The following is a 72,089-nucleotide window of genomic DNA, read 5'->3' on the forward strand; positions in this document are numbered from 1 at the left end:
CAAGGAATAAAATTTGTCCCATTTGCAGTGCAACCTACATCTTTTCAGACAGTGGAGGCATGTTACTTACAAATTTAAGTTACCTCCTTAGTACCAAGTGTCTAACTCTTTTCATGTTTCTCTCCTCATCCTTGTTGTCCCTGGTCCATTGAATGAGGTCTTGTCTGGGGAGGCTCCACTTGTACCTCGGGAGGTTGAGTGCACCACTGTCTTTGGTGTTTGGCAGGTGCTGGATTTGAATGTTCTGCAGTACTTGTTTGGGAGGGCTTCTGTCTGGAAGAGAGAAGTTGGGTGTCCACCTCTGATGTTCTGGACCAAGGTTTACTGGCCAAGTTCCACAGCTGACATCCTTAAAAACCCGCTTCATGTCCCAGAGCTTATGCTAAGAAACAATAGCTGCTCAGTTCCTGTTCTGCCTGTGCTGGGGTCCCTGCTGGGGATTGCCATGGGTGGCATCATTCCTCAGCCATCCTCAGCTCCTGGGGGGGTTACATCTCTCTCTGGCTCCATCACTCACTCTGTTGCTAACTCCAACTCCCAGAATCTTCTGGGAGGTCACCTGACTCCAGACTCCCTACAATCCACCTATGAAGGTTCAGCTTCAGTTGATTATTGACTCTTGGCACCTGTTAATCATGCCATGTGTGTTGTTAGTGTTAGTATAAAGCCTGGGCTTTTAGCTTAGGTACTTAAGAATTGTATCAACATACAGTTCATTACTGGGCTTTTGTCTGTATTGATCCTCCGGTTTAGGACTTTGCCTTTGGTTTCTTGTTTTAGCCTTTTGCCTGACATCTTTGGACTACAGGCTTTGACCTTCTGCCTGCAGTGGTGTGGCTGAAATAAGACTCCACTACAAACTAAAACTGTTTTAGTGGTGGCATAAATGTGGGACAGGTTAGGGTTTGGGACAGACACCAGTAAAAGGAAAAATAAATGGATTACAGAAAGTAAATTATAAATGATGATTTTCCATATATTTAGCTTACTGATGCCTTGAGTTTAATTGGATCATAACCTAACCCTTGTAAATATTTAATTGTTTTTAAAAAATGGGCCTGTAGTTTGAACTAATTTGGTAATATATTAATTATTTAATTGTATTTTTAATCGTTATGTGAAATACTCCCTGGTATTTGCCCAAGATTTCAGATTTACAAATATCCAGTGGCATTTTATACAGTTTTTCAGAGGCATCCCAGGCATAGTTACAGTTTCCAGACTATAAAAGTCTAACCGAGTGATCCAGTTTGTTACAGCACGACCTTGAGGCAGAGTAGTGCTGCACCTCTAGTCAGTTAAGAATATTAAAGGCAAGTTCCTCATTCATAGTCAAAACAGCTAAATAATGAGCTTTTCCTGAATTTGTATGCAAGTGTCTAATTTTACCGACTCGGACTCCCGAGAACTTTGCTCCAACTTTGATACCCTGTATTACACACCTTGCTTTTAACACCACAAATGCATAATAAAAAGATGCTTCCAATTTTGGGCTCATACTTGACCAAGGTTTTCTACATATTTGCTGTAATCCTATGGTTAATTGCATGGCCATGATAAATTTAGTGCATATAGAAGAGTCAGTATATTTTGTATAATTGTATTCTGTGAAATACTGTGGGCCCTAAACAAAACCATACAAGTTGTTTCTTGTTCAAATGCAATCATACAGGACTTTCTTAAAAGCATCTCAAGACCTTTTCCATTTACTGTTAGACTGAGATCTTATAAAGTGCTCAAGATCTCAAAAAAAAGACAGGAGACAATTAAACTAATATCTTTAGGTTTTTTTATTTTTGCTGCAAAACACAATTCACTTGAAGAAATGATTGCTCCGCTGAGAGCATTTATGAACAATAAAGGTCTGGAGGTTAGACTTGGAGAGAAGAGAAGGAAGAGATGAGGAACCACATTGATGCTCAGCTGGATGTGTTGATACTCTTGAAAGCCACTGCGACAGTGTAAAGAGTCCAGTACCAATAAGATTCACTGGGAATAAGAAAAGGCAGGCCATGAGTTTTGAGCTCCACATTTTCATGACAAAATGATTAAGCACTGGTCATTAAACAATGATTCATAACAAGTAACCTGCACAAAAATGTAACCAGGTATGGTTGTAACCACTCCTTTTTATTTGAATGTTTAAAGGAATCACTGTATCTTACCAACCAGCATGCTAGATTTTTTCCTCCTTGTACTCGGTGATGATGGAGTTGCCAGATTCGCACCTATACTCTCCAAACTCCACAATTATGTGGGAACCTGTCTTGATAGTCAGCTTGACTGGAACCTTCACATCCACTTCTTTCCTCAACACGTTCACAGTGAGCTTGGTGTGGGGAGCTATTTTGGTGGGCAGGGAGATTCGAATACTCTTCTTTTCGCTTCTGGTGTTGCTGCCACCTCTCTGCACATTGAAGGTATTACTGAAAGAGAAGTTCTGCTGTGCCTTTATGAACCCTACATCTACACTGAAGGATGTTCCCCAGGTGACCTGTGTAGAACTGCTAAAGTTGAAGGTATCAGTGATAGAGCCTGTGTACTCTCTGAACAGCTCAGTGGAAAAGCTTTGCTCGTGTTCTCCATAGTTCAGACCACATATGGAGTCGATCATAACAGATTTGACATGTTCTTCTTTCATGTCCCAGAGGATCTCTGACTTTATGATGAATTTGCCAGGCTTCAGAGGACGTACATGAGACACTTTGTCATTGAACCAGTCATATACAGGAACATCACGAGAAGCCCTGGCCACCATCTGAGCTCCACCTCGTTCACTGTCTTCATAAAGGACCCACGCTCCTCTCTGCACCTTGTGAGAAGATGCCATGTCATGGAAAGAGCCAAACGCCAGGTTGGTTTCAGTGGTGAGAACGATGGACCTTCCTCTGTAGTTATCATCTTCATAAAGTGTGATCTGAGGGTTCATCAGGTCCTCCGTCACCACCTCTAGTGAAGAAAAGCTATCATTCCACTCCACAGTGGCATATTCACCCTCCTCATAAACAAACTGAGAACCACTGAAATTGCTGTCTGAATAGGCCACCCATGGATCCCCGATCACCTTCAGAGAGGAGATGCAGTCATTAAGGTTCTCATTTACTAAATCAGAAACAGAAGAGGTGAACTCTCTGCTCACGCCCTCAAAGTTGGCATGATCATAAACAATAATCTTGCTCATGGTGTCGTCTCTGAAGTCAGCTCAGATAGAAATGTGACTAAGTCTGGGAAGAACATGCAGAACTTCTGCTTTATATATGCTTTCATGGTAGGGAAGGATTTGGAGGGTGTGCCGATGCCAAGTGCTTACCAATCTAAGTTGCATGAGCCTGTGTGCTCACCTGAAAACTTCTCATTTGTTTCCAACAATAAATTTTGCTCTGGCCAACGTCGACTTGCACATGCTGTAAGTCCTTTGGAGGCAGATTTAAACAAGTTTAAGGGACCATCAAGATTAATGTGTTGCTTCTCCTGTTTTGCAGTATTCCATAATACAGCATTATATTTCTATAGCATTCTTATATACACCATAGATTTCTATCATTGCTATCATAGCTGGCATGTGCTCCAAGCAAAAACGATGAATCACAACATGGTCCCATAATTGTTTTTCGCATCCACTGCAATCTGACACTGTACCAAACCATCACCCTATCAATATTGCCCTAAAGCAAAAAAGGAAAAAATGTTCTTTGAAGTGCATTATGATGATTCACTGTCTGGCAGTCTGATAGATGGATCTGGATTTGCCAGATGTCAGAAGAACGCTACCTCTAAGAATGCAAAGTGCCAACAGTAAAGTTTGGAGGAGGAGGGATAATGGGCTGGGTCGGTTTTTCAGGGTTTAGTTCCAGTGAAGGGTGATGTTAAATGCTACGGCATACAAAGACATTGTAGACAAATCATATGCTTCCATCTTTGTGGCTACAATTTGGAGAAGATTCTTTCCTGTTCCACCATGACGGTACCCCTGTTCACAAAGCAAGCTTCAGAAAGACGTGGTTTGGCGAGTTTGGCGTGGAGAAGCCTGCAAAGAGGCTTGCAAAGAGCCCTGGCCTCAACCCCACTGTAGACCATTGGGATGCACTGGAATGTCGATGGTGAGCCAGATCTTCTCTTCCAACATCTGTGTCTAAGCAAATGCTCTCTTGACTCAATGGGCACTAAATTGGTCCATCAATGTTGCATTTCATGGTACTTTTGACACTTTCACAACGCAGGGAAACACAATCAGTCTTACTGCAATTGAGTTTTCTATATTTGCACAAACTCTGTTTGGACACTTTATAAAAGTAAAAGTGTTACAACATCTCAGCATAACAGGAAATCAAGAAAGAGTGTTTTTTTGGACTGATGTGCTTTAATGTGTAATCAGGATGATTTCACTGTAAAAATGCTTCGCCAGTTCAAAAAAAAAAAAAAAAAAAATCATAATTACAAACAACTGAACTAGTTTTAGTCAGTCTTAATGAATAATTTGATAGAAAAATTGGAAATCATTGGAAAAATCATTGAAAGTTTTTGGTTTTGTGGGGGGGGGGGGACTGGATCAGTTGCTTGTTACCACAGTTTTAAGGCTGAACTTACCTGTTTTTTCCCCCCATAATGTTGGATCAGGAGAAGCAGAAATGCAACCAACATCTAAGACTGAATCTTTGATCTCTATAAAAATGAAACTAATCTTTATAAAAATATTTTATGGCAGATGTCTGATTTTCTCTGACAGATTTATCTGAAAATAAAATACATATAATTAATGGCTATTTTTCCTTGAAACCCCATAAACAAATTAGAGGGTGGCCTCTGTCTTACGGACAGTACTGTATACCAACTTTGAATGCCACTGTTTTTTTACCTTAAACTATACACTGTAAAGAACAGCTTGTAGGCTTAGCAGATTCTTGATTTGTCAGATTTATCATTTGAAATAATGCCAAATGAATGAGTTTAAACAGTATTTTAAATCATTCAAACTTCCAAATCACTTAAGATCAGTTTCTTTGAGCAAGAGGGGTTTGAACTATGAATGGAAGTCTATGGAAAGAAATCTGTGAAATGTGCTTTTGATCAGTACTCAGAACCTCCACAGTGAAGACTGTTTGATTTACCATGTGAGTGATCAGTTAAGTGGTTCTGGCTCATAAAAATGTAAAACTGTACATAAAACAAAAAGCTTATCAGTGAAAGACTAAATGCAGATGAAACTTTTATTTTATACTTTAATAAGTTATTATTATTGCTAACATATGGTATTCTCCTACCAAAAAAAAGGGACAACTGATTTAATTTTCATCAAGGGGTCCGGGTGGGTTTCATGATGGTGGAAACTCCAAGAAGGAAGAGCTTCCTGGAAGCCCACCCCTTTTTAGTTTTATATGAGACTGCGTTCTTCCTTGTTTTTACATGAACGTCTCAGATTCATCCAGGGGTAGAAATGAAAGTGGTTCTGGTGCTCATCAGTGTGTTCTTCACTGAAGGTACAGAGAACCAAATTTATACCCTCACATTACACTCAGTACTTTCAGTCATTTCAGTTAACTTGCCAGATTAAAGAGAAAGTACTACCAGACGCGCTTTTATCCAGAGGGACTTACAGTTTGATCATTTCACAGAGGAAGGTGAAAGTAGCGTTAGGAGTTTCGCTCACGTTTGGCGTAGCATAGAGTGCTCGCTATGGCCGGGGACCTGAGTCTGCAGTGGGAAGGGCTGAGCTGTTACCCACTACAGCATTTTAATCCTTGACTTCTCCTTTTCTAAACTCTTCACAGTTAGTACAGTAACAGTCTTTTTGGGCCAAACCATCAACACTGTTTTCTTTGCCTGAATACAGAATGTGCTCAGTTCCAAAGTTCTGTACTTCTCTTTGCAGTCAGCCTCGGCCTTCAACAGAACCGTGTACTTCTAAAGCTCCGTTTGCCAATGTTCACATGCACTCTTACAGAACTGGCACAATGAAGTCCAGAAATGAGCAAGAAAACAAACTTCATATGAATTTCCTGCATCACAAACACCGTATCAAACAACGGTCAAAGCTAAAGCTCAAACTGCTGAATGAAGGTATTTAAATGGGCCGATTATGACTGATTCCCATCTGAGCTGAAGTTCTACCAGGTGTCGTCAACCCTTAAAAGGGGGTCACTTCTGAAGTCATTTTGTTCACAGTGGACCACCCATTATGGGCCCAGCACACAATCAGAAACTGCTTGGTGGTTGGTTAGTGTAGTGGGTAACACCTCTGCCTTCTGCACTGTAGACTAGGGTTCAATCCCCCACCTGGGTAAGCACCCTACACTATACCAATAAGAGTCCTTGGGCAAGACTCCTAACACTACTTTTGCCTACCTGTGTAAAATGATCAAACTGTAAGTCACTCTGGATAAGAGCGTCAGCCAAATGCCATAAATGTAAATGTAAAATGTAAATGCTTATATGCCAGAGAGGACATTAGGGGAGACGTGTGATGCGGATGAGATCATCTGGTCAAACGAAGCAGATCAGAAGAACTAAGCATTTACTGAACATGCGATTTAGATTTTTTCTTTTTGTTTATTTGCTAGATTTTTTATTCTGATGCAATAAAAATAAACCACTGTGGGTTTTTAAAAATAATTTTTCTGAGGTAACGAGCCTTAAATCAAGCCAGAAAGGCTGTATCTGTTAAAGCTTATGAATTGAATGTAATGGGCCCTGCGACCTGTCCAGGGTATTTCCTGCCTTACCACCCTTTGACCACAGGGATAGACTCCAGCTCCGACTGTGGCCCAGAAGGACAAGTGGCTTAGAAAATGTGTGTGTTTTATATTATTGTTTACTGTACTGCCTGAATTTGTACCTTGATAATACAGTAAATGATCGCAAAAACTCTACAGTGGTTTCTAATAACGTTAAATCCAGTTTACCACAAACGTTTTTTCAACCTTATCCTCGCTGGCTTGTTAAATTTACTTGTTTATTTGTTTTAAGTTTTACCAAACCAGGCTCCCAATGGAAAGAAGTGTTGTGCCAATAGCGACTGCTCAGAAACTGAAGTGCGAGGGAGACGAGGATCACTGCATTAATGGATCAGGTGAGGAAAACGCCCTTTTTCACTGTAACCGTGAATGGAATCAACAGAATTATGCCTTTCTTCTTCAATAACATTGATGAAATAAATGTTAACACTTTCTATGAATGTCATGTCTTTAAGAATCTTTAAAACACATTCACATGTTTTAAAGCATTTGTAAGGCCTTATACAGCCTTCAACCTGCAAAGGCCCCAGGAACCTAAATCTGTTTTCTTTCTGAGTTGGTTAATCTTCTTCTCAAAGTCCAAGTGACCAATAAATGGCCAATATCTCACCATATTTTTCTCCTCGCTGTGTAAACTAGGCCTAATCTTGGCACATGTGTATGTATACACACACACCCACACACACACACACACACACACGTTGGCCTGCAGAAAAAAGCTACAGACTAATATTAGTATTTCTAACCCAAATGTTTATGTTCCTGTAATTGAGTTTGACTAGTCAGTCAGAAATATTTTGATTTTTCAATTCTCTCTCTCTCTCAGTTCCCTTAAATGTTCCATCTCTTTCATATGTTAGTAAGGTATCTTTGAATGGATGTGCCAGCAAGAGCATCTGTGATGGGCTCCTTTCCCTCAGACAATTCTTTAACGTCACTGCGGATATTAAGTGCTGTGAGGGGAACCTGTGTAACACTGCTATCAGCATTAATCTGGGTCTCCTCATCATGCTGGGGTCTCTACTGACCACCACCCTCTTCCTCTGAACTATTTCAAACCCTTTTCAGGAAATACTGAAACTAATACATGAGTTTTTAGTAGAGATTTTAAATGTCAGCATCTCCACTGGGCCTGTAGGTGATCAGTCTAGTCTGTTGCATAACGTTTGCTGCACATTTACTAAACCCAATAAACTGTGCAAAGACTTTTATTGTTGTAATCCTAATTTCTAACTTCTCTAATCTCTAAAGTTTCAGTTGAGCAGCATTAAACTGTGAGATACTTCAGACTCTACAGCCCCTCTGCTGTTGAGAGAAGTGAACAAGACCACATTCTGACTGAAGTAGAGGGGCTCAAATCAGAGAGGTTCACGACAGAGCTGATACAATGTATAATATAATCCACATAAGGTCCTGCTTTTCTATTTAAACTTAATTAACCGTTTTGTGCCTCTGTGGTCAGAACTTAACAGGTCCAAAGGACTGCTGATTGGGCAAGGGCAGCAATGGGTTGCTGTAATGTATATAAATGATGTTGGGTGTGGATGATGGGGAGCAACAATTCAACTGTTTTCAAGCTGGGCGCTTTATCTGTATCAGCCACAGCTTCGTTGTCACACCTGGCATTGGTTCACGTCAGCTCCAGGTCCACCCTGCTCTGTCTATTCACACTTGTGGCTCATTCTCAAAACACAAAAAAAATTACTTAACAGCAATATTTTTAAAAATGTGTATCTAATGATAATTCTTAATGGTCCACACTGATGTTCTATAAATAAAGTGCATAGCCAAAAGTATGAGGACAACTCTTAATTATTTGGTTCAGGTGTTTCAGCCACATCCATGGCTAATAGGTGGATAAAATTAAGCACACAGCCTTGCAGTCTCCATAGACAAACACTGGCAGTAGAATTGGTCATACTTAAGAGCTCAGTTCATTAACCATGGCACAGGATGTCACCTTTGCCACTAGTGAGTTTGTGAAATCTCACAAATCCAAGTGTTCGGCTGATGTGGCATAAAGCACAGCACCACTGGACTCATTGAAACATGATCTCTGGAGTGCATTATGATGATTCACCATCTGGCTGTCTGATATACGGATCTGGATTTGCCAGATGTCAGAACAACGCTGCCTCTACGAATGCAAAGTGCCAACAGTAAAGTTTGGAGGAGGAGGGATAATAGGCTGGGACGGTTTTTCAGGGTTTAGTTCCAGCGAAGGGTGATGTTAAATGCTACGGCATACAAAGACATTGTAGACGAATCATATGCTTCCATCTTTGTGGCTACAATTTGGAGAAGACTCTTTCCTGTTCCAGCATGACTGCGCCCCTGTTCACAAAGCAAGCTTCAGAAAGACATGGTTTGGTGAGCTTGGCGTGGAGAAGCCTGCAAAGAGGCTTGCAAAGAGCCCTGGCCTGGGACCATTGGGATGCACTGGAATGTCGATGGTGAGCCAGATCTTCTCTTCCAACATCTGTGTCTAACTAAGCAAATGCTCTCTTGACTGAATAGGCACAAGTTCCCACAGACACACTTTAAAATTTGTGGAAAACCTCCCAGAAGAGTGGATGCAGTCATAGGCACAAAGAATGGGCCAACTCCAAATTATTTCACATGATTTGGAATTGGACGTTAACAAGCTAAAGCCGAATAGTGTAGTGCACTTACTAGATTGGTCCCATCAATGTTTCATTTCGTGGTATTTGACACTTTCACAATGGAGGGGCAACACAACCACTTACTGCAAAGGAGTTTTCTTTATTTGCACAAACTCTGTGTGGACACTTTATAACAGTGAGTGTTACTACATCTCAACAGAACAGGAAATCAAGAAAACGGCCGTTTTAGGAGCCGTTTTTTTGGACTGATGTGCTTTAATGTGTAATCAAGATGCTTTCTCTGTAAAAAATGCTTTGCCAGTTCAAACAAAAAATGAAATTTCATGTGGTTACAAACAACTGAACTAGTTTTATTCAGTCTAAATGAATACTTTGATAGAAAAAATGGATCAATCAGTTTTTGGGTTGGGAAAAAAAGAAAAAATCTGGATCAGTTGCTTGTTACCACAGTTTTTTAGGCTGTTTTTATTTTTTTTTACAATGTTGGATCAGGAGAAGCAGAAATGCAACCAACATCTGAGACTGAATCTTTGGTGCTATAAAATAAAACGATTTCTTGCAGGTGTCAATTTAAGTGGTTCTAGCTCATAAAAAACATAAAAGCTTTTTGTTTTATGTAAAGTTATCAGTGAAAGACTAAATGCAGATGAAACTAGTTATCGTTGTTGTTAACATATTGTTATGCTATTCAATTTATTTTGTTTTCATCAGGGGGTCTGGGTGGGTTTCATAATGGTTGAGACCCAAAGAAGGAAGAGCTTCCTGGAAGCCCACCCCCCCGTTTTAGAGTCTTATGAGACTGTTCTTCCTTGTTTTTACACCAACGTCTCAGGTCCATCCAGTGGTAGACATGAAAGTGGTTCTGGTGCTCGTCAGTGTGTTCTTCACTAAAGGTACAGAGAACCAAATTTATACCCTCACATTACACTCAGTACTGTCATTCATTTCGGGCAACTTGTTAGATTGAAGCGCAATGATCTGTCAAAATGTGTGCATAATTCAGTGGTTGGGAAGTCAAAGTAATTTGATAAGAAATGATGAATTATAGAGAAACCTAAACTCAATGGTGGTGGTGATGATGATGATGATGATGATGATGATGATGATAGGAACCAGGGGTCACCATGACTACAACACAAATGTAGCCATGTTATTTACTATCCTAAACCACCAGTGAACTTTTTTTATGGAATGTTGCTGGTAAAATAATGAATGTTTCATAAATACATTTTAGGTCTAAATTGTATTACAAGTAGTTCAAGTAAGAAGATTTTGGGTGACTCAGATTTCCCTTCTATGTTAGATACATTAGGCTCATAGCTTAGTTATTGACTAATATGTTACTTGTTAACCAAGTACTGAAGGACAATGACATTTTATCTCATGTCTACTGTGAACACTGAGACTTCAGACTTTTTGGCCTTTAATGAAATATAAACGCCCTTTTTTCTAAGACATGTTCCTTTTTTTCTAAATTCATTAGTTTTTTTATTTCTCAATGAAAAGCATGTTGTAATGCCTGACAACTGAGTTTGAGTTCTAATTCTGTGAGACTGCACATGCCCTGCCCCTCCTTCTTTTGCTTTGACTTGCTTTGTCGCAGCACCACAGTTAATGCATGCATTGCAGAGCAGTGTCTCTTGATCTGCATTCAATGGTGCCAGCCAAACTCAATATTGTTGGGTTTGATTCTACAACACTGACCCTGTTAAAACAATGTTTTGTCAATACAGCCAGCAAACTTAAGCAATAGCCCACCATCAAGGCTACATTCACATTACAAGCCTTATTGCTCCAATCTGATTTTTTGCCCAGATTTGATTAAAATGAGGGTTCACATTCGCACATGAAATTCACTAAAATTGGTCATTAATGTGAACGAACCTGCATCCTGAAATGACCCACAAGTGCACGTCCTACTTAATAAAGTCACATGAATTACCCACAACCGTAGTCAGCAACTATGTAGCAACGCTGGTGATGTGGGTTTCAAACGTGGATGCAGGAGAGATGGAGGTGCATCATCTTGCCCTCCAAACTTTGCAAAATTCTCTGGCATAACAGGAATCCTTGACTCTTCTTAGATATTTGCACTTTCGTCATTCTGGATTTTGCTGTTGAGAGGGACATAAAAGGTTGGTTGGTTAGTGTAGTGGTTAACACCTCTGCCTTCTACACTGTAGACTGGGGTTCAATCCCCACCTGGGTAAGCCCCCTACACTATACCAATAAGAGTCCTTGGGCAAGACTCCTAACACCACCTTCGCCTACTTGTGTAAAATGATCAAATTGTAAGTCGCTCTGGATAAGAGCGTCTGCCAAATGCCGTAAATGTAAAAGACACTTGAAATCCGGTTTGAGCAGCCAAAGCATCCAGACTGAGACATGCCTGTAATAATTTGATCGGAATCGCACCTTTAAATGTGGTTTGGATCACATTTGCAAAAGTCAGATGTGTTTTCTTGCTGTCCAGACCATCGATTTTGACATGGACCAGCAGTTTTAACATGGCCAAAGTCGCTCAAGTCGGATTCAAATAGATCAGATTAGTGTCCACCAGCAAGGAAAGCGTCACATTAGGTCAAAAAAATCTGATGTGTGACACTAATGTGAAGTAGCCTAAACTTAACAAGCAAAATCAGTGGTGTGAATCATTTCCACACACACAAATCTAAATGACTTTAAATTAAGCTACTAACTACTAAATCACTGAATTATGCATATGACTTGAAAAATCACAAGAATAACTTCTTAAGGTTGTGCTGGTGAGGACTTACCTTTTGTAAAGCATCTTATTTTATGCACACCATCTGGATTTCTCTGTGTGGTCAGATCTTCATTTCTCACACTGGGTTCTCCTTGTCCTCTAGCACTAACACTGCAGTGCTATGAATGTGTCGAGGAGTCACCGCATACTTGTAAAAGAAGTCGGGAATGTTCAGATGAGTGCAACAGCAACACTGCCACCTTAAGCCTGGGTAAGAGTGACTTCACACAAATTATAACCCCTAAAAGACGCAACTCTGATATCCACCATGTCTTATTCTTCTGCAGGTGGCGTACAGCTGGCCCAGAGTTTGCGGTCTTGCCAGCCGGCAGTCTTTTGTGTCACAGGGAGAATAAATGCAGGGCTTCTGAAAGCGACCGTCAACTCCAAATGCTGCCGGACTGACCTCTGCAATAACCATGTAGTCCCAGGTACAAGCAGTAGCTTTTCAAATAAAAGATCGTTAATATTCATTTTGTGTCCTTTTTTATGGTATGACATTCATTTGTTTGCAGGGAATGGATTGGCAAAAAAGAAAAAAAAAAAGTTTTGCCCTAAACTCAAACACAGCCAATCAGCTGGGACGTGTTTGGCGTCTCAGGTTTGCTTCCTTACATTCCCAGCATTTGGCGCTTTTATCCAGAGCAACTTGCAGTTTGATCATTTCATCAAGGAAGGTGAAGGCAGCGTTAGGAGTTTTGTTATTGGTGTAGCATAGAGTTCGCACCCAGACGGGGGTCCTGAGTCTGCAGTGTGAAGGGCTGAGGTGTTACCCACCACACTATTCTTCTGTTACAGTCCTGTGACTTTATTGTGCGGTGGCCATATCAATGTAGAGGTCTGTGTGGGACAGCTTTTTTCAGTCCCGATCCTGCCCACTCCCGCAAGAAAATCCAGGTCCCGCCCATGCTGTCCCATCAAGGCCAACGGACACCCAACATCTGACATAGTCAATTCACAAATACATTGTTCTCTGCTGAAATAATGCAGCAGTCATGGTCTTCAGGCTCACTGTGAAGTAACTTCACCAAACGCTGTTTATTCACAGTAAACACAGAGCAGGAATTCAACCACAGAGCGGTTATTTTTGGTGCTTTGCTGTGCAGCTGTGGTTGTCGGACTGAAGGCTCTGCCCTCTCTCTATCGCCTGCTAGCACTCGCTACTGCTCGAACTCGCTGCTGCTCGAACTCGCTGCTCTTTTATACATACAGCGTTTCAGCTGCGGAGAGAAGCAGCGAGAAAGTTATATAGACATTCCTTTTCCAGAGTGATCGTCACATCAGTCACTCTGCTCAAGGTAACAGGACGGAGCACCCAAGTGCAAAGATGAAAACCTGTGAGAAACGGCATTAGATTTATTGAGGCCATGGAGTTTGAGTTTGGCACGTTGGGGTTGAGGTGACCCAAAGCCAGGCTTGAACCACCAGTGTACGGACCTGTGGAGAGGCGCACAGGCGACAATTGGTAAAATACCTCAAGGAACGGGAAGTAAAAAGGTGGGAAAAAAGACAAACAAAGGACGCTGAAAGCACCTCAAACAAAGGCTGAACTAGAAACTTGAAATAGAAGATAACGAGCAAACTAAAACTTGTGAGGGGAAGGCAGACTTCATATCTCTCTAAACAACCAGCTGAGCTAAGTATCATACCGATCACCCCTCTACAAAGGTGTGACAAAGGGCTGCTGTTTGCCACAGCCTTAAGTAGAGAAGTCTACAGGTGTGCCAGGTTGGGCCTAATCAGCCCGAAGGCTTCTGGGAATCGGAGTTCCTTGAAGTTATGGCACTTCGCCGCCACCGCCCTCTGCTGGCAGCTCGGCGGTGCAGCTTAGGCACCGCAGGCTGGACCCTTATATATAAAGTGTGAATTATTTGGACATCATTGCATTTTGTTTTTATTTATATTGTGCACAACATCTCAACTTTTTTGGAAAGGGGGTTGTATCTATGAGGAATTCCTCTCAGAGTATAACTTTCTAGTGACTCTTAAAAAAAAAACACTGTTATTTTTGATGCTATTCAAACTGATCTTATAATATTATTGTATGTGGCTCCAAAGGGAAAGAACTGTTATTTATACCACCTTTACACTGGTAACATAGGCCATTGCTAAATGAAAAGCATGTTAGGAGCCTTATTCATTTAACCTTTGTTTCTAAAGCAGTTGCAGTATTTTACTAGAACAGTCTCTTTAATAATAAACACTGTTCCTCATTGCCAACACGATACAGGAAGTTTCTATTAGAGTTTTGCATAGATGCTATCCAACCAAGTCAAATCATGCTTAAATAAATAAATAAACATTACTTGCTCGTTTTGTAATACCTGTAAAGTACTGTGATTATTGTCCACTTATGTTAGGGATGTAGATAGTGTTGTGAATTGGGGATTGACTTAAAGAACTTCATGAACAGAAATATTGACATTGTTATGAAGTAAAAACTTTGAGCACATTTGCTTTGGGATATCTAAAACTTACCTTGTCAAGCTTCTCTTAATATTATGAAAAGTTCATATTCATTCAAGCCGGTCTGGCAATGAAAGCTCAAACTGTACTGTGTTTATGGCATATCTAACAATTCAGGTGAAAACTCAGGAACACTGAGGACATTAAAGCCAGAAAGACTGTATTTATTAAATCTTACATTTTTATTCAATTTGTTTGCACTGATTCATGTTTTGTGTGTATTTTATTGGTCATTGTCCTGTACTGCCTGAATTTGTAATTCATTGCAAAAGGTCTGCGGCAGTTTCTAATGACTTTAGAACCAACTTTAGATCACAACCTTTTTGTAAACTAAGCACCGCTGGCTTGTTTAACGTATTTGTTTATTTGCTTTAAGCTTTACCGAAACAGTTTCCCAACGGGAAGAAGTGCTGTGGCAATAACGACTGCTCAAATATTGTGAAGTGCGAGGGAGACGAGGATCGCTGCATTAATGGATCAGGTGAGGAAAATACCCCTTTTCACTATAACCGTGAACTGCTTTATCCGCCTGTTTGGAGGAGGTGGCATGACTGAATTATGCCTTTCTTCTCTTCTTCAGTCACACTGAGGGAATAAATGGTAGCACTTTCTATGAACATGTAAATAACTTGTCCAGCCCACATTTATTAATAGAATGTGCTTTTTGTCCATAACCACTGCTCTCAGTTTAAAAATTACATTACAGCTACCCAAGTCCCCATCAGACCCTCCCCTAAAGCCCCTTCTGACCTCACACTCAGCATGAAGCTACTGTGGTGAGTCTGAGGGAAGTTAGTTGAGAGCCATCATCGCTATTTGCTACTTCACTGGGGCGAATATGAAGCAGCTTCAACAGCTACACAGCTACACAATCATAATAGTTTAGATTAAAACACTAAAACATTACGTAATGACAGAAAATGCATGTTCTGGTAATGACAGTAACAAACAATATTGAAAAAAGTACAAAACAAATATGAACGTAAGTTTGATAAATGACATTTTAGGGGTTAGAGTTTGGGAAAGACACCTTCCAATAAAAAGTACCTGTAAAAAGCTACAGATTAATACTAGTATCAATTCTAGCATCATGATATATAAGCTCAGTTAACAGGAGATTCAGACATGTGACATCTGAGGACTCTCTATTTTAAACAGTTTTAAACACGCCTCTCTCACTCTCTGTCTCCCTCTCTCTCTCTGTCTCTTTTCTCCTTCTCTCTCTCTCTCTCTGTCTCTTTTCTCCCTCTCTCTCTCTGCCTCTCTGCCCCCGTCTCTCTCTCTCTCTCTCTCTCTCTCTCTCTCTCTCTCTCTCTCTCTCTCTCTCTCTGTCTCTTTTCTCCCTCTCTCTCTCTGCCTCTCTGCCCCCGTCTCTCTCTCTCTCTCTCTCTCTCTCTCTCTCTCTCTCTCTCTGTCTCTCTCTCTATCTCTTTCTCTTTTCTCCCTCTCTCTCTCTGCCTCTCTGCCCCCCGTCTCTCTCTCTCTCTCTCTCTCTCTCTCTCTCTCTCTCTCTCTCTCTGCCCCCCGTCTCTCTCTCTCTCTCAGTTAATCCGTTTGTTAAGGTGTCTCTGAAAGGATGTGCCAGCAAGAGCATCTGTGACGGGCTCGTGTCCATCTCACACCACTTTAACGTCACTGCGGATATTAAGTGCTGTGAGGGGAACCTGTGTAACACTGCTATCAGCATTAATCTGGGTCTCCTCATCATGCTGGGGTCTCTACTGACCTCCATCCTCTTCCCCTGAACCATTTCGTGGCCTTTTCCAGAAATACTGAAACTACAACACAAGCTTTTATTAGAACGATGAAATGGTCATCATATCCACTGCTGTCCCGTATATTGATTAACATGTTTGCTGTAACTTTATCTTCAGGTGCTTCTTATCTGGGCCTTTAAGTGATCGGTTTAATGTGTTGCATAAAACATCCTACTGCTGTAAGTGTGATAAACCCAATAAACCGTGTAAAGACTTTTATTTCTAATTTCTCTAATCTCTAATTAAAGTTTCAGTTGATCAGCATTAAACTGTGTGAGATACTTCAGACTCTACCGCCCCCTCTGCTGTTGAGAGAAGTGAACCTGACCACATTCAGAGACATTCACAACAGAGCTATTGTATACAGTATTGCATACAACAGCGTATGACCCTGACATACGAGCTAACATAATGAGACTTTCTCAATGCTGTTGGGCACCTGCTCAGTCTGAGGAGTTCTACAGCTTCTTTCACTTCACAAAGAAAATTGCCTGAAATATTAGTAGCAGTAACATGATATAAAAAAATATATAAAATATACAGTTTAACAAAATAGCTGCTAGCTTCTAATGACAGAAGTGACCTTTACTTTAATGTTGCATGACCTTTTTTTGTAATTGACATAACGTTTATGTTTGACTTTTGACTGTTTGAAAGCATCAATGCTGAATGGAAAAAATAGTGACTCTTCTTTTTAAGTTACTATAGAAGTACTTGATGAAATTACGTGAGTGATGGGAAACTGCCTCTAGTTTTGCCTCAGGCTTTACACTGTTACGAATAAAGGTCATGAAAGTTCTTTCCAAACTAAAAAAAAGCTAGTTTTCTAACTGTATATTTTATGCATTTTTTCATTTTTTTATATACTATATTACTATTACTGATGTTTCAGAGCTTTTTGTTTGAACAGGTGATCAGACGGGACGTTTTATAATATATATAAATAAATGTATGTGTGTATATACACCTAAGTGTAATATAACTCTTACACTTAAGTCTGAGTTTCCACTGATTGCCATACAATACCATGCAAAAATAAACCCATAGAGAATGTATAAGTGTATAAGTGCAGTTTCTGCACTGCTTTCAATATTTAGTAGATGCTGGAGGAGATAGAGTCCAGTTGTTTCTATCTAAGGGGGCTGTAATGCTGCATGATGGTACTGCAATGAAAAGGTGCTTTGAAGTAAACCTGAACACATTTATCTAAAACCAGAACCACAGAAAACAAACTGTATAACAAAGCATTATGTACCCTAGTAGACGTGTATATCGCTCATATCTCCAAAATGGTAACTTTACAGGAGAAGAAAAAAAACAGACTTTTTTCCAAGTAATTTTTGGCTGTTTATTTTGGTCCATCCTTCATAAAAATTGCACACAATATAAAGGCCAACATCCTTTTCAAATCATATCAAGAATTGAAAATCGACAAAAATGGTTCTGAAAAAATCCATCCATCCATCCATCCATCCATCCATCCATCCATCCATCCATCCATCCATCCATCCATCCATTTTCTAAGCTGCTTCTCCGTCAGGGTTGCGGGGGGGTTCTGAAAACAGTGACATGTAAATAAAGAGCACTTATGCTTTCAGGCTAGAACAGTCCATAGAATTAACTCTCCTGGATGAAAGTAATGCCTTGGACCACACATTGAATTTGCCTTAAACAGTACCATAAAAACACTGTGATATTTTTAACTGTGTTTTATTAGCTTACTATGCAACTTTTATATACAGTAACAGCCTATACAGCATAGGATTCAGTACTGAAAAGATAAAAAAATGTATCACTGCATTTCTTATTCTAAATTCCACGTTTACATGATAAATTATATACTGTAAAGATCTGTTTACAAAAATATTTACAGCAGACCTTTTACAGAACTTTCATGAACTGACCTGTGCCAAAGGTGGAAACTGAAGTTTAATGGGAATGACATAAACAATACTCTGTAACTCAATGTCTTCGTTTTTTATATATATAAACTTCTTTTTTATCTCTGGTTGTTGCTGTTACTGCAAACACGTGTATTTGTTAGATCCTGCTGAGGTTCATGGCTGTTTCTTCTCGATAGCACCTTGCTTACTAATAGTGCCCATTGCTGGAGAAACTGCAGACTGCAAGGCAAGAATTCTAAGGCACGTCCTATCGATTGGAATAATTTGATGTTTTCCATCAGTTCAGCCGAGGCCCTCTGGATTTCAGACTTATGACTATGAGGTATTATATTTTCATGATTCTACATATTTTTTAACTGTAATATTTAATATTATTTGGCAGGTTGCATGGAATTAAATTAGGGCACTAGTTCTCTGGTAGTCCCTACATGGTGATTGGTGCCTTTGGAAGAATCATCAGCATTATTATGTATGTTTAAAAGCAGAAAGAAGATGAAAAATTATATATTAAAAAAACTCCTTTTGGTTTTGCTTTTTGTTTTTGGCCCCTTTCCTGAATTTAAGTTCTGGTCAATAATTTCAATGTAAGTGTTTATTGTCATTATTGATGACCACATTGAATGTTATTATATCTTACTGAAACCCCAACAGCTGTGCTGTTTCTCTCCTACACCAAAACCATCATTTTTCCAGTTTAGATGCATAAATACAACAAAACGTAACTTTGATATTCCTACTGCTTTCTGTAGCATCTCAGCTCTGCAGCTTTCAGGGGACAGTTAGGAATTCGAATACTACTCTAGACATTGATGTACAGTACTTATATTTTGGTATACTGTGATAAATGAAGAGTCACTTATTAAACCATTGAACTGAATGTAGCCTTATTCAGCTAAATGGCTTAACAAGCAATAGGCTAATTGGAATTTGAGCAAATGAGGCCTGATATGGAACAGTGGGACTAAATAAGTCAGAGGGCTACAGCAGGGGGAGCCCTCTCTACAACTAACGTTTCTATTTGCCCTGTGTGCTCTATACACTTCTCTTTCCACTGTCGCTTTCACTTACCCACTTACTTATCCTTATAACCCCTCTAATGTACTGACTCAGTTTCTCTCCTTTCTTTTTTCACCAGTGTCTCTACACTGCCATTTGGATTGTTCTTCTTCTTTCAGGCTGAGGTCATTCTGCTGGACACCAGAGATAAAGCAAACCACGTTTTTTCTGTTTTCAATTGATGAAAACCTGAAAATGGTGCAAACGTCCACACAGGCATTGTTAAACTGGTGCATTATTGAAAGTAGACCTGGCCTTTCATGCTCTCACTCACTGACCACATGCTTGGCCCTTATGTCTCATTCTCCCACCCTGAGGGAGAAGCGGCTTAGAAAATGTGTGTGTGTGTGTGTGTGTGTGTGTGTGTGTGTGTGTGTGTGTGTGTGCGTGTGTGTTTCTTTATTAATGTGTTGTTGTTCCTGTTCTTTACCGCAGCCACAAAGCAAATTTAGATGAGCGATGCTAAAGAGGAAGTACCAAAGGGTGGCAGAGGAAATAGTTAACCTCAGAACAGGCCAAGGTTTATTACACACTTTTATAATTTAAGAACAGCTCTGCTCATTTGCATTGAGGTCCTTGTAGTTACTGAGTAATAAGCCTTGGTGTATAATGAGCTCGAGATTTTAAGGGCTTAAAGGTAAAAGTGAGTGTATATAGGTCCTCTTCACACACTGGCCCTTTCTCCCAGAGACTATGGTTGAATTCTCTTGCTTTAGATTCTCAGTCTGATAAATGAACAATATCATATCTCTCAAATTCAGAAACAAGCATTCAAATTTTAAAATAGCTTGCAACAAAAACTCGTGATCGGACGGCACCTGTACAACAAGTCCAGTCGTGAAATTTCCTCACTACTAAATATTCCACAGTCAACTGTCAGTGGGATAGTGGAAGCAATTGGGAATGACAGCAACTCAGCCACCAAGTGGTCGGCCATGTAAAATGACAGAGCGGTCAGCGGATGCTGAGGGGCAAAGTGCGCAGAGGTAGGCAACTTTCTGCAGAGTCAATCACTACAGACCTCCAAACTTCATGTGGCCTTCAGATCAGCTCAAGAACAGCATAGAGAGCTTCATGGAATGGGTTTCCATGGCCGAGCAGCTGCAGCCAAGCCTTACATCACCAGGCATAATGCAAAGCTTGGAAGTGATGTGAAGCGCCGCCACTGGACTCTAGAGCAGTGGAGATGTGTTCTCTGGAGTGACCAATCACGCTTCTTCATCTGGCAATCCGATGGATGAGTCTGGGTTTGTCACTTGCCAGGAGATGGTACTTGTCTGACTGCATTGTGCCGAGTGTAAAATTTGGTGGAGGGGGGATTATGGTGTGGTGTTGTTTTTCAGGGGTTGGGCTCAGCCCTTTAGTTCCAGTGAAAGGAACTCTTAATGCTTCAACACCAAGAGATTTTGGACAATTTCATACTCCCAACAGTTCGAGGACGGCCGCTTCCTGTTCCAACATGACTGCACACCAGTGCACGATGCAAGGTCTTGTTTCTGGGGTGGACATTTCTGTTTTGGGAAGTTCTGTGTAAAATCATTTCTGCTTTTGAGTTTTCATTCATTTCCATCTAATGACGAGCAAGGGAGGCTGTGTAAAGCAGATTGAGGGCCCATCTCGGAGACTCTACTAACGAGGAGGAGGGGGTGGTGGTGCACGATATGTCAGGGATAGAAGAGGAAGAACAAGCCAAAGAGGACGCACATATACAGAATATATAAATAAATAAATAAATAAAGTCTACTCCCATTTTAATAAGTGATCATGAATGTATTTTGTTTAATCTTTTTGGTAATACTGACCCTCTCTGTCCTACAAGAACGTCACTTACTCGTGTCACTCAGAAATCGGTCGACCAGTTCTCAGCACAATTCTGTTGTAATTTTAATTTAAATTGTAATGATGTTGAGTTCTTAACACAGTCTTTTAATGAGAATTGTTCTATGTTACTGGATAAAGTGGCACCGTTAAAGGTCAGGTCTAGGGCTATGAACAATAATGCTCTGTGGATGACCGATGAGGTTCATTCTCTAGGACAGAAGTGTTGTAGGTCTGAGAGATTATGGAAAGCTACTGGGTTAGAAGTTCATTGCATGTATCTTTAAGATCTTTGTTTTTCTTTTAATGCTTTAGTAAAGGATGCTAGGACTGCTTACTTTACCAACTTAATTTTATCTTCTAAAAGAAATCCTAAGATTTTATTTAGTACTATTAGTAATATTGTTTCTCCACCACCTGCAACATTGCCATGCTTTTCTGTCAACGACTGTCATAAGTTTCTTTCATTTTTTGTGGATAAGGTCATGGCCATTAGGTCCAGTATTAAGCCTGAGACGTGTGCATTTAACAGTCTCCCACCTTCTTTTGCTGGTTTGGATTCCTTCCAGCCTATCAGCTTAGTAGATATGCTGGATATGATTAAAAAATTAAAGCCATCCACTAGTGCTCTGGATATGACACCTTCATCTTTATTTTTTAAAGTTTTACCATGTATTGGCCCTGCAGTTCTAGCTATTATTAATTCTGCATTGACTAATGGCTGTGTTCCATCTTATTTCAAACATGCTACTGTTCAGCCGTTAATAAAGAAAGCAAATTTAGACCCAGCTGTGCTAAAGAATTACAGGCCTATATCCAAACTTCCTTCTATGGCTAAAATTTTAGAGAATGTGGTGGCCAATCAACTCACTGCTGCTTTAGAGAAATACAATATGTATGACCATTTCCAGTCTGGGTTTTGTAAGCGGCACTCTACGGAGACCACGCTTCTGAGGGTCTCAAATTCTGATAAATAGGTTAGGCAACTGGGTGGGCATATCTGGCACAGCACTAGTTTGGTTTAAATCGTATCTCACTGAGAGAAGCTTCACTGTCACTATTGCAGATTTTGTGTTTGAGTCAACTCCATTATCCTGTGGGGTTCTGCAGGGTTCGGTCTTGGGGCCATTGTTGTTTTCTTTGTATGTGTTGCCTTTGGGGCAGATTATTAGTAGTTTTAATATTGCTCATCATTTATTTGCTGATGAGATTCAGCTTTATTTCTCATTTAAACCTGAGGTGCATAGTCTATGTAGGCTCATGGACTGTCTTAAAGCTATCAGAGAATGGACATCAAATAACTTTCGAAAGCTGAATGTGGAAAAGACTGAAGTCTTGATTATTCTTCCTGAAAAGGTTACCCCAATGATTAAACAAAATCTTGGGCTTCTTTCCCCTGTTGTCCACTCCAGCCTGCGTAATCTGGGTGTCATTTTTGATCAGTCGTTGTTTTTTCCACTTGAGGAATATTAGTAAATTGAGGTCTGTAGGTTCAAGGGCAGAGCTAGAGATACTTATACATGCATTTATCTCATCTCGTATTGATTACTGTAATGCTCTTTTTTCTTCACTTAGTAAGTCTGCTTGTGACCGATTGCAGGTAATCCAGAATGCTGCAGCAAGGTTACTGACCAAGTCAAATAGACGGTCTCGCATTCGTTTTGTTACACAGGCTTCCCATTGAGTATAGAATTCAGTTTAAAATCCTTACCCTTACTTACAGAGAATTGCATGGTCAGGCTCCTATGTATGTGGTTGATCTGCTTCATCCATGTGTCAGCACGTTCTCTCAGGTTGAGTAATTTAAATTTACTGTCTGTTCCACGTTCTCGATTAAAGACTTGTGGAGATGGAGCATCTGAGGTCGTCCCTCCTAAATTGTGGAATACGCTGCCCCTTTTTTTAAGATCAATTGATTCTGTAGTCTTTCAAAAAGCAACTAAAGACCTACCTTTTTAAGCAGGCGTTTGGATAATGGTCAAGGCAGCTAAGGCATTGCCAGTCCTGGTTCTGTTTTAAATCTTTTGTACTGTGTCATGTTATATATTTTATATTGTGTTATATTTTATGAAGCACTTTGTGGCATGTGTCTGTGAAAAGTGCTGTAATAATAAATTTGACTTACTTACTTAATTTCTATATTTTATTTATTTTCGTTTAGTTTTGTACTACATATGTTGAGTTTTCATGTTCTCTCATGTCTGAGTGGGTTTTTTTTTATGGACCAAAATCATGGCTCGTGTACGATACCCGTGAGAAAGGCATCAAAGAAGTTCTGTGACCCAGGTGGTTACTGGAAAGATATCTGGTTATATGTGATACATTATAAACCTAGCAGGGAATTAGCTTATAAAACAGTAAATCTAATTGCGTAAATTAAAACGGGTTTGTGAACTGCAATGTTGTAACAATGAACTGGTTCAACTTCTCAACTTCTTTGACCTCTAGTCTCTGTGGTTCCTCGCTTTTCTTTAAGGACTGGTAACACCGAGCCCTTACCTGGGTCTCCCTATCTACAGCATTGGACACTGAGAAGGACATAGTCCAACACTCTTCAGTCCCTCACAGCTCACAGTTCCTGTGCAATTTTTGTGTTGATACAGGTTTTTTGTAACACATTCAGAGGTTGTGTTTGCAAAGCTTGACAGGTAAACAAGTGATAAAGATGTTTAACAGTATTTTCTACAGTACTGCAGTTGAGGGAACTTTATAGTCACATTCTTCATTCAGTATCCAAAGCTTTTGGTTGTACCTGCCACTTTCTGGCTGTTGCAGAAATCATCGCTGCAGCATTTTGGGTTGACAATCAGACTGCCAGACAGTGAAGCGTGATACACTAATATGGACAAAAGTATTGGGACACATACGCATTACACCTACATGAGCTCCTTTATGTCATCCCATTCTAAACCCATAGATATTCATTTGGAGTTGGTTCCCTTTTGCAGCTACAACAACTTCCACTCAGCAGGTCAGCAAAGATCTTCCACACCAAACTCACCCAGTCCTGCCTTTATGGGCCTTGCTTTGTGCACTGGGACTCTTCTTATTGGACAGGCTGAAGTTATCTCCCTAAACTGAGACAGTTGGCTTTGTGAAACAGTCCCCTGCACGTAATTACATTACTGAAAACATTACATTACCACCTCTGGTAAAACAAATCCAGCTCAAATAAGGCATTAAATGACTCCTTTCTTACAGGCTAACATATCAGTATAGTAACAAAGAGAAGAAGAAAAAAAGAAGAACTGCAACAGCAACAACAGGCCTGACTAATATTGTCTTGTTAAAAACTGTTGACCTGTGCCAGGCCTATATCCTCTAACTGCAATAGGAATTAAACTTACTTTGTTTGATTTAAATTCTCTTAAAAGAACAATAATTTGACATACTCGGAGAGGATGAAATCCAAATCAGTTACTATGTACATATACACTCACCGGCCACTTTATTATGTTTAGTTGTTTAGCCAATCACATGGCTGCAACTCAACGCATTTAGGCATGTAGAGGTGGTCAAGACAACTAGCTGAAGTGCAGACCGAGCATCAGAACGGGGAAGAAAGGGGATTTAAGGGACTTTGAACGTGGCGTGGTTGTTGGTGCCAGACGGGCTGGTCTGAGTATTTCAGAAACTGCTGATCTACTGGGATTTTCACACACAACCATCTCTAGGGTTTACAGAGAACGGCCCGAAAAAGAGGAAATATCCAGTGAGCGGTCAGTTGTGTGGACGAAAATGCCTTGTTGATGTGAGAGGTCAGAGGTGAATGGGCAGACTGGTTCCAGATGATAGAAAGGCAACAGGAACTCAAATAACCAACCAACATCTCTGAGGAGCGTTTCCAACACCTTGTTGTCTGCCACGAAGAATTAAGGCAGTTCTGAAGGCAAAAAGGGGGTCCAGCCTTTTACTAGCAAGGTGTACCTAATAAAGTTGCAGTTAGCATGTTAGCACATCAGCTAGCAGGTTAGTACATGGTTGGCATGTTAGCACATCAGCTAGCAGGTTGGTTCGCGGTTATAGTGTTAGCATGTTAGGTAGCAGGTTGGTTCACTGTTAGCATGTCAGCTAGCGGGTAGGTTCATGGTTAGCATGTTAGCACATCAGCTATTAAGCTGAGGTGTTTTTTGTTTTCTCTCACAACTGTTCCAGTCTTACTGGATCTGACTAGCTAACTTTAGCGTAAAGTCTTAAATTTTGCTGTTCTATGATGCAAAATGCTTGGAAATATGAATTTAATATGAATTTCCACAGGATCACAATAAAAAAGCAGCTGTCCAGCACTGGCCAAGACTTTGATAACAATATAGAAGTGCTACTCTTCAAAAGAAAGTGGTAAGTTTTATAGCCATTTTGATGCTTGATCTTTATTATGTCTTATACAACAGTTGATCCCAACCTTACAGTCTGATTGGTTGAGAAGCATCTAACCATGTTTATATTTGTGACAGCAGTATGGCTTTTTACATCAGAACTGTATCACTCTCCTGACGCTTTGGGAAATACCGACAAGCTTTGTGCACCCAAATCTTAGCTGTTGTGTACAACCCCAATTCCAATGAAGTTGGGACGTTGTGCAAAACATAAATAAAAACAGAATACGATGATTTGCAAATCCTTTTCAACCTTTATTCAATTAAATACACTACAAAGACAAGATATTTAATGTTCAAACGGATAAACTTTGTTGTTTTTTGAAAATATTCACTCATGTTGAATTTGATGCCTGCAACACGTTCCAAAGAAGTTGGGACAGGGGCGTGTTTACCACTGTGTTACATCACCTTTCCTTTAACAACACTCAATAAGCGTTTGGAACTGAGGACACTAATTGTTGAAGCTTTGTAGGTGGAATTCTTTCCCATTCTTGCTTGATGTAAAGCTTCAGTTGCTCAGCAGTCCGGGGTCTCCATTGTTGTATTTTGTGCTTCATAATGCGTCACACATTTTCAATAGGAGACAGGTCTGGACTGCAGACAGGCCAGTCTAGTACCCACACTCTTTTACTACGAAGCCACGCTGTTGTAACACGTGCAGAATGTGGCTTGGCATTGTCTTGCTGAAATAAGCAGGACGTCCCTGAAAAAGACGTTGCTTGGATGGCAGCAGATGTTGCTCCAAAACCTGTATGTACCTTTCAGCATTAATGGTGCCTTCACAGATGTGCAAGTTACCCATGCCATGGGCACTAACACTCCCCCACACCATCAGAGATGCTGGCTTTTTAACTTTGTGCTGATAACAATCCAGACAGTCCTTTTCCTCTTTGGCCCGGAGGACACGACGTCCACGATTTCAAAAAACAGTGTGAAATGTGGACTCGTCAGACCACAGGACACTTTTCCACTCTGCGTCAGTCCATCTCAGATGAGCTCGGCCCAGAGAAGCCGGCGGCGTTTCTGGGTGTTGTTGATATCTGGCTTCGCTTTGCATGGCAGAGTTTTAACTTGCACTTGTAGATGGAGCGACGAACTGAGTTCACTGACAGTGGTTTTCTGAAGTGTCCTGAGCCCATGTGGTAATATCCGTTACTGAATAATGTCGGTTTTTAATGTAGTGCCGCCTGAGGGATCGAAGGTCACCGGCATAGTGACAACTAACAATGTTGGTTTTCTGCCTTGCTGCTTACTTGCAGAGATTTCTCCAGATTCTCTGAATCTTTTGATGATATTATGGACTGTAGATTATGAAATTCCTAAATTCCTTGCAGTTGCATGTTGAGAAACGTTGTTCTTAAACTGTTGGACTATTTGCTCACACAGTTGTTCACAAAGTGGCAAACCTCGCCCCGTCCTTGCTTGTGAACGACTGAGCCTTTCAGGGATGCTCCCTTTATACCCAATCATGACACTCACCTGTCTCCAATTAACCTGTTCACCTATGGAATGTTCCAAACAGGTGTTTTTTGAGAATTCCTCAACTTTCCCAGTCTTTTGTTGCCCCTGTCCCAACTTCTTTGGAACGTGTTGCAGGCATCAAATTCAAAATGAGTGAATATTTGCAAAAAACAATAAAGTTTATCCATTTGAAAATCATCGTATTCTGTTTTATTTATGTTTTACACAACGTCCCAACTTCATTGGAATTGGGGTTGTATTTAAGATAACCTGTCCATTTTATTGAAGTAACATTTTATCGTTGATGTCCCAGAACAGGGTAAAATAATATGGACAAAAATGTAGACTTACGATGCTCTGCTTTAAGCTTTTTTCAGATATAGATGTTTTTCTCACATCTCTGGCAGATACTTTTCAGCAAAAGTAGAATAGTATCCTCTAAAATGTCTCCCAGTATTTGATGACATCAGCTTCTTGTTTGAATTTTTTTCCATTCCAGCTGAAATGGTGCCTGAAGTGCCAGAATGTAACTCCAGTACTATTTAAGATGGAAGGAGAAAATTGGAACTTCAGCTTCATGACTTTTTAGTGTTTGACAGTTTCTCGTTGCAGAGTAAACATATCAGGAAACCAGCTCTAGTGATTACATATGCAAATGAGTCCATTCATCTTCAAATCATCGATGTTCATCTTGAATCTTTCTCTTTATCTTGCCTTTTTGTAAGCTGTTTGAGACTGTTGTCTCTGTTGGTAAAGTGACCATCAGTCTGCGTGCCAAGCACAGGGTTAAAGGGTTTGTATTTAGTTTGTATTTACAATGTTTTTTTTTCTATTTTATTAGGTCCACCAAACATATCATTACTGGCAGGACATGGCTTGTATCTCCATTTTTATTAAATGTTTTTTTTTTAAATTTTTTAAAATTATTATGTAGAACTTGTTGCCTTTACATTGATTCAGACTTTCACAGTCAATGGAGCAGTAGAAATGTTCCAAACTTATTGGGGAAAAATGTCTTCTTCCATTAATTTCCACTTAAATTGAAAAATGTTTTTTTGTCCTTACCTGTAAAGTTACCATTTTGGGGGTGTAAGGTTTTGTGTATGTATGGTGGTCTTTTCCACTGATGGACGGGGCTGGGGGTGACTGCTATATTGTACGGCTATATCTTGTAATAGCGTATGCCTATGCTGGGTTTATGTGATGAAATGGTCAGTGAATGTACAAAGAAGGCAAACCTAATTACCTAGGAACTGAACTATTTACATTTATTTTTTAAGAAATGCAGCATTGCCACTGGAGTTATTTCTGAGGTCAGTACATGGGCCATTTAAACAAGAAATGTATTGCGTGTGGGTTTTTTTTTTAGATTATACATAAACTTCATAAAAAATCTAATTTGTGAATTTAGAAAAAAAAGAGCGCTACTCTTTGGTTTTCAGTCTCATGTGAATCAGTGTGGAAGAACGGAAAACCCAGGAACAACTGTTCTCAGCAGTGACACCAACATGGTGGTGTGTGTAATGTTGAAATGAGTATATCAGACACAATCTTGCTGATGAGGATTTTTTACACACGTTCTGGGCCAGAATAATGGGGGATGTGCAGAATAATTTTGCTATCTGGGAATTGTCTTGGTTTGCTGAAGTGTTAAGATTTCCCTTCATTTCCCTTCATTCATCCAGAATGCGGCAGCATGGCTCATCTTCAATCTGCCCAGTTCAGCCACGTCACCCCATTGCTGCGCTCCCTTCACTGGCTTCCTGTAGCTGCGCGCATCAGATTTAAAACCCTAATGTTTGCCTACAAAGCCAAAAATGGACCAGCCCCTCCAGATCTGATGGCAATGGTGAAATCTCAAACTGAACCACGAGCCCTTCGAGCTTCGAGTACAGCTCGGCTTGACCCGCCATCCTTCAAGGTGCACGGAAGACAAGCTTCGAGAATGTTCTCTGTACTGGCGCCCAGGTGGTGGAATGAACTCCCACTGGCTGTCCGAACAGCAGAGTCTCTTGCTGTCTTCAAATGTAGACTGAAGACTCATCTCTTTACACAGCACTTAAATGAGCATTGAACTATAAGCTGCACTTATTTTATTGTACTGCACTCTGTATTGTAATTTATTGTATTGTAGTTTATTGTATTGTATTGCATTGAATGGCTCAGAGTTCTGCATTCAACTCTGAACTTTTTCTCTTGGTGTCTGCAGTGACATTTTGTTTCTAGCAGTATCTGAGCTCAGGACTGTCTTTTCTCTAAGCTATTGGTAACTAGCAAAGATATTTTCTCTAGATTGACAAAGCACTTCTTGTAAGTCGCTCTGGATAAGAGCGTCTGCTAAATGCTGTAAATGTAAATGTAAATTTGAACTAAGGGATGTAGGCCGACCCCTGAAAAACAACCCCATATCATGATCCCTCCTCCACCAAACTTTACAGCTGGCACAGTGTAGTCAGGCAGGTAATGTTCTCCTGCCATTTGCCAAACCCAGACTCATCCATCAGACTGCCAGATAGAGAAACCTAATTTGTCACTCCATAGAATACATTTCCACTGCTCCAGAGTTCAGTGGCAGCAGTTTACACCACTTTACCCAATGCTTGGAGCTCCCGGCACACAATTTTTGTGCCGTTAATGCCAGACAAGGTTTGGAGCTCTGCAGTTATTCATAAGCAAAGTGTTGGCGACTTTTATGCACTATGCTGTTTAACACTTGGCGACCAGCTCTGTAACTTTACATGTTCTGATATTTCGTGGCTGAGTTTTTATTGTTTCTAAATACTTCCACTTTTCAGTAATACCACTCTTGGTTGTGAAATGTCTTGGTGGGAAAAAAAATTGCAAACTGATTTGTAGCAATAGTAGCATCGTATTACAGTGAGAGGCTTGGATTCAATGAGCTCTTTAGAATGACCCATTCACAAATGTGTGTAAAGGCACATTGCATGGCTAGGTGCTTGATTTTGTACACCTGTGACACTGGGACTGATGAAATTTAATGATTAAGAGGTGTGTCCCAATAATTTTGTCCACAAACTGTGTGTCCTTTTTAAAAAAAAAAAAACAACAGCCACTAATTAATGTGTTTAAAACATTACTCATAGGTCTGTTTCTAAACCAGACGCAGTATTTTTCTGGATCTTTTCACTAATATACATTGTTGCTCATTAAACTGATGCCATCCCACCAGCTCAAATCATACTAAAAATTAATAATAATAAAAATAAATAAATAAACATTGTTTGCTTGTTTTGTAATACCTTTGAAGAATCTATTGTCCACTTCCTTGAAACAATGAAACAGAGGAACCGTTAGTTGAGCTATGGCAACAGTACCCCTTTCTTTTTAATGCTTCCTCAAAGGAGAAACACCTCAGACTCCAAAGATATAAATGTTGGTGAGGAGCAGCATTTACAGCGTCTGTTTACATTAGCAGGGTAGCTAGCTACCTACATTTATGCAATGTTCTTGATACGCTGATACATCCTTTACCCCAAGTTCTAGATAGCCCATACTGTTCTCTTCATGACCCCAGAAACAGGTCCACAGTCACAAAACACAAACCCACCAGCATCATACAGAGCACTTCTGATTGACACTTCATTGACCATCCTCCTCAAAGACCGAAGAACGTATGCAACCATGAACGATAATTGGTCGGCATCAAACTTCTCCTCACCAAGATATGGCGCAGTTTTATAGTGATTACCATTACAATCATCATTAAACAAGAAACCAAACTACTGATATTGTTACTAAATAAAAAAAAATTCAAAGCATATTTGGAATTTCTAAAAATGATAAAAGTTCTATGAAAACGTATGTTGTCAAATTTCTCTTAATAGTATCAAAATGTCAGTCATTCAAGAATGGCAATCAAATCTCAAATGTTACTGTATAGATGGCATATCTAACACCTCATATGGACACTCAGTAACACTGGGAAAATACTGGAGCCAGATAGCATAGATTCATTTTTTGTGCATTTTATTATTTATTACTGTACTGTCTCCATTTGTATACCGCTTTAATACATCACCCGCCGTCACACTGTTGTTAAGTTGCAGTAAAGGAAAAAGGGGGCCCGCCGTCTAGAAAGGAAACCATTCTTCTTTGGTTGAGATGCTTCTTCTCTAATCCGTAATAATTCCACCCAGTTAAATTCATACATACTCAGTGACCTGCTGACAAATATTATAGACAACACTAACAAACACAACCACATGGTCTGCACTGGGGCAAGGAATAGAGCCACCACTGCACAAAGACTAATGATTTTATATGACTATTGGCTAAATAGCAGAAGATGCTACATTGTCTACATGATTTCTTTCAGCAGGTTGAGGAAGCCTTCAGAAAACACTGAAAGGAGGCCCCCCACCACATAACGACACATCCTGTCTAAACCAGTTGTGTCCACTTGCACAAACTCTATTTGAACACTTTATTGACGCAACAGTTCACTGCATTTCCACAGAACAGGAAACCATAAAAGTGGTTGCTTTAAGCATCAGAGCTGAGAAGCAGAAAACCCAACCATCTTCTCAGACTGAAAATGTGCAGATTTCTTTTAATTTCTCTGTAGGTTTTCTCAGAAAATACACAGATCAGCATAACATAATGACCTCCTTGTTTCTATGTTTGCTTCTAAAAACTCCAGCAGCTCTGCTGTGCCTGATCCACACGTACCAGCACAACACACACTAACACACCACCATGGCATAAGCGTTACTGCAACACTGAGAATGATCCACCACCCAAATAGTACCTGGTCTGTGAGGTTCCATGGGGGTCCTGACCACTGAAGAACAGGGTAACAGAGTATCAGAGAAACAGATGGACTACAGTCTGTAACTGTAGAACTACAAACAGCAGCTATACAGTAAGTGGAGCTGATAAACTGGACAATGAGCGCAGAAACAAGGAGGTGGACAAGATGATAGACAGGATCGGTGTACATTGTGTGTGCATAATGGCTGTTTTTACATGAAATTAAATCAATGATGGGGTGGTCTTTGACCTTTGTACAGTAGTGTATATTGACTATGAATATCATCTTTTGTGTTTCTATCTTGTGAACTATACAGTGCAAAGAATGGTTTGTCAATTCAAAACAATCTAAATCAAAATAAATGTGATTAAACAATATTTTAGTTCACATCCAGTTTCCCTGAGCAAGTAGGACTTGAACTATGAGTGGAAGTCTAGGCAACAAAAGCGGTGAGGTTGTCAGTATTCAGAACCTCCACACTGAAGACTTCTAAGAAAAAATGGTCAAACAGGAGAAGAAAACTTTGGAATTAAGTGATTTTAAAATAAACTGTAGCGCTTTACAGAAGGATTTTAAATTGATCAGTGAAAGACTTCATGCAGATGAAAGTAGTTATAGTTGAATTATTTTTCTCCTGCCATTAAACTGCTGAGCCAAAATGTTCATCCCTTGGTGGGTGTGGATTTCCAGTTTCCAGTAAGCCCAGCCCTAACACCTTTTGTCTTATTTGAGACTGTGTTCTTCCTTGTTTTACACCAACTTCTCATATCCATCCAATGGTAGACATGAAAGTGGTTCTGGTTCTCGTCAGTCTGTTCTTCACTAAAGGTACAGAGAAATTTATACCCTCACATTACGCTCAGTATTGTCATTCATTTTAGTCAACTTGTAAGATTTAAGGGTTCAGAGTGGTCTCATGAGGAATAATTAATAGTAAAGCAACTTACAGGCTTAATTTTCTTAACAGTGGTGGTGAGAGGAACCAGACAACAATATAGCCATTTTATTTTGTATCTAAACCCACCAGTGAACCAATGTCTTTAGTTGTTACATGTAATTTTGCTGAGGATAAAATAATGGTACACCGGACAAAAGTGTCATTTGGGGGCGATTTTGCCTTACGATGTCCTGCACATTGCTCTCGGCCATTAATGTGATTCAGTGATACATTTCAAAGCAAAACTGTATCTCACGACTATCGTAAAGCAATGTTTCAGACCTCAGGCAACACATATGCTTCATAACTTTCTGCAAATAAGTTTTAAAGGCATTGAACTTTTTAGACGTCTGGTTACTGGTTTCTAATTGTTTCTCTAGAACAGAGGATTTGACATCTCTCTTCACTCTGAATGCCATTAACCATTAACCACTGAGTTATACAGGCATTTTTAGAGTTCTTTGGGATTCCTCTTCACTGTTGTTTCGGGGAGGACTTGGATTTAATGTAAAGCATATTGACCGTTTCTCTGTGTGATCAGATCTTTATCTTTCACAATGGATTCTTGTTGTCCTGCAGCTATAGCACTGGAATGTTACAGCTGCAGAGGGGAGTCTGCTCAAACTTGCAATAGTTATGAGTATTGTCCACATGAGTGTAACAACTTCGCTGCCACCTTGAGTGCAGGTAAGAGTGAGTTTTAACTCAGATTCAAACTCCTAACAGACCCAAAACTGATATCCACTAAGCCATGTTTTCTCCACAGGTGGTGTACACATAGAACAGATTATGAGTTCTTGCCTGCCGCCAGCCTTTTGTGTCACGGGGAGAATAAACACAGGGTTTCTGAAAGCAACAGTCAACTCCAGATGCTGCAAGACTGACCGCTGCAATGGTCAAGTACTACCAGGTACAATCAGATGCACTTTTATCCAGCGGGACTTACAGTTTGATCATTTCACAGAGGAAGGTGAAAGTAGCGTTAGGAGTTTCGCTCACGTTTGGCGTAGCATAGAGTGCTCGCTATGGCCGGGGACCTGAGTCTGCAGTGGGAAGGGCTGAGCTGTTACCCACTACAGCATTTTAATCCTTGACTTCTCCTTTTCTAAACTCTTCACAGTTAGTACAGTAACAGTCTTTTTGGGCCAAACCATCAACACTGTTTTCTTTGCCTGAATACAGAATGTGCTCAATTCCAAAGTTCTGTACTTCTCTTTGCAGTCAGCCTCGGCCTTCAACAGAACCGTGTACTTCTAAAGCTCCGTTTGCCAATGTTCACATGCACTCTTACAGAACTGGCACAATGAAGTCCAGAAATGAGCAAGAAAACAAACTTCATATGAATTTCCTGCATCACAAACACCGTATCAAACAACGGTCAAAGCTAAAGCTCAAACTGCTGAATGAAGGTATTTAAATGGGCCGATTATGACTGATTCCCATCTGAGCTGAAGTTCTACCAGGTGTCGTCAACCCTTAAAAGGGGGTCACTTCTGAAGTCATTTTGTTCACGGTGGACCACCCATTATGGGCCCAGCACACAATTAGAAACTGCTTGGTGGTTGGTTAGTGTAGTGGGTAACACCTCTGCCTTCTGCACTGTAGACTAGGGTTCAATCCCCCACCTGGGTAAGCACCCTACACTATACCAATAAGGGTCCTTGGGCAAGACACCTAACACCACTTTTGCCTACCGGTAAATGCTTATATGCCAGAGAGGACATTAGGGGAGACGTGTGATGCGGATGAGATCATCTGGTCAAACGAAGCAGATCAGAAGAACTAAGCATTTACTGAACATGTGATTTAGATTTTTTCTTTTTGTTTATTTGCTAGATTTTTTATTCTGATGCAATAAAAATAAACCATTGTGGGTTTTTAAAAATAATTTTTCTGAGGTAACGAGCCTTAAATCAAGCCAGAAAGGTGTGTATAGTGGGTCTTCTTTTTCATTATTTGTAAAAATTTTTTAGCACTGATTCATTTCTTTTGTTCATATTATTGTTTACTGTACTGCCTGAATTTGTACCTTGATAATACAGTAAATGATCACAAAAAGTCTACAGTGGTTTCTAATAACATTAAACCCAGTTTACCACAAACGTTTTTGCAAGCTTATCCTCGCTGGCTTGTTAAATTTACTTGTTTATTTGTTTTAAGTTTTACCGAAACAGGCTCCCAGTGGAAAGAAGTGTTGTGCCAATAGCGACTGCTCAGAAACTGTGAAGTGCGAGGGAGACGAGGATCACTGCATTAAAGGATCAGGTACTCGTCATTATGGGTGTAGATTGTTATTGACATACATATGATATCATAGCCCCACTGTATGAGATTGTAAGTTGTTTTTGTCCGCTCTAAGTAACGGAGACATACGTTTATTTACCTCATGCCATTTACAATATTTCATTTCTCAGCATGGGCTTCGTTAGGGCTGGGCCTTCATCCTTCAAAGGCCCCGGGAACCTAGATCAAAATCACATTAATACAAATTTATACACAAATACAACAAATCTAGTTCAAGTCCTTGACCAATCACAGTGCTCATATCTCTTGCCCCACCCACATAAAACAGTTTGAGTGTTAGAGAAATGTAGCGAGCTGAAGCTAACCCAGCATAACCAAAATAACCTGTCTGTAGCTGCTGGTCACCCCTTCATTAGTTTCTCCACACACAGACATTCATGCGTTGCTTCATTCATCCGTCTGCCTGTGTGTATATTCATCTGTTCCTCCAGTGTTTTACCCACCTGTTTGTTTCTCCATTTGCCGATCTGCACATCTGTTCATCCTTGACTTTCTCCTATAAGTAGCAGAGATGAATGTTGAACAGAGAGCTGTCAATCAAGCTGCTCGTTAGCCACGCCCACACCATTCTCAGACAGGGCTAATCAGCGTTTCTAAGCCGTTTTCTCATATTTATGTCTTTTCTTTTTGTCATTCTAGCCCTTGATGTTTAATATAAGCCTGAGTTTTAGCATCATACCAACATTTTGAACATTTTATTCTGTATTTCCTGAAGTTTTTGATACCAGGCCAGAATAACTTGTCCAGCACAGATTTATTAATAGAATGACCTTGTTTTTCCCATAACCACTGGTCTCACTTTAAAAATGACATCACAGCAAGCCAATTACCCATCAGACCCTCCCCTAAAGCCCCCTCTGACATCACTTTCAGCATGAAGCTACTGTGGAGAGTCAGGGGGAATCAATGCTGTTGATGGCACTGTTAGGTTCAACTCTGACATTTAACACATGCTATACTTTGTATGTTGCAGTGTTTCTGTAAATGATTCAGTAAATACTTCAACTGGAAGGCTCATGATATTGGAGATGTGTCTCTTTGCTTAACTGACAAATGTAGTTTACAAGCTCTTATAATGGGGTTATAATATTATTTTTCTACTATAATGACTGTCATGTTATGTTAGAGTCTAAATCTGTAAAAAAAAAAAATCTAAAAAAATGGGCCTTACAGGAGCAGTGAGGAAGGGGCTGTGAAACCTCTCTTCAGGCAGAAAAACAAAGTTGGAGAGGACTTTAGGTGAAAGAACTGAATGGCATGAAAGCAGAGGGGTGAGAGTTGTGTGGCAACTGCTATATATATATATATATATATACACACATATATATATATATACATATGTGACACTTTGAAAAGTATGAATAAAAACAAATTGCAATGATGTGCAAATCTTTTAAACCCTATATTTCATTGAAAATGCTTCAAAGACAACGTATCAATTGTTGAAACTGAGAAATTTGATTGGTTTTTGATAAATATATGCCCATTTTGAATTTGATGCCAACAACTTGTTCCAAAAAAGTTGGGACTGGGGCAACAAAAGCACCTGGTGGTTAATTGGCAACAGGTCAGCAACATGACTGAGCATAAAAAAGCATCTCAGAAAGGCTGAGTCTTTCAGAAGTAAAGATGAGGAGAGGTTCACCACTCTGAAAGACTGCACCATCCAAATAGAGCAACAATCCAAGAATAATGTTTCTCAACATAAAACGGCAAAGAACTTTTACTTTTTATCATCTACGGTACATAATAACAATAAAGGGTTTAGAGAATCTGGAGAAATCTCTGTATGCAAGGGACAAGACCAAAAGCCAATATTTGCTGGTCATGATCTTTGGGCCCTTAGATGGCACTGCATTAAAAACATATGATTCTTAGAGAAAATCACTGCAGGGGTTCAGAAACACTTCTGAAAACCATTTACTGTAAAGACAGTTTGACACTGTCTCTAAAACACACAGAAGAAACCGAATCTAAACAGGATCCAGAAATGCTGCCACCTTCTCTGGGCCTGAGATTATTTTTGGAAATCATGGACATTGTGTCCTCTGGGCTAAAGACCAGAGTGTCCAGTGCAATGTCCAAAAGCCTGTATCTATGATGGTATAGAGTTGTTAATGAATGTTAATTAAGGAGTTAATGAAAGGGGTTAATTGATGTTGTGGATTTAAATAGATCATAAGTCTTGAAAATATCTAAGGTCTGAATATTTCATTGTTTTCTTTCATGGTGAGGCCCATTTCAGTCTTCATTGAGTATCCTTGTTTGTCTGATAACAGAGTTATGGGAGTTATATTATTTAATATACTGATTATATTAGCATATGTACTAATATATATTATATACTAGTCATGATTAATTTGAATTCTCTCTCTCTCTCTCTCTCTCTCTCTCTCAGTTCCCTTAGATGTTCAATTTCCTACTAAGGTATCTTTGACTGGATGTGCCAGCAAGAGCATCTGTGATGGGCTCCTTTCCCTCAGACAATTCTTTAACGTCTCTGCGGATATAAAGTGCTGTGAGGGGAACCTGTGTAACACTGCTATCAGCATTAATCTGGGTCTCCTCATCATGCTGGGGTCTCTACTGACCTCCATCCTCTTCCTCTGAACTTCCTCTGAACTATTTCAAACCCTTTTTTAGGAAATACTGAAACTAATACATGAGTTTTTAATAGAGATTTTAAATGTCAGCATCTCCACTGGGCCTGTAGGTGATCAGTCTAGTCTGTTGCATAACGTTTGCTGTACTTTTAATAAACCCAATAAACTGTGCAAAGACTTTTATTGTTGTAATCCTAATTTCTAACTTCTCTAATCTCTAAAGTTTCAGTTGAGCAGCATTAAACTGTGAGATACTTCAGACTCTACAGCCCCTCTGCTGTTGAGAGAAGTGAACAAGACCACATTCTGACTGAAGTAGAGGGCCTCAAATCAGAGAGGTTCACGACAGAGCTGATACAATGTATAATATAATCCACATAAGGTCCTGCTTTTCTATTTAAACTTAATTAACCGTTTTGTGCCTCAGTGGTCAGAACTTAACAGGCCCAAAGGACTGATGATTGGGCAAGGGCAGCAATGGATTGCTGTAATGTATGTAATGTGATGTTTGGTGCCAATCATGGGGAGCAACAATGCAACTGTTTTCAAGCTGGGCGCTTTATCTGTATCAGCCACAGCATCGCCGCACACACATGGTCGGAATGTTAACCAATGTCTGGTTAGCTGTTGTCCTCGGCCTCGCCACCCAGCCTGGGGTGGGAAAAGAGAATGCGGCACATCCACACCACTCTAGTGTTCAACCCCAGTTCAAACAAACAGCCCAAAACAGAATCCCCCAGCATAACATACCCCAATTAACCCCACACACATTGGATGTATATATATATACAGTGCCCTCCATAATTATTGGCACCCCTGGTTAAGATGTGTCAAAAGCCTTAAAATAAATTCAGTTTTTATTGTGGAAACATACTGTCACACTGAAAATTGTAGAAAAATGTAACCTTTAACTCAAGTAGAGTTTTAGGGGGAAAATAAAATCCCTGACTATGAAATAATTTTTCTTCATAAAATCACCTGTTCCACAATTATTGGCACCCCTAACAATTCTTAGGAAATAAATGTAATTAAAGAATTTCTGTCACTTCTACAGTAGTTTACGAAGTTAATCAAAGTATGTAGGAACATTTAATTAGCAATTCACAACTTCCTGTTTCCCTGGGGTATAATTATGACGTGACACAGAGGCCATTTCTCTTCAACATGGGAAAGACAAAGGAACATAGCATTCAAGTAAGGCAGATGTGTGTTGACCTTCACAGGTCAGGCAATGGCTACAAGAAAATAGCCACTCACCTACACCTGTCCGTATCTACTGTCAGAGGAATTATTAAGAAGTTTAAAACAACTGGAACAGTGGTAAACAAGTCTGGACGAGGACGCAAGTTTATTTTGCCACCACGCACAGTGAGGAGGATGATAAGAGAAATAAAAAGTTCTCCAAAGCTCACTGTTACGGAACTGCAACAAATGGTAGCATCTTGGGGTCACGAAGTCTCCAAAACAACCATCAGACGCTATCTACACGCCAACAAGCTGTTTGGGAGGCATGCACGGAAAAAACCTTTTCTCACTCACAATCATAAACGTAAACGTTTGGAGTTTGCTAAGCAGTACTGGGACTTCAACTGGGACCGTGTGCTTTGGTCAGATGAAACAAAGATAGAGCTTTTTGGCAACAAATGCTGTAAGTGGGTCTGGCGTAACACAAGAGCTGAGTATGCAGAAAAGCACCTCATGCCCACTGTGAAATACGGGGGAGGATCAGTGATGCTGTGGGCCTGCTTTTCTTCCAAAGGCCCAGGGAACCTTGTTAGGGTGCATGGCATCATGAATGCTTTGAAATACCAGGACATTTTAAAACAAAATCTGGTGGCTTCTGCCCGAAAGCTGAAGATGGGTCGTCACTGGGTCTTTCAGCAAGATAATGACCCTAAACATATGGCAAGATCTACACAGAAATGGTTGACCACACACAGAATCAAGCTCCTCCCATGGCCATCTCAGTCCCCAGACCTTAACCCCATTGAAAACCTGTGGGGTGAGCTGAAGAGGAGAGTGCAGAGGAGAGGACCCAGGTCGCTGGATGATTTAGAGAGATTGTGCAAAGAGGAATGGTCGAAGATACCTCTTTCTGTGTTCTCCCATCTTGTGAAACATTATAGGAGAAGATTAGGTGCTGTTTTGTTGGCAAAGGGGGGTTGTACAAAGTATTAACATCAGGGGTGCTAATAATTGTGGCACACATTATTTGATGTTAAACAATTATTTCTTAATGTGGGATTTTTTTCCTACTGAATAAATGCACTTGAGATAAAGGTTGGATTTTGCTCTTTTTTCCATCGTGGTCCTATATTATTTAAAAAAACCCTCAATTTATTAGAAGCTAAAGAACACATCTTAACCAGGGGTGCCAATAATTATGGAGGGCACTGTATATATTATATATATATATATATATATATATATGTGCAATATAGCTACTTAAATATTGTTTGTATTTCGTTGCTCTCCAACCACAAATTACATGCACTGTAGAACGATGTTTTTCCATGTTAGAACACATGCAAATATTAATCAATGAACAAATGTGTACAAGTGTAGTTTTCACGCCACATTCAAATATTAAGCAGATGCTGGAGAAGATAGTGATGAGTTGTTTCCATCTGAGCAGTGTTGTGAAATAGGACCAGACTGAAGAGGTGTGTATGTATATAAACGTGCATCCAGTCTGCATAAATAATTAAGGAACTTGAAAATATTTGACTGAAGAACAGTAATAACAGTGAAAGCACACCAGGAAAAAACTGCTTAAAAGCCCCAGTGGGCTGTACGGCAAAGGTGTACATGTAAATGAAGCCCCCCTGTCCTTCCAGGTTAGAACAGTTCATAGTTCTGGACACACGTAAAGCCTTGGAGCACACATTCAAACAGCCATAAAGTGTGGTACGGCTACTGTACAGTACAGTCTTCACATACACAACAAGACATTATAGCACAGGCGAATATTATAAAGTACACAATGAAATGTATCTTTAGATATTTCATTCCAAGTTTTAGATTTTACATGATAAATTCAAAATTGTGATGTTACTTCATCTCCACACGGCTAATATTTCTTAAAAATAAACACAGTACCGAATGTAAAAATGACCTCACATACGACCAGAATAAAAGACCATCCACTCATAACATTATGAAAATGCATTATATTGTTGAGCTTGTGGACACCTGACCATCTCACCTGCAGGAGCTTACTGGACATCTAATTCCAAAACACAGGCATAACATGGAGTTAGTTCCCCTTTACAGTTATAACAGCCTCCAATCTTCGGGGAAGACTTTCCATTAGATTTTGTAGTGTCTGAGGGAATTTGTGCTCACGTTGGACAAAAAAGGCCTGGCCTGTAATCAATATTCCGATTTACCCCAAAACATGTTCAGTGGTAGATAGATAGATAGATAGATAGATAGATAGATAGATAGATAGATAGATAGATAGATAGATAGATAGATAGATAGATAGATAGATTTAGCTTTAGCCTGCTGCCTCTTTTTTAGCCTTTTGGCTCTTAAGAATAAGCTAAAAGCCTGCTTTAGCTTAAGCCTGATGCCTCTAAAGGTTTTTGTCATATTGGCTTTTAACAATAACCTGAAAGCCTTCGCTAGCTTTAGCCTGCTGCCTCTTTTTTACCCATTTGCCTCATTTTTACCCTATTGGCTCTTAAGAATGAGCTACAAGTCTCAGCTAGCTTTAACCTGCTGCCTCTTAAGTTTTTTGGGATATTGGGGCCTAAGTATAAGCTAAAAGCCTCCTGTAACTTAAGCCTAATGCCTCTAAAGGTTTTTAGCCTACTGGCTCTTAAGAATGAACTAAATCCATTGAGCTATTCTGTTCCAACAAATAAGTCAGTTAGTTCCTATTAGTATTGACTTACTTACTTTAACTGCATTAAACTAGTTGTGATAATAGCGAATTGCCTTTATTGGTTTATTTCTTACTGGTTATTTTGCTCACTATAGCTTTTCAGTTTGGTTTTGTTAAAAACGGTTTTATTTCAGTCTTTTGAAATCGCAGGTCTATGGATGTAAGGCAACAACCGTAAAGAAAAAAGTCTAATAGAGATAATATTGTGAACAGAAGGCTGAAGCCGCATAGGAAAACGGCATAATGAGCATTTAGGTCTCAGAGTTTTGAAGTGTTTGTTTTCTTTCTGATGTCTTTTTCGATAACCGATATTAATCAATCTCAGACAGGCTTGTTGATGAGTTTGCTGATTCTGATTGATGGGAAACATAAAGAGATTGCTCCACATCATCAGGTCACAGTTCTCCTGCAATGTGGGCCAAAAGAAAGATCTTTCCGAGGATGAAAAGTTTCTTGCACAAGGCATGAAAACAACAGATATTTCATGAAAACTGAAGACGGGTCATCAAACTGTAAAAAGGTTTGTGAGATTTGTTGGGGCAGTCATGCAGCATTCAAGCAACAGATAAAAAAAACTCAAATATTTAGTAAAGAAGCCTAAACAAATAGAGAGACATAGAGACATATACATAGAGAATAAATGGCAGTGACAGCCAAAGATGATAAATTGTAAATATGTAAATTACACATGTTTCCTTGTATGGGGAAACTCTCAACATGCACCTATTTGCGTGAGCATTTTACTGTATAAAGCCAGCTTTAGACCATTTAGATGTACAGTAATGTTAATAACCAGCTGTTTCAGCATTAGTATTTTTACCATTATAGTTCAAACTTCTTCGCGCTATCCATCAAAGTGAAGTCGCTTCATAGCTCCATTCACTATTTATTTATTTATCTATTTTTTAAGGCTGTATCTGGTGATTGGACACGCCAAATTGATGATGAGCTTGAATGATGGAACTATGTTGGCATCTGAGACCCGCACTTTGGGGATGGAGACATGGGGGTTTGACTATGGAGACGCTGAAGATGAGTGCATGTTTAACGCTTTATATATGAAATTATTTTGCTCTACTATGTTTGAGCTCCTGGCGTGAAGACCTCTCCCACCCGGATGGAGGTTCTGATCATCTCTGTGGAAGCCACATCCCCCAAACAGACGGTATATATCCCGTGTCCTCCTCTGCTTGACTCTCAGTTTTTGAAAAATCCAACCGCAATGAAGATGCAGGTCACGCTGGTGCTCATTGGTTTGTTTCTGCCAGAAGGTATGTAAAACCGTACGATGTGTGCTTGGTGTAGTTAAGCAATAGATTTTTTAAAAAACATTTTAACATGTTTAAAACAAATGTTTAAACATTTGAAACTGTTAAAAACACTGGTTGGATAGTGTAGTGGGTAACACCTCTGCCTTCTACGCTGTAGACTGGGATTCAGTCTCCTGCTTGGACAAGCACCCTACACTATACCAATAAGAGTCCTTGGGCAAGACTCCTAACAGTGCCTTCGCCCACCTATATAAAAATGATCCAACTGTAAGTCGCTCTGGATAAGAGCGTCAGCCAAATGCTGTAAATGTGAATGTGTTAAAGTTTCATGACCAACAGCTGAATAGAAATGGTTCAAAATGACTTTGAATATAACCCAGTTAGATTAACAGATATTAAAATTTCATCAAAGTTACTTTTTCGGACAAGTTTTTATTCAGACGAAACATCTACGATATATTGCTGTTGTCAGAAGAAAACCTCGTATCTCCAAAATGGTCATTTTACAGGAGAAGGACAAAACCTACTTTACTTTAAATGTAAGTCAAAGGAGCCAGACGTTTTCCAACAAAGGTCATATTGGGTCATATAAACATTCGGTCATCTACTTTAATAATAGTTAGGCAGATGAGAGTTACATAATTGTCTGATGGCTATGATTTTTGATGACTTCAACTGCATTTGTTGAAGCTGACCAGTCATTTCCCATACCGAATAATAACATTGTTTTTTTTAGAATTTTTTTTATTAGAAACAATTTGTTTTATTAGGATTAATTGTCAGCTCATGATCTTGACAGAATTCTGAATTGTATTACGGTTCATAAGTCGAGTGCAAAGTTTATGGTTTCTGTTTCTCTACTTTTACATTAACATTAGCAGCGGTGCCGATTTCTCAAAACTATAGTCTTTGCCTTACTAACACGAGTACATGATGCAACATGCTCTTTATTATGCCATACTGAATTCCTGAATTCTCACTGTCCTCCAGCGTTGGCACTGACATGTCTTCAGTGCTATGATATATCAAATCGCCGATGTCAGAGCATCCACAACTGTTCGGGCACATGTGGCTTGTCAGTCCTTTATACAGGTGAGGCTAATTAGATACGTGGTCTTTATATATACATGTACAGTCTTCATGCTTTCATTGAATTCATAACTTAAATGAATATTCTTTTACAGAGGCCAGTATGATTAGTGGTTCAGCACAGTGCATAGCAAGGGAAAAATGCGTCAGTGGAAACATGAGCACAGCATTTACTAATTATACCATCAGCACCGAGTGCTGTGATTCTGACAACTGCATAGCAAACCCAACTGGTAAGACCAAGAGTTTTTCTCAGGTTTCAGTTAAATGACTGCACCTTTAATAGTTTGTAAATAAATATATTTGGACATATCTTAACCCTTTACATGTCGTTTATCCTTTTTTCAATGACCTCTTCAGCAGTCCAGAGCAGCCCTCCCAGTCTCAATGGGAGACAATGTTATTCATGCAGTTCAAAATTGTTCAGCTTTGAACAGACCTGCTTAACAAAGGTCAAGTGTTTCGAAGGTCAAGATCGCTGCATCCGCACAAGAGGTGAAAAATACACACCGAACACTCCTTTAATAAAACTACGGCAACAGCAATATTGTATATATTTATATACATACATACATACATATCAATGACATGTTCAGCCACATGTCATGACCCAACTTATTCCATAATGTTTCTCATCCCCTCACTCTTTTTCTTATTTACATCTCTCTCTCTCTCTCTCTCTCTCTCTCAGCTGTTATAGGTAACAGTAGCCAGTTTGTTTCTGGATGTGCAAGCAAGAGCTTTTGTGATAAGACTCCGTTTTTGCTGTCGAGCTTGCTGAACCCCAATTTCACGGTGATAACCTGCTGTCAGGGGAATCTGTGTAACAGTGCTGGGGATGTTACGATGAGTCTCCTCACCATGCAGCTCTTTCTGCTCTCCTCCATCTTCTTCCTCTAAACTCTGCTATTATGCTGCTTTTCTCTGCTTTTTTATCTTTTACTCACGCGAGAAGGTGACAGAAGCTCTGCTGCTACTGGGAGCGACTGCGCATGTATTGTGTTTAAATTAATTATAGAGACTTTTCTTCTTAAAAGGACACAGTCTGGTAACATAAGCACTGGATACAGTGAATCTCTTCCTCTGAGCTGGAATGTAGGGTTGAGGTTAAGGTTAAGGTTAGGGATTTGGTTTTGGGCTGAGTTTAAGGTTAAAGTTAGGGATTTGGTTTTGGGTTGAGGTTAAAGTTAGGGATTTGGTTTTGGGTTGAGATTAAGGTTAAAGTTAGGGATTTGGTTTTGGGTTGAGGTTAAGGTTAGGGATTTGGTTTTGGGTTGAGTTTAAGGTTAAAGTTAGGGATTTGGTTTTGGGTTGAGGTTAAGGTTAGGGATTTGGTTTTGGGTTGAGTTTAAAGTTAAAGTTAGGGATTTGGTTTTGGGTTGAGGTTAAGGTTAGGGATTTGGTTTTGGGTTGAGTTTAAAGTTAAAGTTAGGGATTTGGTTTTGGGTTGAGGTTAAGGTTAGGGATTTGGTTTTGGGTTGAGATTAAGGTTAAAGTTAGGGATTTGGTTTTGGGTTGAGGTTAAGGTTAGGGATTTGGTTTTGGGCTGAGTTTAAGGTTAAAGTTAGGGATTTGGTTTTGGGTTGAGATTAAGGTTAGGATTTGGTTTTGGGTTGAGATTAAGGTTAAAGTTAGGGATTTGGTTTTGGGTTGAGGTTAAGGTTAAGGTTAGGATTTGGTTTTGGGTTGAGGTTAAGGTTAGGGATTTGGTTTTGGGTTGAGATTAAGGCTAGGATTTGGTTTTGGGTTGAGATTAAGGTTAAAGTTAGGGATTTGGTTTTGGGTTGAGGTTAAGGTTAAGGTTAGGATTTGGTTTTGGGTTGAGGTTAAGGTTAAAGTTAGGGATTTGGTTTTGGGTTGAGATTAAGGCTAGGATTTGGTTTTGGGTTGAGGTTAAGGTTAAGATTAGGATTTGGTTTTGGATTGAGGTTAAGGTTAAGACTAGGATTTGATTTTGGGTTGAAGTTAAGGTTAAGATTAGGATTTGGTTTTGGATTGAGGTTAAGGTTAAAGTTAGCGATTTGGTTTTGGGTTGAGTTTAAGCTTAAGGCTAGGATTTGGTTTTGGGTTGAGGTTAAGGTTAAGACTAGGATTGGATTTTGGGTTGAGGTTAAGGTTAAGATTAGGATTTGGTTTTGGATTGAGGTTAAGGTTAAGACTAGGATTTGATTTTGGGTTGAAGTTAAGGTTAAGATTAGGATTTGGTTTTGGATTGAGGTTAAGGTTAAAGTTAGCGATTTGGTTTTGGGTTGAGTTTAAGCTTAAGGCTAGGATTTGGTTTTGGGTTGACTTTAAGGTTAAAGTTAAGCATTTGGTTTTGGGTTGAGATTAAGGTTAAAGTTAGGAATTTGGGTTGAGGTTAGGGACTCTTTTTACGTAGCCTGTAACGGAAGTTCAATATACACTCCCCGGCCACTTTATTAGGTAACTGTTCAATTGCTTGTTAATACAAATAGCTAATCAGCCAATCACACGGCTGCAACTCAATGCATTTAGGCATGTAGAGGTGGTCAAGACAACTTGCTGAAGTGCAGACCTCATTTATGTATTTATTTTCATTTTTATCTTTTTCTCTCTACCTGCCTTCATCTGTTTATGACTATTAAGCCAATTGATCTGATTAATTGAAATCATTAGCGTATGACAAAAAATTAAACATCTATGATGGGCTTTATTGTTGTGGTGTTTTATTACTTGTTTGGTCAAGATTCATGTTTTTCTAATATGCATAACATATCCCATTAGTCTGTTTTATTAGCACCTAGTAAACTAAAATCCAGGTCCGCAAAGTAAAAATCCTTCCCAGGATTTTGTTCCAACTGCCTGGACAGCTCTCCTGCTAGTTTGATGTAACTAGAGAAGCCAGGCTGTTGGAACAAAATACTGGGAAGGATTTTTACTTTCTGGATCTGAATTTTACACCTATGATTTTAAGTAGCAAAAATCTCTGAATTTGCTCTGTCTGTAATGGCTTGCCCAGTCTCCTTGGTTTTGATCAGACCGTTTCCTTCCCTGCAGAAAACAAGTCCTGGTGGTGGGTTAGTGTAGTGGGTAACATCTCTGCTTTCTATGCTGTAGACTGGGGTTCAATCCCCACCTGGGCAATCACTATACCAATAAGGGTCCTTAGGCAAGACTCCTAAGACCATCTTCACCTAGCAGTGTAACAATAATCAAATTGTAAGTTGCTCCGAATAAGAATGTCAGCCAAATACCATAAATGTAAGTCCTAACTAATTTGATTGAAGTTTTGATTTGCTTTCTATCACAGCCCCTTGGTTACATAAAACGTGTTGCTTTCCTCATTTTTGGTACATATGTGAATCTCCTAAATAGGATATAATGCAGCAATCCTTAAAAGAGAGTAAATCCAAATCATCTGCATCTACAGTAAATCTACCTTAATCCTTATGTAATGAGGAGCGATGAGGAGGCGGACACACATGCTGAGAAAAGCAAGATTTATTCAGGGTAATTCTATAATCAGGGTCAAGACAGTCCAGGGTCAATATGCCAATATGGAGAGCAGGAGGGACAGACATGACGAAAAAGAAACTGGATCAAACAAACAACGGAGGCCAGAATATCAAATACCAAACAATACAATACACTTCAAACATAAACCAAACAGCATAGGCATATAATTCATACATCCAAAGACCGTCATACACAGGGCTGAAATACAAATGGGGATAATGACAGAACATGATACAGGTGGAAAACACAGGTGGCAACGATCAGGAGCAGAGTCAGAAAACAAGGGGGCTGGACTGGGACGGAATCAAAACGAAGAAAGTACGTGGACTAGACCAAAACAGAAAAGCACATGGAAGACTGGGAGGTAAACACGGGATGTGACACCTTAGAATAAAGCAAAAGAAACAAACAAGACAAACATAAACTGTTAAAAGTTCTGGGTGTCCTCAGGTGTAATACATCTGTCTACATAATAATAACAGTTTGCATTTTACACACTGGCTCCTTCAGTATACATTTTCTTTCAGCCCCAAAAAACAGTTGAAAGTCTCACCAGTTTGGCTGAAAGCTTTTGGCCAGAAGAAAGCAAAAGATAAAATATGTCTACAATGAAATGTCATAAGCTAACACTTAATGAATAATCTAAGAAGTAATGAAAATGAGATATAGAGCCTAAAAACGCTGGTCAGCACAAACAGTTTGAGCAGCAGCTGTAAGGGTCCAGCCGGCCCCGCCAGCTGCCAGCAGAGGGCGACAGCGGCAAGGGGCCATAACTTCAGGGAACTCCAATTCCCAGAAGCCCATGGGTTGATTAGGTCCAACTGGACACACCTGCAGACTCCACTACTTAAGGCCAACAGTAGCATTTGTCATACCATTGTAGAGGCATGACTGGTATGGTGCTTAGTGTCGTTAAAGAAAAAAAGAAAAGAGGCTTAAGAAAAGAAATTGACCCAAAACTAAAACGAAAAGAAAAAAGGGCTCAGGGGAAAAAAAAGAAGTTACCCCAAAACTACAAAAAGAAGAAAAGAGGGTTTAAAAGAATACACTGCCCCAGAACTACTGATAAAAGAAGGCTTGAGCTAGGAACTGCTCCAAGCTCTAGGAAAGCTGTGTGCTCCACCAAAAGCAATTAATACTGTAAGTTAACAGTAAATAACTGGACGAATTACTGCCAGTAAATACCTGTAATTTTACCTTTTTCTTTTATTGTAGTGGAGCTTCATCCAACAGCATCTGAACTTGTTCTACCTTTGTTTGAAGGTACAAAGCATCTGATAACTGACCATCACATTTGCTTCCAGAACTGCCAGATAACTCCAAAGCAAAAAAAGAACCATGCCATGCTTAACATATGACAAGGTGCACTTTTCATCAAATGCTGATCTTTTTTCCAGATATGTTTGGTGATTGTGGCCAGAGAGTTGTATGTTTAACTCATCAGTTCATCGCACCTGTTTCCAAAAGGAACCAGATTGATCTGATTTATCTAGGTGTTGTTTTGCATAAATTTGATTGTGCAACCACCACGCCTGAGTCAGCAGAACCTTACTTTCATTTTGCTTCGTCTTTCTGACCAGTGCACAGCAGCTCTACCTGTGAGTTTTATTGATATTCTAGATCTTTGTTTGACTTTCACAGTTCCCCTTAACTCTTTCTTAATGGCATCTTGGACAGTGGACATCTAGAGCTTTGGTATAGGAAGATTCACACACACCAGACATTCACATACATGTATGTATACATAAATTCATTAAAACTATCCAGATGGTTTTTGGGATTTACATGCAGGTGTTTATACAGAGAGGAACCCTCCAGGCCTTCTAGTCTTTCAAAGAGAGCCTAATGATCCAAACTAAAATAGCTGGTTTTATCAAGATAAACTCACATATAAGCAGTCTAGCTCAGTCAAACAGTGTTGCTAAGCTGGAGACATGGAGTTATGGGGTGTATTTCCTCGTTGATTTTCATATGATGAAACTGAGGCTCCCGTTTCTGGGTGAATGACTAAAGAACTTCTGAATCAATGCAGTCTGTCAAGATTTGTAGGTACAAATTAGACAATCATCTCATAGGACTGCAGTCAAAGTCACAGCCTTGGTTTGGCTCTATCAAAGTTTGTGTAATAATTTCATACATGGCCACTTAAGACCGGGTGTAACAACTAAATTCAGGAGGGTGAGACCTCTGTTGGTGAGGAGGAGAACCGGCAGATGGTCAACAGTCCTGGAGGAACGACATTTCGTCCCGTTCTCAACAATCTGTGGTGAGAAGAAATGACAAAGCTGATGCTGACTTTGACTTTAACATCAAATGGGTGTGAGAAACGGTGGGTTCACAGGTAGTGGATCTATAAGCTGGGTTCAAGACCAGACTGACAGGTATACGGCAGATTATGTCATGTAGAACATTATTTTTGAGTTCTACACACACCTACCTTCAGCATGGACTCGTGGTATTAGTAATGTTCTCGTGGTGCAGCAACGGCAGGAGGTTTCAGGTTCAAACCTGTAAAAAAGAACAGCAAAGAACACCCACTATTCAACAGGTGAAAAACCGTCTACAGTATCTGCTGCTCTGTACTGTCAGATTAAGATCTACTGTCTGTTTAATAAACCGGAGGTTTATGAGTGAATATTTGCAAAACACAATAAAGTTTATCCGTTTGAACATTAAATATCTTGTCTTTGTAGTGTATTCAGTTGAATATAGGTTGAAAAGGATTTGCAAATCATCGTATTCTGTTTTTATTTATGTTTTACACAACGTCCCAACTTCATTGGAATTGGGTTTGTACACAGAGGGGTCCAAAAGTATGAGAGTAATACTGAAAGTACTTTTGTTTTGCATTCTTTTCTAATTTATTACACAGCCATTCTTACAATGGCTTACAACAATTTGAGTGAAACGCAGAATCTTTTAACATTAACATTCATTTCAAATGTCCTTACTCATTGAAATGTATGTTGATATTTGCTTTAATGACAGCATGCACTCCACCTGCCATGGACACACATGGACCTGCCACATATTTGTGCAAAAGCCTGTGATAAGCAGATGAAATCCACCTGAGAGTCGTCTAACACAAGTTACAGTGGAAGAGAAAGTGCAGAATTTTGAACATTTCTTTTTTGTTTGACTTGTCCCAAGTTTTCATCATTTCAAATGTTTCTAAATTCTAAAATTTCTGTTGATTTACAGCCACATTTTCAAAGCAGTCTCATAGTTTTGGACCTGACTATATACTAATATATTTTTAAAATGAGTTTTGAGCTTCTTTTGAATATTCTTAGATTCAAGAAGTTGTGAGATCTGGCCATAGTCTCATGCCCAGCGTGTAAAATAGGTAAGACAAAATGTTCCCATGCACATACAAACGCACCGACAACACACCACATACCACACAACTCTGACTGAAGTTTCAGCTGGGTGAGTCAAAAGTAACAGGACACTGTCACAAGCCTCCATGATGCGCTGCTGAAGGTGATGTTTATTGTGGATTTTCTCAGCATACATAATTTGTTTGAGAGTTGATGATAAAATAAAAAATGAAATAAAACAAAACCTGCCCTGTGACTTGACTCACCCTGTATATATCATCACTGTCAGACTCTCAGTGAGTCTGCAGACCGCCTGCGCTTTTTGTTTAAAAAATTCAATGAATTCTTGCACAAATAGCAACTGTAACTCACTGAACTTTTTAGGTAAAGTTCAGAAATTTGGCTGTAACACACGCCGGGTCGGGGAAGTTGTAACAATTAGACAAAAGAAGCAAAAACAGACAAGACTCCATGCGATCTCGAAAAAAGAGTGGGTGTGTGATGTTCAGCTATATGTTACTGGCAGTTGATATGCAAACTTTCTGACTTAAAACAAAGGGGAATGGAAAACCTGAATTCATAGACATAGTCTGACACGTACGTTTACCTGTTATATGCTTCCATCACATGGAATCAGGTCTACTGTTGAAAGAACTTTGACCACACTCTTGTATGTGACCACCAATGCACCAGATTTTTTTGCATGACTGTTATAGATGCGCTTGGAAATATGCCATGCTGCCTTTCATGATTGACCTTTTTTTGTGTATATATATATATATATATATATATAAACCCCATATTTCATTAAAAAGAGTACAAATACAGCAAATCAATTGTTGCAACAGAGAAATTGTGTTTTTGAAAAAATATATGCTCATTTTAAATTTGATGCCAACAACATGTTCCAAAAAAGTTGGGACTTGGTGGTTGATTCGCAATAGGTCAGTAACATGAATGAGTATAAAATGAACATTTCAGAGAGGCTTTCAGAAGTAAAGATGAGGAGGGGTTCACCATTCTGTGAAAGACAATTCCAGAATAATGTTCTCAACGTAAAACAGCAAAGAACTGCTTTTCATTATATATAATAACATTATAATAACATAATATATAATAATATTAAAAGATTCAGAGAAACTGGAGAATCTCTGTGTGCAAGGGACGTGGCTGAAAACCAGTATATGCTGGCCCTTTGGGCCCTCAGGCAGCACTGCATGGGCTCAGGAACTCTTCTGAAAACCAGTGTCTATGAAAACAGTTCATCACTGCATCAACAAATGCAAGTTAAAACTCTAAACTCTAAAACTCAAAGAAGAAACCAAATATAAACAGGTGTCCTGTGACTTTTGACTCTCTATGGCGATCTATCTATCTATCTATCTATCTATCTATCTATCTATCTATCTATCTATCTACACTGCTCATAAAAATAAAGGGAACACTGGATCCTGGATCTGAATGAATGAAATATTCTCATTGAATACTTTGTTCTGTACAAAGCTGAATGTGCTGACAACAAAATCACATAAAAATCATCAATGGAAATCAAATTTATTAACCAATGGAGGCCTGGATTTGGAGTCACACACAAAATTAAAGTGGAAAAACACACGACAGGCTGATCCAACTTTGATGTAATGTCCTTAAAACAAGTCAAAATGAGGCTCAGTGTTGTCTGTGGCCTGTCACATGTGCTCAGTGTGAACCTGCTTTCATCTGAGAAGAACACAGGGCACCAGCGACCTGCCAAGCGTCCTGCATGGTGTTGGGCTGTGAGCACAACCCCCATCTGTGGACGTCGGGCCCTCATACCGTCCTCATGGAGTCGGTTTCTAACCGTTTGTGCAGACACATGCACATTTGTGGCCTGCTGGAGGTCATTCTGCAGGGCTCTGGCAGTTCTCCTCCTGTTCCTCCTTGCACAAAGGCAGAGGTAGCGGTCCTGCTGCTGGGTTGTTGCCCTCCTACGGCCTCCTCCATGTCTCCTGGTGTACTGGCCTGTCTTCTGGTAGTGCTTCCAGCCTCTGGACACAGCGAACCTTCTTGCCACAGCTCGCATTGATGTGCCATCCTGGATGAGCTGCACTACCTGAGCCACTTGTGTGGGTTGTAGAGTCCGTCTCCTGCTACCACGAGTGTGAAAGCACCACCAACATTCAAAAGTGACCAAAACATCAGCCAGAAAGCAGAAAGGTACTGAGAAGTGGTCTGTGGTCCCCACCTGCAGAACCACTCCTTTACTGAGTGTGTCTTGCTAATTGGCAATAATTTCCACCTGTTGTCTGTTCCATTTGCACAACAGCTGTGAAATTGATTGTCAGTGTTGCTTCCTAAGTGGACAGTTTGATTTCACAGAAGTTTGATTTACATGGAGTTATATTGTGTTGTTTAAGTGTTCCCTTTATTTTTTTGAGCAGTGTATATAGTGAGTCAAAAGTCACAGGACACTGTTTTATTTTATTATTTATGCTGTCAAGCCTCCATGATGCGGTGCTGTAGGTGATGTTTGTCGATAATAAAAAATAAAAGAAAACGTTAAGAGAGACGTTTGACTCACCCTGTGTGTGTGTGTGTGTGTGTGTGTGTGTATATATTACAATGAACTTTGATATATATTGAAAAGTCGCTGATGAAGGCTTGAGGATGGTTTACTGATGATTTACTGATTATTCAGTAAATGACACAGATCAACAGTCCACACAATGGGACTCTGTGTTCATGTTATTTGGTTTGGTAACATTTTAATGTGTCTCAAAGCTGATATTTGTGGCTGAAGATTACAAAGACTCTCATGCACTACATTCTGGACCACTCTGTTTATTCAGGTTATTTCCATTACAAACAGTTCAGACTCTGCATTTGGACACCTTACAATACACAGCTCTGCCAGTCTTAAAGACAGAAAAGAAAAATGGTAAAAAGGTGTTTCAGCAGCAGAGAGTTCAGATGAAGAGGGTGGAGAAGATCAGAGGAACCAGCATGATGAGGAGGCTCAGCTTAACCCCCTCAGCACCGTTACACAGGTTCCCCTCACAGCAGCTCATGCTTCCAGAGATTCCAGTGGACTTCACGCTTGAGAAGTCTACAGAACAGTAACTTCTGCTCGCACATCCTTTCATTTTCAGTTGAGCACCACCAACATTAACTGAGAATGCAGGTCAGAGGGAGAGAGACATTAAGACAGAGTAATATATTTATATAGATAAACCACAATATCAGATTAAAGGCACTTTCTTGTGTTATCACTGAACACCCTTATTTTCGACCAAATATGTAAGAACATATTTTAGGTCCACAGATGTGCATTTTTCAGATTTTTCACCTCTGGCACTGACGCACTGATCTTCATCTCCCTCACAGTTCACAGTTCTTGAGCAGTCGTCATCAGCGCAGGCGTAACACTTCTTCCCGTTTGGAGAGCGTTGTGGCAAAGCTTTAGAGAGAAAAGGTTCAGTACAGAGGTTTAGCACCATCGTTTCTGCAGATCACTCCACCACAACACGAAACACACTAAACCCAGAGCTACTCCTCACAGGACGTCCTGATAACGAAGTCTCAGCACTACTGACTGTTACACCAGCTTTAGCTTTAGACTCTCTGAATGAGACCAAATAAGAGAGAACCTTCATAAACAGCGTCCTTTGTACAGCATTCAGAGTGTTTTGGCTTTACCTGGTGGTTTGTTGCTGTTGCAGAGATCAGTGCTGCAGCATTTGGAGTTGACAGTCGTTTTCATAAGTCCCACGTTTAGGCTTCCAGTGACACACTGGCCAGCTTCTGCACAGCCCTTCAAATGAACCTCTCTCGATTGTACACCACCTAGTGAACACAGCTCAGGCTTTAATGTAAGGTGCAGTTATAAGTGCACACTTGTGCAAAGAAATCGGCCAAATCCAAAACACTAGCGGTTTGTATGGGTGGTTTTGGGCTGATCAGAGTCCAGATGTTAACCCTGTAAAGAATATTCGGCCTCATTTTAAACACGAGCCAGCTCGGCCGTGTTTTTCAGCTGGTTGATGCCGTCCATGCTGAGTGGAACAATATTGATTCTTCCTTCTGTAAAACGACTTTCTGCAAGTTCACCCACAAGGCGTCAACATTTAAAGAAATCAAAGAGATTTCAAAGCTCTCCCACACTAACTTACTGTATCTATTTGTTTAATTCTGGCTAATTTACTGACTAATCATTTCTTGTGAAGACCATTAGAATCTTAACGTTTTGCCATGTTGGTCCTGGGCCTTTTTTTTATTGTACAGCAGTGTATGTACATACTAAGCCAGAGATATGTATACATATATCACTGATTGATGGTCATTAAATTCACTTTATATTTAGGTCATTCTTACCTATGTATGTAACAGTGGTCTCGCTGGCACACTGATATGAACAGTACGTCTGGGTGTTAGTGCATTGTCCAGACAGCCCTGGAATACACTCATAACACCTCAGTGTCAGTGCTGGAGGACAGAGAGAATCCAGCATGAGAAACAGATTCAGCACATAAACCCAAAACTGATGAACCCCAATTTAGACAGTAAAGGGCATTCAAGCAGCCTTCACTGATATTCTCATACTTCAACTTTGAATAACTTATGACAAAAATATCCAACTGAAAGATCAAATATAAGCGACTCATTAATAAAACATCAAAGAGGCTAAACTGATCTAAATGCATCAAAGTTTTCTTACTGTACTGTGAGTAAAGTTTCATACCTTTTGGGAAAAGCACGCCGACGAGCAGCAGAGTGACCTGAAGCCTCATTGTTGATGGTGGTGAGAGTTCAGTGTGATGGTGTGGGGAATGCAGGGCTGGGTCTGATTTAAACCATATTTAAGGGTGTGTTGCTTCTTGGAACCTCCCATATTATTTCAACCCTTCAAAACTATTAAAATGTGTCTTGACATGGTCATAAAATGCCGGGGACCACAGTGTACTACCTACGTTCTGTGTGCTGATGTTCTGTTCCGTTCAGAATACTTCATTAGTCCCAAAAACAGCAATTCATGTGCAGCCTTCTCGTCCATACACGCAACTATACATGTATACGCACACATATGTACTTTAAAAAAAGTGTCTGCATTTGTGCTGAAATGTGTAACTGAAAGTATTTGCAAGTCCCTGTTTTGTGTTCAGTAAAATGAATCCGCACACAGTCACAACAAGTCGGTGTTGCCATATGAAAAACTTCATTTCCCTCACTTTTGAGGTCTTGCGGGATGAGGCCGGTCCTGACTTACTTTCCTTACATCTCCTTACAACATTTGATTTGAATTGATATGAACATGGAGTAAGGTGGTTAGTTTTTTCTAGATAAACAGATAAATGCTAACGCTCTGTTACCCCAACTAACATTACTAGTATACTAATTTTCCTCCCTTGTATCTTTTGGCCTTCGGTGACATTAACAGCTGTTCTGGTTGGTACATGTTTCCATTGTGCATCAGTTTACTTCTGATTAGCTTTAGTTGGCAGCATTTCTAGATACTATTGACATGATGCATAGTACAAGTCTTAACTTGCGTTGTAGATGCAGTGACAGTCGCATGCAATGCAGTGATGTTGATTGACAACAGTTTGTCAATGCATTCCTGAGCTCATGTGGTGACAAACATTACAGAAGCATAAGTTTGTAATGCAGCCATGTTGGACAGTAAATGTAATTCCTTACTGTACTTAAATAATTTTTTGTGTATCTGTAATTTACTGAAATATGTTCATTTTGGGTGACTTTTCACTCCACCACATTTCACACCACATTACACACCACAGAGTCTAATATTTGACTTTTTCCTCCTACATTCTGAGAAATCTGTTTCTTTTGGCTTCTGTGTGTATAAAAACGTAACATGTCAAAACGAAAGAAGCGCAAAGCCAGAGCACCAATCAGGGCCCAGCGGTCACTTTGTTTAGAGCTGGTTTTGACCTGTTGGTCATACCGACCCAGTGCAGCACGCGGTTCAACGTCAGCGCAGCGGCGTAAAACTTTGGGAGAGTCTGTTCAACATAAATGATGAACTAACCTAACTTTGTGTAAATAGAGCTCAATATAGAAATATGTCCACATATGCAGTCGAGACTGACGCGGCTTTTTTCTGAATTTCTACAAACACCATTTAATTTTATAGTAAATGAGTTTGGGCTGGTTTATGTTTATGAACAGACGCCTACAGATCAACATAGTAAAGGAGCTCATCTGTGATCCTGAGTTTAAAGCCAGTTTTTATTCAACTTAAACTTGGAACTAAGTTGAATTAAGTTAATTAATCTTTTATTAGCTTTACTTTTCATACTTGCGTACATTTTGAAGGTCTAAATGTTTCTTGCTAATGTTTCTTTTACACTGATTTAGAGCCCAAATATACAGTTTTACAAAACAACGGATGGAGCAGAAGAGGGCTGCAGAATGAACATGCACTCCTGTACCCTCCACTCTGTGTGTGTTAGAGGAGGTGCCCATATATACAGTGAGTACAGACCACAGGCGTAACTGCAGAGAAATGAAAAGTGATCATGAGTTCTGAAGAAACGAAGGCAAGAACTCGGCAACCAACTGAAAAACCCCTTTTTGTGGCATATCCTCAGGACCTGACAGATGGTTTCTTTTAAGTGTTAATGGTGTGTGTCCAAAAGAACAGTTACTTTTTTAGCAACTGAAGCAGCCAGTTTGTTTAAAAGCACGGGCAAAACTGTGTTCTGAGAAAAAAAACAACAAACAACTAAAATAACTAACAAAGAAAACGAGAGAAAGAGCTCACAAGTAAAATAAACCACTAAAACTAAAGAAAAAAAAACTAAGAACTCACTACAGTATGTGGTCTATAACTCCAGTAAAAGTAGAATCAGCTACAGAATCACACTTAGTACTAAGAACTGAACACTTACATGGAATTTGTCTAGGCTCACTTCAAGACAGGTGGGTATCGTAGTCTGCTCTTTCTAAGAAGTAACAATAATGATAAGAATAAATTAAAGTGTGTTAAGTCAATATTTTGACATACTGCTGTTAAATAGGCAGGAGGAGGAGCTCCTCTAGCTGGCATGAATGTATTTTCATTAATAATGTTGGTTGTTGTTGATGAGAATAATAATAACAATACTAACAATAATTCTTTATATTTCTATAGCGCTTTTCATGCCGATGGCAGCTGAAAGTGCCTTACAAACAGGTGATAAAGCTTAACAGCAATAACAGCAATTATAAGAACTTTTTAAATGATTTTTATAATTCAGATTCATGTAAGAAAATGCCACAGATCAAATTAAAAAGATACACGCCAAAGACATGTAGAAAATTAATTAAAACCTAAGAGATCCAAGCTAAGAGGCAGCATATACAAAAAAAAACAAAACAAAGACCCTAAAGCTGAATCTTGAGGGACTCCACAAGAAATGCGGAATCTTTTTGATGATAGCTTTCCCATTGAAATAATAAACTCTCTATTATCTAGATATGAATTAAACAGTTCTAAACTCTGCCTGAGAGGCCAACATAGCAGTCAAGACATTGGATTACAGTCTTGTGGTCAACGGCAACAAAAGTTGAAAGATCTGATAAAACCATGAAAGAAGGATTTTGTGCATCAGCACTGAGGCTGAGGTCATTCACGACGAGAACCAATGCTGTCTCAGTGCCATGGCTGGAAAGAAACTCTGACTGAAATTTCTTATATAACTTGTTTGAGATTAGATTAGATTGGATTGTTTGAAAAATAACTTCATCTAAAAAATGAAGTTTTAAAACTGATCTAAAATATAGTATGGAAGAATCAATGCAGCTCTTTTTAGCAGAAGCTTCACCACAACAGTTTTAAAAGTTTAAAATGTCTTTGGACTGTGGGAGGAAACCAGAGAACCTGGAGGAAACCCACACAGACACGGGGTGAAGATACAAACTGGAGGAACGGCAAAGTAAGAATTTCATTGCACAGTGTAACTGCCTGTTCTGCTGTATGACAATAAAAAACTTCTGAAACTTTATATATTTACAGTATATATATATATATATATAATCTCACTATACTTCCAAAAATATTTGGTGGTCTGCCTTCACACACATATGAACTTGAGTGACATCTCATTCTTAATCCATAACGTGTGATATGATGTTGGCCCACCCATTGCAGCTATAACAGTTTCAAGTCTTCTAGGAAGGCTTTCCACAAGATTTAGGAGTGTGTTTATGGGAATTTTTGACCGTTCTTCCAGAAGCGTGTTTGTGAGGTTCACAGTCTCCACTCTAATTAATCAAGTACCGTCTCCTGGCAACTCCTGAAGCTCTCTATGCTGTTCTTGAGCTGATCTGAAGGCCACATGCAGTTTGGAGGTCTGTAGTGACCGATTCTACAGGAAGTTGGTGATCTCTGCGCACTATGCCCCTCAACATCCGCACCTCAACCCCTCTATGTCATTTCATGTGGCCGACCACCTCATGGCTGAGTTGCTGTCGTTCCCAATCACTTCCACTTTGTTACAATCCCACTGAAATCTGACTGTGGAATATTTAGTGGCGAGGAGATTTCATGACTGGACTTCATCACGGTACCACACTGTCGCTACTTTCTGTTTTTATTTGCATTTCAACTATTGTCCCAACTTTTTTGGAATTCAGCTTGTAATATTTGCTGGGTATTTAACATAATATCAAATTACAATATTACCATTATCTTGGGACTTGACTCAGACTTGGCTTTCTTGAGTCAGGAATTTTACTGCATTTTACAAGTTGCCTTCAATCTAACGATATTTTGTTCATTAATTAGTCAGCAGTCAGTTCAATAATCAACAACTAGGTCCAAAATCAGGACTAGACAGAAATAAAAACAAAAGCACGCTAACAACAGGGCTAAACATGCACACAACCTAATGTGACAAGCCACATGCTGGGGATAATGAGGGGACGGAGCCAGAATTTGATGAATACTAACAAGAATGATACACAAGAGGGATCCACTAATGGACTATGTGGAACTCTTATACAGATATTACTCTCTCTTTGGCTTAACAGATGTTCAATACAGGCAAACACACTTAAACTAGTCAATTTAGGGGTTTAAAATGCAGCTGTGCATTACATTCTAGTCAAGTCTACCTGACTTGCTACCATTGTGTGAGGTAGTAATGGTAGCCTAGCTGCTAAATAGGATATCAAATTACATCAGAATCAGATCAACTAAAACAAACCACAATAAAGCACAAGCAAAATAAAGACGTATTTCACTGTTTAAGTGTTTTATTGCACTTTTCAGAATCAAACTCATGAACGAATGACATGAATATAATGGCCCAGCATCATTAATGACAAAGTATTTATGACTTGTAGAACAGTCAGGGGAACATGGTCATTGGAGAATACATCTACATCTACATCTACACAGTAAGAATTTGCAGGACATGCTGTAAAAATCCCACCGCAGTTTGTAACTTTACTAACCATAGATCTACATTGCGATATACATTGAGATATGCAATATGCAAATATGCAAATAGATGGAGCCACGAGCCAATGGGAGAGAAATATACATTTTATCTAACAAGATTTTGTTAAGAAAACAGACTTGTAGCTGTATTTTCCAGTTTATTTAGTCTCACTTTATTTAGTTTCACACATTTGTTCAGCAACTTTAATAAGAAAGAAAGAATTAAAACCAACAGAAATGTCAAAATCGTGCCCTTAACTTAAAATCGTTGAGCAATGTGTGGGATATACTGAGTTTTATGTACAATGGACTTCATTTATTTGAGTACTAACAAAATGCAGGATTACAGTGAAGAAAACGTAACCCAGCACAATCTGAGGGCCACTTTTTGCATGTGTATATATGCAGCGACGGAAAGTTTTCAGCAGAAACCGCTGTGTGTGAGTGTCTCCACAAAACCACATCCTTACTTAACCTAATCCACCAGCAATGAAGCAGCTGTTCCCATGTCTTACAGGTAAACTGTAAAACATCACTACACTATGTATTTATAAACATATCAATAAATACTGAAAGGACAACATTTCATTATTATTATTAGCAGTTGTGGACTGCAAATAAGCAAATGTAATTTGTTACTGTACTTAAGTAGTTTTTTTTTGTGTATCTGACTTTTTACTCTTTTTAATCTTACTTTTAGTCATTCCTTTTGGTTTCTGGTGTCTATAAAAACGTAACATAGCAAAATGAAAGAAGCGCAAAGCCAGACCACCAATCAGGGCCCTATGTGTCTTTTTTTCTGAATTTCTACAAACACCATTTCATTTTATAGTAAATGAGTTTGGGCTGGTTTATGTTTATGAACAGACGCCTACAGATCAACATAGTAAAGGAGCTCATCTGTGATCCTGAGTTTAAAGCCAGTTTTTATTCAACTTAAACTTGGAACTAAGTTGTAAATAAATCTGAAACTGAAACTTTGCTTGTGTGTAAAAGTGATTTCAGAGCCACTCGGTTCTCCCTGATGGAAACTGTTTACCTTCAGTGTTTTGTGCTTCTGATCATTTTAATAAACGTCAGCGTCACTAATTAATGACGTTACCTTGGGGGTCTCTACTTTAACTCACGTCCATGATTTGTGTGCTTTGCCCACCTCTGATTAATAGTTGTAATAGTGTACTCAAATTTAAAAAGGTGGAATTTGCGTTCCTCTGGGCAGCTCGGCACTTTTTTTTTCCTTACTTTTAGATTGTTCCAACATCCCTCATTTCTGGCATCCCAGATGGTAGGCATGTGATTGGTTTGGTTTCCAAGTCAGAAATTTTCAGGCAATGCAATTTCTGTTATTCCTGATGAATTCTATTTGCAATTCCCCACAAAAGTCTCCGATCCTCACATGAGCCCTAATAAGAAATAAGCAATGATGTTCATTTCTAAATAAAGAGCAAAATCATTTATCATTCAGACCATTAATGTTCCAGCTAAAGACATTAAAAGCCATGTAAATTAAAAATATATGCAAACATAAATACTACCATAGTTTTCAAAATGAAAAACAAATAAACAAAGTTCAAAACATAAACTCACCACTGCCCACCTGCATACCTTTTACTTCTCACCCTGGAAATAATTTTCTCCGAACAAGAACTATCATGGACTGGGGAATAAGCAGCCCCATGCTCACATCCCTACCCTTTCCATCACAATGAACCTGACCTAGCCAGCAGCCACATTATTAAGTATGAGATCTTGGTCATTGCAGCATAGTCGCTTGAAGATGAAGGCACAGGGCTTGCTGAGGTCTGCCAAGGTTCTAGAGTTCATTCTATTTCCAGCTGCTTCTTGATGAAGCCAACAGTCTTTTGCGCCCTCTGGAAGGCCGAGAACATGCATGTTGTTACAACTGCTTTGGTCCTGAAGGTCAACCACCTTCTGTTTGAGGGCCACCAAGCAACATGAATGCTCTCAGAGAAGTTTCTCCTTTGTTCGCCTGTAAGGTTGTCAAGCTTCTAACACATGCCTTGAAACATAAACACGTGGGCTCAGCCATTATCGTTTGCTCTAACAAAACAAGTGGTTCCACCATGTTGATGATGGCATAGGTGAGCCAGATTTGACCTTTTTCTTTAGTAATTACACATCAGTGGAGTTTACTTCTTGGCATCCTGCCTATCCATGTCCCCTTCAACCCTTGACCACTCCAACCCCACTTTCACTCCATTGCATACAGTGGTAGTGTACTACTGTAATGGTGTCACAGAATTCAGTTGCTTGCGGACATTAAAAGAAGCATAAACAAGAAGTTTTACTGTTGACATCCATCCAAAATCGTAATCCAGAAACAGGCTGAAAGGTCAAAACACAGAAAGGGGACAGCGGAAGCAAACACACCAAAGGGGCAGTCCAATGTCATCGTTTTAACACATGCATGAGGGTCATAACGCAAAGGCAGAGTCTCCAGAGCAGCCAAGTCTAACGGGGAAATCCAAAAACAGTCATAGAAAAGACACAAAGCACAGATCACACACGGGAAGGCAGTCAGAAGAAAACTCAGCAGCTGCCATAAACAAACACTTCACAATCAGTCTATCTAAAGCCCGAGCTTAAATACTAACTAAAAACCTCATATGATCAGCACACAGGTGGAACCACTTAATAATCAGGAGATTGAGAACGCTGATAGGAGCATGGGGGAGAATCTGAAGTCAGCTGATCTCCCAGTGTATTCTGGGAGATCGAGTCCAAGAGTGTGTCTTGAGAGGAAGTAGGACGTGTCATGTGACTGATTTCCCGGGTGAACTAAAGACTTGGACAGGAACCTGACATCATGCCACACAGCAGAACACGCAGAAGCCTTGACTGCTCACAGACGGACCACCTGTGACGACCAAATCCAGCTAGTAGTCCATCCAGTAAGTTAGGGGAAGTAATGATGGGAGAGGTCCAAGCCCCAGATCCTCAATTCCAAACCAGTCAGTAACCCAACAAAAGTTCACAAACACCAGAAAACAGGCTACTCCTACAAACAGCAACACAAAGCCATCTCTGAACTGTTTTAACTGTGGTCACACAGGACATGAGGCAGGAGAGTGTCCATGAGTGTCCAGGGAGCTAAGGACACATATCTTTATGTTCAAAGACCAGCAAAAGGAACACAAGAAGACCACCTTAACACAGACACCTTGGTACCAGTAAAAATCAAATATACCACTTTCAAAGCTCCTATAGACACTAGTCACACCGAGTGTGTTAGTGGGTTAAATCACCAGAGAACAGGACAAATGACAAAGTAAGATGATTTCACGGGGATGAACAGGAGTATCCTGCAACAGAAGGCTATGCTAACCTATTTTCACAACCAAGAGCGATCTCTTGTTGCCCAGGGTCTGGACATTTATAAGTAACTCTAATATTATCTATACTATTTATCCTAATAGCTATCAGTGATCTAATATCACACACACACACACACACACACACACATTTTCTAAGCCGCTTCTCCGTCAGGGTTGCGGGGGGGGGGGGGGGGGGGGGTGCTGGAGCCTATCCCAGCAGTCTTCGGGCGGAAGGCAGGGTACACCCTGGACAGCTTTTGAATGTTGAGATTCAGACTGGAGGAGGTATCGTTGGGAGGAGGAGTTCAAGCCCAGTGAAGTCATATTTTCCTTCAAACTACTTTCATTCACCTCATTACATCATTGATCCGTAATGATGCACTGATATACTTTTACACAAGATTTTTACACAAGATTTTGTCCCAAATGAGCCTGATTTATAAAACACACAGGCGGCTGAAAACTGCTTGAGGATTAAAGCACAATTTGTGAATGTACACATATACATAGCAATGTACCTTTCCAACCTCAAGAGGTTTTCATAGGGCCATTGTTTGTATGGTGCATCGACCAGAACAGTGATTCTCACAACTGCCTGCACATTTTAGTGCTTTTTCTGCTTTAACACACCCACTTTAGCTACATAATGGGCTGCTAATGAGGCTGAGGTTACAACCTGACTTAATGAGACAATGAAGTGAGACATGGTTCAATGTACTGACTGTTTATTAACTGTTGTTATTCTTCAGACTTTCCATCTTCAACTATTTTTCTACACTCCACCAAGCAAGTGATCAAACGTAATCTGTAATATACTACACCATCTAGTGGCATGAAAGGAGAACTGCTTTTAATCTTTACTAATACACATATGTCTACAGTCCCACTACACTCATGAAAATAGCTCTTTGCCGCTCTCTGTCGTCAATGTTTTATTTCTTCTAACTTTTACTAAGATAGTACAACTGATTAAATAGATCAGGTGTATTGGGATCAAGGAACATGCTAAAAAGTGCAAGGCAGTGGACCCCCTGGACCAGGCACATTCCCAGCCTTAGTTACCAATATTAATAGTCATTTCTCACATAGGCATCACATAGACATGTACTTCATGAGGCAGTTAGTATGTTTTTCCTCTAAGCTAAAACTATTAGAAGAATAATGACAAGTTTAACGGAGCCATAATACATACACATAATATCCTGTCCCTCAATCACAGGTAGATTAGCAGGAGGCACTCCTTTTGTCTTTCAACTTGAAAGTAATCAGTTTGGTCAGCTCAGATGTAATGAAGAGAATAAACAAAACAAGAAAATGTAGGATAGGCTGCAGTTTGTAACATGTAGGTTATCCAACCATAGCTAAGAACGGCCCAGATACTGAGGTGAACAGCTAAATAATGAATACATTACTTCATTTCCTTCATTCAGACCAGGAATGACCAGACTCAAGAAAACGGTTGTCATCTCTTGAGTATTTGACAACAAAGTGGCTCGCTGTTCTGTTGTTGTGAAAGAAAACTAGAGTTGCTCAGCTCCTTTTAAAGGAAACATGGTGTCTTCATGTGTTTCTTTTCTCACAAACGCTATAGTAATTTATTATACACTCCACAAGGTGGCAGAGAATGCTTACACTGCAAGGACATGCACTACTGCAGTGCCACAGTCCTACACTGTTGATTGTTTACTCTAAAACAGTAAACAAAAAAAGAACAAACAAAACCTTGTTTGCCTGTGTTAAGCATGCTGTGTGTAAAGTACTACTGTCACAAAAGTTAGTTTTCCATGAGGAGATGCGGTGATGCCAATATACCTCAGGATGCTGCACTGTTTATGACCAACTCATGACTAAAGGAATTCTAGGTATAAATGACAGATGGAAATTGCCACTTTACATCCTTCACTCCACAAAAGAGACTTTTTTTTTCCCCAACATCTGCCTTAAATCAATGCAGCGCGTCTTTAGCACTATCTGTAACACTTTCCAAGGGATATCGGACATATCGGATATGTTTTAACCAGCCCTGAAACTTTCATTCAGGGGCACATTCAGCCACTCCTCAAACTCCATAGCTATTCCCAGTACAGCTATTGACTGTCACTTTACCAGAACATTACTGGAGAACATTCCTGGAGAGAGACTGCAAGACAAAAATGCATGAACACCTGAAATTTCAATTAAAGGGGCAAATCCACTACATAAAAATCATTCATTGAAAAAACAAGACAAACTCGATCCTGAAGTGGTGCATGAAAAACTGGCCCTCACACATTCTCAACCCTGTTTTTTGTAGGCCAGTCTGCTAAATGGAATGGTTTGTTTGGCCTTTGTCGCAGTTTCCTCCTTGTTCCAGAGTGTGTCGGTTTCTTCCGCTGTGTTGTAGCCATGTGCTTTTGTTGTTGCTTTGTGCTGTTTCTGCTCCAACTGACTGTAGCTCCATCCCCTCGTTAGTTCCAGGTGTTCCTTGTTTTCCCTCATTTTATTTATGGCCCTGTGTTTGTTGAATCTCTTTGTCTTGCTATGTGGATGTTACCCTGTTTTTTGTTTTCTTAGATTTTAGTGTTTGGTTTTGGTTCATTATTAACTTGTCTGTTCTCCAAACCTCTGCTACTCAGTTTCTGGAGTCTGTTAAATCTGGTATGAATAAAAGCAACTCGCACTTGCATCCCACCTCCTCGCCTCTAATGTTACAGAATGCAAGACCAAACAGGGAAGCTGCGTGAACTTATTAAGGAGAATGGGGTCAGACTTCAGGAGGGTTACCATCTGCTTTGTTGGCTTCAGTTGTTGTTCTCTGATAAAGAGAATAAGGCTACCTTGCTCTTGGCCCAGAGTACGTCCCTGACCTGCCTGTAACCTTCATATCTCCAGACCTGGTCATGGCCTCCACGTCTCCTGGTCTACTTACCCCCTGTGTCATGTTCCTGCTCCCTGTTGTGTTCTGAAGCCGGCTTTGAGCTGTTGCTCACCCTGAGTTAATTCACGGTGCAGCTTCTGTCATGGTACCTGTCGGGTTCTGGTACTAACTTCCTGTCATGTTTCAGTGCCAACATTCAGAGTTCCTGTGACCCGGACATCTCCTGTGCCTGCGACCCGGATACCTCCTGTTCCTGTTCCTGCACCTCAGCTACCCTTGGAATCGTGCTTTCCCCTATGTGTGTCTAGTGTTTTACCCCAGCTTAGTTAACTATGGATAACAATTTGAGTGAAAATAGAATATTTGAAATGTTAACATTAATTTCAAAAATCTTTAGTGGTCGATTTGTATGTTCATATTTGGTTTAATGACTGCACTCAAGCTGCCATGAGCTCCATCACTGTCTGCAAAAGCCTTTTGAAATCAATTGAAATCCACCTGAGAGTCGTCTGGACAACAGAATGAATAAGACAAGGTCTTTTTGTAGAAAAACAGACAATGTCACAAATTTGCTTAACTCTGAATGGTGATCTTGAAACAGGATCTTCAATGTTGCAGCATTTTTCCAGCACCTGACTGCTGCACCACTTAAGGTGGGATGGAAAATCTGAAGCAAATTTCAGCTTCATACATTCATCATCATTTGGTGGAGGCAGATGATCCGCTGTGGCGACCCCTAAAGGGAGCAGCCCGAAAGAAGAAGAAGAAGACATTCATCATCATTTGCTATCTATTCTGTAAACTTTGTTCAGCTTTTTATCTTGGTTTCTGTTGTCGTCTGAATACAGTTGAAAGTAGTGGTTGTTTTTGAGTTTGATAAGCTAGTTTTTATTTGACTCCTTTGCTCCTGATGCTCCCAAATATCATAAATGTAACTTTTTTTATTAAGTTTAATAGAACTTTGAAAATTATTTTCATGTTTTCAACACACACAGCTCTGCTTTGGATGCTTAGTATGTAGAATAAACATTTACTTATCACTCAAATTCAGAAACAATGCATGAGATTTCACAAAAACAAATGGCTACTAAACTTTCCAAAGCTTTAAAGTATCTGTACTGATATATTCACATACATAGGTTTATCGAAAATAACTTCATGTATTGACATGTTTTAACCCGAATGTCATCACTACACCAACAGAATATCAACACAATGCACTGCACTGTTTATTTCTATCACAACACACTAAAGTGTAGTACCAGCATATGACCTCAAGATGGCCCTGATGTTGTACAGCATTCAGTGGCCAACTGTACATGTCATATGTATACAGTGGGATAAAAAAGTCCAGTAGTGGAAATGCTTCTGCTTCCCCCGAGAGTTGTCTGAACAACAGAATGAATAAGAAAACAGGGCTTTTTGTACAAAATCAGTCAATGTCACTAATTCAATTGCTTAACTTTAAATAGTGACCTATTTCCTTTAATTTGACTAACTAATCTTTGTTTTTTTTCCAGAATTCTAAAACTTTGTTGTTCATTTCCAGGTTTGAATGAAAACAATCCAAGATTTTCAATATGTGCTCATACATTTACAGCATCAGTGTGACTTATAATTTGATCATTTTATACAGGGAGGCCAAGGCAGTGTTAGGAGTCTTGCCCAAGGACTCTATTAGTATAGTGTAGGGTGCTGCCCAGGTGGGGGACTGAACCCCAGTCTACCGTGTCGAAGGCAGAAGTGTTAACCACTACACTATCCAACCACATACCTCATGCCTTCAATGAGTCCACTGCATGTACAAATATACTTTCAGTATTCATTTTAAGCCTGGGCTTCTTTGTAAAGCATGAAATTTACAAAAAATGAAGTTTGCCTTGAGACTTGGACTGTGAGTCTCACGTCCAGTGTGTGTTATGTATGTGCATCGCATTGTGTGCTGTGCACATAATAACTCACATACCAACCCTCACATACCACCCACCTCTGAATTGCTGTGGGTGAAACCTTGTATCTTCATTTTTATCGCAACACCAGCTTCTCCTTAAGGTGTGGAAGGGTTTCCTGATGAATGTTTCTACGGTGCATTAACCATGTATCTACTTTTGGCATATCTATTTGTTTATTTTTCTGCTCCAGTCTTCACGTCCCTCTTTGTTCTCAATCGTTTGTACACTCTGATTATTCCTCCTCACTATCAGACCTCATGCTAAATGTGCATAATCAGAAAATGTGAACAATCTCGTAGCTAAGCAAACAATTTTGACCACTTTCCCCTTTGTGACCACCAACTTTTTACACAACTTTTATAGCTTGCTTGCCCGAGCAATCACAGCCGATGGCAGCTCTCCAAGCTGCTGACTGGAGCTGACAAACTTCAACACCTCCTGTTTGGATGGCCAGTGACCGCACGGCTTCAGAATCCCACACAACTGGCCAGAGATTATTACTTACCCAGATAGAGCTGGCTATTAAAACAGCACCCACAGGCTCAGTCCAGTGTACAAGCTGTTGAATACATCTGACCCAGAGCTGCATTCAAGCTGAACCTTCTGCAAGTGTGGTCTTCTTCTACTATGAGTGCTCCCACCCTGTTAGACACTGTTAGGAATGAAGCATCTGTGCAGGTACGTTTTTCTTTTATCAAGGTACAAACAATGTAAATGTTCCCTAAAAGGGACAACAGTGATCTTAAGGTCCACTTGGTTAGAGAGAAAGCTAGTCCTGAGCTCAGATACTGCTAGAAACAAAAAGTCTGTGTTGATGCCCAGAGAAAAGGAACAGTGCTGATCACAGAACAGTGCAATACAATACATAACTGGTACAGTTATGTTCCCTGACTAAAGCTACTGAGATGTATCCTTGAGGGTTCCACCCCAGTGACAGTTTAGAGGTTTTTTTTCTGAGAGTGTATGTCTGTCTACTTAATGTCTAATTGATACTATGCATAACAAAACAATGTCACACTGTATACTTTGGAAATCACAGTTGTCCCCTCCCAGTCCTGTCCATGTGTTTTGTTGCGGTCCTAGTCCAACCCCTTGTTTTGTAACGCCCCTGATTGTCTGCATCTGACCCTCATTGTCCCTGTGTTACTTAAGCCCTGTGTTTGCCCTTAGTGTTCGCCGGTCTTTGTTTAATGTATCAGTCTTTGTCCGCTGTATTGTGTTTGGATCGGTTTGCTATTTGTGTTTCTTGTCATGTCTGAACCCCAATCTCTCCGTGTTGGCTTTCTGAACTTGGACTGTTTTGACTACGACCCTGGATTTGCCCTTAATAAAAGTCGCTTACCTCCGCACATGCGTCCGCCTCATCGCTCCACGTTACAGAAATGTGATGAAAGCAGAACTGGGTCAGATATAAATCTGATTTAAGGCTTCGTGCATGCTTTCCAGAATCTCCCATAACTGTGGTTCAACCTTTAAAACTGTTAGCTAGCACTTTATTTACGGGATTTGGCTGACGCTCTTATCTAGAGCGACTTAGTTTTGATAATTAACAAGTAGGCAAAGGTAGTGTTAGGAGTCTTGCCCAAGGACTCTTATTGGTATAGTGTGCTTACACAGGTGGGGGATTGAACCCTAGTCTACAGCATAGAAGGCAGAGGTGTTTAACCACTACACTATACCAACCACTACAATGGTATTGGATGGTACCCTGTAGATGCTCAGTATACCATTTAGTAACATTCAACTAAATGTGTATTAAAAGCAACTGGACTTGAAGTTGAGTGTGTAAGATTATATCAAATCCCACCCCTAAAACTAAAACTGACCCTAACCTCAATGCAAAACCTACACCTACTCCTAAACCCAATACTAACCATACACCGATCAGGCATAACATCATGACCACCTCCTTGTTTCTACACTCATTGTCCGTTTTATCAGCTCCACTTACTGTATAGCTGCACTCTGTAGTTCTACAGTTACAGACTGTAGTCCATCTGTTTCTCTGATACTCTGTTACCCTGTTCTTCAGTGGTCAGGACCCCCATGGACCCTCACAGAGCAGGTACTATTTGGGTGGTGGATCATTCTCAGAACTACAGTAACACTGACGTGGTGGTGATGTGTTAGGGTGTGTCGTGCTGATCTGAGTGGCTGATCTGAGAACAGTCCACCAACCAAACATATCCAGCCAACAGCGTCCTGTGACCACTGTAACACAAACTGTGCAGCAGCAGATGAGCTGTTGTCTCTGACTTTACATCAACAAGGTGGACCGACCAGGTAGGAGTGTCTAACAGAGTGGACAATAAGTGGACACAGTGTTTAAAACTCCAGCAGAAGCTGCTGTGTCTGATTCACACACCACCACCACCACGTCAGTGTTACTGCAGTGCTGAGAATGAACCATCACTCAAATGGTACCTGCTCTGTGAAGGTCCATGGGGGTGCTGACCACTGAAGAACAGGGTAAAAGGGGGTAACAAAGTATCAGAGAAACAGATGGACTACAGTCTGTAACTGTAGAACTACAAAGTTAGTTCATGATTAATGTTAATCATTTCAGAATCTGTAGATCATCTTTTGGGGGGGGCTATCCAAAAAAAGTGTGACCATTTGTTAAAATCACTCATCGCTCCCCTGTTCGAGTCATCAGTGTCCTCAAACTGTGTCTTTATCTCTTTCAGATATGTGTCATTCTGACACTTCAGTGTTCTAGACAGGAATGTATGCTTTTGCATCTGTATTTGTGCAGAAATGCATCAGTGAAAGTATTTAAGTTTCTGTTTTGTGTTCAGTAAAATGAACCATCATGACCTCACGCCACCAGACTGGATTCATATCCCACTTGTATGACAGCTACTTCTCCTGTTGAGACAAGACATTGACTGAGGTTGCCCCATTCTGGCTCCACCCATTCACCCATCCCACATACCTGTAGCTCGTTTTTTTATTTTTTTTTATTGTAGATTTGACTGCATTGTGTCTGCCTGCTTATGTACTGATCCCAACCTGCTCGTATGACTATGAGAGCCCCAAATAAAGCTACACTCTGCCTGTATCTTTCATCAAAACCTCAATTGATACAAACCCAGTTCCAAAAAAGACGGGGCAGTATGTGAAATGCCAATAAAAACAGAGCAGTGGTTAGTAAATTTGACCTCTATTAAACTGAAATCAGTACAAAAACAATATTTTATGGTTAAGCTTATGAACTTGTTGATCTATTGTTTTTGTAAATATATGTATATATTTATATGTATATATATAATATATATACATTCCAAATTAGATTGTTACAACAGGTTCCAAAATAGTTGGGACAAAAGCATGTTTACCACTGTATCACCTCCTTTTAACAGCAGTTAATTAACATTTGCGAAGGGAAAACACCAATTTGTCCAGTTTTGAAATCGGAATTGTTTGCCATTCTTCAGCAGGTCAGTCTGGATTCCACACACTCTGATTAAGCTGCCGTGCTGAATGTCTCTTGGTATTGTCGTTTAAAATAAGCATGGAAACCCGTAAAAAAGTTGTCTAGAAGGCAGAATATGTTGCTCCAACATGTGTCCGTGTTCAATCTGTCAATGGTGCCTTTACAGATGTGCAAGTTGCCCCAGTCAGTTCAATAATCAACAACACACAAAGACAGGCTAAGGTCAAAAATCTGAAATGACCAGACACAGTTATAAACTCTCTATTGAAACCAGAGCTATGCATATGGGACAGAGCTAGAATATTCCAAGGAAAAATCCGTTAAAGAGGGAACTCTTATGCCCTGCCTTATGTCTCTGTCATTACCGTAACAGAGTTTTAATGAGCCGTTTTAATAACCAGATACACATTAGATCAATCCTGACTGCTCTGTCAAAACAAGCACAAGCCTATTTGACTCATGTG

At 39.8% G+C, this 72,089-nt stretch overlaps 4 protein-coding genes across 5 annotated transcripts; 2 read left to right on the plus strand and 2 right to left on the minus strand.

Moving 5' to 3' along the window:
- Window positions 1-1,772: 1,772 nt before the first annotated feature.
- On the minus strand, window positions 1,773-3,213 carry LOC108410457 (epidermal differentiation-specific protein-like). 2 transcript variants are annotated; one of them, XM_017681541.1, is made up of 2 exons: window positions 2,170-3,213; window positions 1,773-1,989 (listed from the first exon to the last, which is right to left on the minus strand). In XM_017681541.1, exon 1 carries the CDS (start codon window positions 3,179-3,181, stop codon window positions 2,177-2,179), a length of 1,005 nt encoding a protein of 334 aa, XP_017537030.1. In that variant the 5' UTR covers window positions 3,182-3,213; the 3' UTR covers window positions 1,773-1,989; window positions 2,170-2,176. The 2 variants fall into 2 exon arrangements, with proteins under 2 accessions (XP_017537030.1, XP_017537029.1); XM_017681540.1 differs by having other exon boundaries at window positions 2,166-3,213.
- Window positions 3,214-10,185: 6,972 nt separating this feature from the next.
- LOC108410475 (lymphocyte antigen 6 family member D) lies at window positions 10,186-16,614 on the plus strand. Its single transcript, XM_017681561.2, has 5 exons — window positions 10,186-10,248; window positions 12,226-12,333; window positions 12,410-12,553; window positions 14,965-15,069; window positions 16,134-16,614. The coding sequence occupies exons 1-5, from the start codon at window positions 10,206-10,208 to the stop codon at window positions 16,331-16,333; spliced, it is 600 nt and encodes a 199-aa protein (XP_017537050.1). The 5' UTR covers window positions 10,186-10,205; the 3' UTR covers window positions 16,334-16,614.
- Window positions 16,615-32,481: 15,867 nt separating this feature from the next.
- Window positions 32,482-37,761, plus strand: LOC108410476 (phospholipase A2 inhibitor and Ly6/PLAUR domain-containing protein-like). The gene is made up of 5 exons (XM_017681562.2): window positions 32,482-32,562; window positions 33,251-33,358; window positions 33,438-33,581; window positions 34,832-34,936; window positions 37,374-37,761. Exons 1-5 carry the CDS (start codon window positions 32,511-32,513, stop codon window positions 37,583-37,585), a joined length of 621 nt encoding a protein of 206 aa, XP_017537051.1. The 5' UTR covers window positions 32,482-32,510; the 3' UTR covers window positions 37,586-37,761.
- Window positions 37,762-53,560: 15,799 nt separating this feature from the next.
- LOC108410468 (urokinase plasminogen activator surface receptor-like) lies at window positions 53,561-55,413 on the minus strand. The gene is made up of 5 exons (XM_017681554.2): window positions 55,342-55,413; window positions 54,975-55,085; window positions 54,300-54,446; window positions 53,950-54,060; window positions 53,561-53,772 (listed from the first exon to the last, which is right to left on the minus strand). Exons 1-5 carry the CDS (start codon window positions 55,388-55,390, stop codon window positions 53,570-53,572), a joined length of 621 nt encoding a protein of 206 aa, XP_017537043.2. The 5' UTR covers window positions 55,391-55,413; the 3' UTR covers window positions 53,561-53,569.
- Window positions 55,414-72,089: the final 16,676 nt, after the last annotated feature.

Source organism: Pygocentrus nattereri, chromosome 9, assembly GCF_015220715.1.
Source record: "Pygocentrus nattereri isolate fPygNat1 chromosome 9, fPygNat1.pri, whole genome shotgun sequence".
Lineage (NCBI taxonomy): Eukaryota > Metazoa > Chordata > Actinopteri > Characiformes > Serrasalmidae > Pygocentrus > Pygocentrus nattereri.

Excerpts from the sequence above, each read along its gene's own strand:
- LOC108410457 (XM_017681541.1), bottom strand. The coding sequence starts at position 3,181 with ATGAGCAAGATTATTGTTTATGATCATGCCAACTTTGAGGGCGTGAGC.
- LOC108410468 (XM_017681554.2), bottom strand. The coding sequence starts at position 55,390 with ATGAGGCTTCAGGTCACTCTGCTGCTCGTCGGCGTGCTTTTCCCAAAA. Across the intron at positions 55,086-55,341 it reads CGGCGTGCTTTTCCCAAAAG|CACTGACACTGAGGTGTTAT; the intron begins GTATGAAACTTT and ends TCTGTCCTCCAG. Across the intron at positions 53,773-53,949 it reads TCAGTGCGTCAGTGCCAGAG|TTAATGTTGGTGGTGCTCAA; the intron begins GTGAAAAATCTG and ends CTGCATTCTCAG.
- LOC108410475 (XM_017681561.2), top strand. The coding sequence starts at position 10,206 with ATGAAAGTGGTTCTGGTGCTCGTCAGTGTGTTCTTCACTAAAG. Across the intron at positions 12,334-12,409 it reads CACTGCCACCTTAAGCCTGG|GTGGCGTACAGCTGGCCCAG; the intron begins GTAAGAGTGACT and ends ATTCTTCTGCAG. Across the intron at positions 12,554-14,964 it reads CAATAACCATGTAGTCCCAG|CTTTACCGAAACAGTTTCCC; the intron begins GTACAAGCAGTA and ends ATTTGCTTTAAG.
- LOC108410476 (XM_017681562.2), top strand. The coding sequence starts at position 32,511 with ATGGTAGACATGAAAGTGGTTCTGGTTCTCGTCAGTCTGTTCTTCACT. Across the intron at positions 33,582-34,831 it reads CAATGGTCAAGTACTACCAG|TTTTACCGAAACAGGCTCCC; the intron begins GTACAATCAGAT and ends ATTTGTTTTAAG. Across the intron at positions 34,937-37,373 it reads TCACTGCATTAAAGGATCAG|TTCCCTTAGATGTTCAATTT; the intron begins GTACTCGTCATT and ends TCTCTCTCTCAG.